This window comes from Oncorhynchus gorbuscha, linkage group LG26, assembly GCF_021184085.1.
Source record: "Oncorhynchus gorbuscha isolate QuinsamMale2020 ecotype Even-year linkage group LG26, OgorEven_v1.0, whole genome shotgun sequence".
NCBI classification, from domain to species: Eukaryota; Metazoa; Chordata; class Actinopteri; order Salmoniformes; family Salmonidae; genus Oncorhynchus; species Oncorhynchus gorbuscha.
In genome coordinates, this window is record NC_060198.1 from 30,966,480 (window position 1) to 31,038,568 (window position 72,089).

Here is a 72,089-nt window from a genome sequence, read left to right on the forward strand (position 1 = left end):
GATATATTTTTATTCCATAGATATTGTGGACATCGCTGAGCCTACCTTGTGTCAAGCTATTTCTGTGATACATTTCAAAACCCCTTTTTTTCTGCCTGACTCATTGTTCGGTTATGAGGGAACAAACTCACAGTCAATTATATTTCTCCCAGTGCTTTTAATGAATCTCTTCAGTATAACTCTGTAGGATCTCACCTCTTCTCAGTAGTCTCAGTACAAGGAGCAAGTTTGAGAAATGTCAAGCCTGTAAGTTAATCACTGTGTTGGACCTTAATACAAATACCATAAATGTTTATTTGGCATCTTCACTCAGTTGAGGAGTGAAGATGAGGTACACATTTATTTCAATATCATGAGTCTTGTAAGCTTTTACTAGAATTGGTATATTTTGGATCTGGTTGGGAGGCAGACAGCTCCACCTAAATACCTGTTGTCATGCCTATTATTTATAATTTCCATCATTCACAGAAGGGATCATCCACTATATTAAGTCGGGGGTTAGTTGTTTTTCTTGAGCTGATGGTCGGGGGGCAGGAACATAATTATACATAATTTTTAGACCGCATATTGACACCAAGAAGCCCAAACGGATACAATATTTGACTTAAACAATCATTTCAAACCTTGCTTACATCTGTGTATAGTTACATGTTTCTCTGTATTATGTGTGGGAATACTTGGGAACAGATTTCCAACATTTAAATCACTTGCCGTTGGTTTCATGGTGTTTTACAGTCTTTTATGTCTAATAACAAAACTTGCAGGCCAAATCTGGCCCGTTTACCTTTTGACTTGATAATGTTTGACTTCAGGTACATATTCCATCAACTGTTCCCTGTACCAAATAAACAATAACCCCTTGTGTTAATGCTGGTGTAGTTGGCTGAACACAAATATCCTTTATTATTGTATAATTTTGAAGCTATAGCAGATGATTATGACAGAAGACACAGTTATAGCTAGCTAAATGTTACAGGTAGATCTACCCTCTTCTTCACAGTGTATTTCTTACATCCCTCCGCAACAGCCCGAGGCGGGGAAAGTGTGCCTTCACTTCCTGTGACTATATATGGAGACCACCGGTATAGCATGAGTGAAGAAGAAAACATCTCCGGGAAAAATGAGAGCGTTTGTCTGTGATCAAATAAAATAAATTAACGTTTATTGCGGCCGATGACTATCTACTATCTTAAAGAGACAAACACCTATTTTCCGTCGATTTTGTTGTGCCAAAACAGGAACACAGAGACGCAAGCAAAAACATACGCACATCGCAACTGTGAATGAGAAAGCTACAGGTGAGCATTATTTTTCTTTATCTACAGCATTTAAACTTTATTTAGTTGCGCGTATACCATCTCTATTCCATGTCTGTTTTAAAGATGAAAAGAGCACTTTGCATTATTGATTGTATTCTGTTTCAATATGTGAACATTTTGGAGGGGGCATTTCATTGCTTCCCTACCTGTTGAATTGAATTGTAACCAACTTGCGTGCATAATCAACGAATATTTTAAAAAGTTGACAGACACATATTTTATGCCATGGTAAATCTTATGTGTATGAATGTCGTTTTGTTGTCACTTAGCTGCTAGTCCCCCTTTAAGTTTATTATTCTCAGAAAAAGTTGTTTATCCATCCCCTCAGAATCCAGTAATATTAATTTCGGTTTTAAAATTAAATCCTAGTTATTCATGATGCTTTTGGTTGATCTGTTGGTTGATTATTGACCAGAAGAAAAGTAGGAACAGGTGATTTCATTTCCTCAACATGACGTTGGGTTAATGGTACGCACTATCTTTCAGAGGATCTCGTGTTCTCTAACGTGCACTCTGCATGTGATCTTTCAAAGGATTTCATCCTATTGTTCCATCTTAGTTGTTCATGTCAATGATACGTTTAGAAAAGCTGCAACCTGTTCCCTGCATGGGTCAAGGCAACCCAACCTTGCTGAACTGAAACTCTTATTTGGCATGTAGAAATAATTCAAGAAACAGACAGGCAGAGATGCACACACCTTTTTTTTAAATACAGAAGTATGTATGTCAATTATTATTTTCACTTAAAGGCTAGATGTGTGAATTGATAACAACTGCATAGTTACACTTATAGTGCTCTCAACAAATCTCCATTACTGTACAATCGGAATCCTTTGTAGAGCATACAGTCCAATCATCCAGTCCTGCAAAATTGTCATGGAGCATAGTTTTCTGCATGAGGGATGTATTCGCCAAGAGAACCTGTCTTATGTATATATCATGCAGTTGTCTTGGAAACTGACTAACCTGACGTAGGGAAGGTTGGTGTGTTCATTATAGCAATCACTCCTGGTAACCTCCCTTTTAACTTTTAACAATACTTCTGAAAGTACCGATGGTCTCTCTCCAATAATTGTGCGATATTGGCCCTCATTTGTGCATTTCAATGATGAGGTTTGATGCATAATCAGTCTGGTCTTTGTGGCAATGCACTCTGCACTCAGACGATTTGCATGTGCCAGGGAGGTGTATGACTGTTATGCAGATTGCAGGAATATGATTTCCTTTTTTAATGAAGCTCTTTAGATGTAAACAAAAACAAGCGGGGTCCTAAGTGTTCACTTAGAAGGAGCTCGTTAAGTATCTTAAGGAGACAAATAACTCAGACAGGTGTTGTATTTCCACTGCACCTAGAAAGTAATCACTTCGAGTTTTAATAAGGAATTACATTTCATCATCATGTACCAAGTGGATGCATTCAGTGAAGAAAATATTATTTCCTCCACTGAATTTTGCCTCTCCTACATGAGTAGCCTCATAGCCTGTAATTAATCCTGCATCATATTACACTAATCAAAATAATTTAACAAAATGTGCCTCTGGACACACATCGTAATGTCCCAGAAAACAGAAAACGCTGAATCCGATTTGCTTTTACCATTTTGTTTCACATAATTCTTAGAAGTCCCCCGTGAGTTCTCTTGAGAAAATAGGTCTCTCAATCTTATACAAAGAGAACAATTACAGAATAGTCATGTTATGTCTGCACAGTGCATTTATAGTGCTGTATTGAGAGTAACATTAGCATACATTTTGATAGTGCTGTTATTTTTGGGTTATGCTTAATGTATTGTGACATGTGATTGTCTGATTGCTTGGTTCTGTAACGGTCACTTCAGTTTGAGATATGAAAAAACACGGTTGATTAGAAATCGCTGTCGCAGAGACATCATTCTAAACACAACAGTCACTTGAATGGTTGTTCCCACATCTATGGTTACATCTATGGCTATAAAAAAAAACCATTCTCTTTTTGATTGACAGTTTAAATCTGTCTGTGTGGTACAGTTTCTTCCCTCAGAGCTTTAGAGACTACTTTAGAGCCTCTAAAACCTCTACTTTAGAGGATGCAGGTTAGTGGCTACTTTAGAGTCTCTAAAACCTCTACTTTAGAGGATGCAGGTTAGTGGCTACTTTAGAGCCTCTAAAACCTCTACTTTAGATGCTGCAGGTTAGAGGCTTCTTGATTCTAGAGCTTAGCCCTATGAGTCACACTCTCAGCACTACTGGTGCTATAAAAAACACTGGCTAACCCTGTCTATTCCCCGCACCCCTCTCTCTCTCTCCTTAAATACCCAAAAGAACAACTTGTGAAAAGGTGGAGTGAGAGGGTATGTCAATTTGGCCCTTATAGTAGTCCTACGTATGACTATGAGTCTACGGATCCAGGTCGTATTATGTTGTTTGAAGGGTTCCCCGGTCCTTTTTTCGAAAGAGAGACGAACACGCTGTGAATCATTCATTTGTCCCTTCACAAAGGATCATGGTTTTGTCAAGGATCGAGCTCATAAGCATTTACCCTCACCAACCTTTCATATAATATAATATATCCTGTCATAGTCACCATGGTTGATATTGTGTTGTGTTTGATGTTGTGTTTGTATTGAGAGTTGAGTTGAGTAGAATAGAGAGGAGACCTTCCTTATCTACATAACATAACCAGTCTGTATTGTTTTACATATCATGTAATGCATTGCATGTATCCAGTGTATTCAGAGAATAGTCATAAAAGTGGATTCTCATTGAATAGAGAATTGTTGCTCCCTGCAGTATGCCCGTGTTCATGTGGATCTCGAAGTAGTTTCTGCTGTGTTGCCAGATTGTGGCTTTGTATAGCCTAACTAGCACAGAACGACTTTACCCATGCTGTTAAACAGCTCCCAGACTCAATCCCACCAACACTGACAAATATTCACTGCCTATCGATCTCAGATGCAAAGTGTCAGTCTTATGTCAATCCTGAATTGAGCGCCCGCTGATCACCCTATCAGATTGGCTGTGCAGGGGCTGCTGAGAATAAGCTGCTACCGTGGAACCTCTGATTGTCATCCGGTGGTTCTGCCAAATCCTAGAGGGGATCAGAGCCCTTATCTATCAAGACATGCACACAGATCCCAATGATACTGTAGCTATGTCTCCCCATTCCATGTGAGGAATTTCCTCTCCATGTTCAACAAGAGCCTTAAAGGTTTGTGGAGCTCCCAACCCAACATTTTCTGTCTGCCATGTCACAATGCCCAGGACTCTAGTATGGCTGTAATGTTTATGTTGGACATACAGTGGGGCAAAAAAGTATTTAGTCAGCCACCAATTGTGCAAGTTCTCCCACTTAAAAAGATGAGAGAGGCCTGTAATTTTCATCATAGGTACAATTCAACTATGACAGACAAAATGAGGGGGGAAAATCCAGAAAATCACATTGTAGGATTTTTAATGAATTTGCAAAATATGGTGGAAAATAAGTATTTGGTCACCTACAAACAAGCAAGATTTCTGGCTCTCACAGACCTGTAACTTCTTCTTTAAGAGGCTCCTTTGTCCTCCACTCGTTACCTGTATTAATGGCACCTGTTTGAACATGTTATCAGTATAAAAGACACCTGTCCACAACCTCAAACAGTCACACTCCAAACTCCACTATGGCCAAGACCAAAGAGCTGTCAAAGGACACCAGAAACAAAATTGTAGACCTGCACCAGGCTGGGATGACTGAATCTGCAATAGGTAAGCAGCTTGGTTTGAAGAAATCAACTGTGGGAGCAATTATTAGGAAATGGAAGATATACAAGACCACTGATAATCTCACTCGATCTGGGGCCCCACGCAAGATCTCACCTCGTGGGGTCAAAATGATCACAAGAACGGGAGCAAAAATCCCAGAACCACACGGGGGTCCTAGTGAATGACCTGCAGAGAGCTGGGACCAAAGTAACAAAGCCTTCCATCAGTAACACACTACGCCGCCAGGGACTCAAATCCTGCAGTGCCAGACGTGTCCCCCTGCTTAAGCCAGTACATGTCCAGGCCCGTCTGAAGTTTGCTAGAGAGCATTTGGATGATCCAGAAGAAGATTGGGAGAATGTCATATGGTCAGATGAAACCAAAATATAACTTTTTGGTAAAAACTCAACTCGTCATGTTTGGAGGACAAAGAATGCTGAGTTGCATCCAAAGAACACCATACTTACTGTTAAGCATGGAGGTGGAAACATCATGATTTGGGGCTGTTTTTCTGCAAAGGGACCAGGACGACTGATCCGTGTAAAGGAAAGAATGAATGGGGCCATGTATTGTGAGATTTTGATTGAAAACCTCCTTCCATCAGCAAGGGCATTGAAGATGAAATGTGGCTGGGTCTTTCAGCATGACAATGATCCCAAAAACACCGCCCGGGCAATGAAGGAGGGGCTTCGTAAGAAGCATTTCAAGGTCCTGGAGTGGCCTAGCCAGTCTCCAAATCTCTACCCCATAGAAAATCTTTGGAGGGAGTTGAAAGTCTGTGTTGCCCAGCAACAGCCCCAAAACATCACTGCTCTAGAGGTAATCTGCATGGAGGAATGGGACAAAATACCAGCAACAGTGTGTGAAAACCTTGTGAAGACTTACAGAAAACGTTTGACCTCTGTCATTGCCAACAAAGGGTATATAACAAAGTATTGAGATAAACTTTTGTTATTGACCAAATACTTATTTTCCACCATAATTTGCAAATAAATTCATTAAAAATCCTACAATGTGATAAAAAATAAAATAAAATCTCATTTTTTCTGTCATAGTTGAAGTGTACCTATGATGAAAATTACAGGCCTCTCTCATCTTTTTTAAGTGGGAGAACTTGCACAATTGGTGGCTGACTAAATACTTTTTTGACCCACTGTAAGTGAGCCCTTGTCAAATCAATAAGGTCATTTCCCCCTGATTATCTGTAGATGAGCCATTCACACAGGTTTCAGTCTGTGGGCCTGAGTGACCACTTGTTTGGCCCACACACAAAGGATTCATCAATCAAATAGATAGCGATTAATTGGGTTGGTTCCATAATGATGATGTTTTTGTGTGCCTTTGAATGTAATTACATTTTGACAAAGCGGAAGGTCAACATGTGGATATCTTTAGTATGTGGATATCTTATTATTTAATTATCATTTTGCAAAATGTCCATTTGATTGCCAGTCGTTAATGAAAAGCATTCTTGACATTTCAGTGGTTTGTAGAGCATCCTGAACATACATACATAACATAATAAATAATATAATGAATGACTTCCAGTGTATGTCCCAAAACCACAATAATATTGAGAAATACAATTGGATTAGAGAAAACACACACACACACACACACACACACACACACACACACACACACACACACACACACACACACACACACACACACACACACACACACACACACACACACACACACACACACACACACACACACACACACACACACACACACACACACACACACACACACACACACACACACACAGTAGGCCATGTACACTACAGTCCATGCACATAATCAAGTCGATCTCCCATAGGACCAACGAGATCATTTAAACAATCTGTATTCTGAGGGACGGGCAGGATCGTCACCAAACATGGCTAAATAGATAACACTTGTGGACTAATTGATAACAACGGCATTCAAATTACATTTAATAAAAATGCCTGCCCTCTATTTTGAAAAAGATATCATGGCAGAATCTGTTCACTCAATCCTGAAGAAATGAGATCAAGAAAGCTTGCTGTGAGACCCCAGGGTCCCACGGATGGATACACTTTACAGCAGCAGTCTAGGCTGGCTGATGTCATTTGATAGATACCAGTAGGTTAACCAATCTATAAGGATGATAATGACATCAGCGGCAGGATGAGTCTCCGGCGACGGAATGGGATATTTTTTTCTAATAGATAGGAGTCATAAATCCATTTTTTATCTCCATCACAATTGGCTTTGGAAAGAACTGTGTCATTCTGGCTCCCTGGGAGTCTGATGATGGGGTATTTGCAGTCCTTTAGCCTCCCTGGATACGGAGATGAGGAGATGAGAATCTAGGTGGGATCAGGACCCACTTTTTCCTCATTGGTGCTGTGGTGTGTTAAGCTAGCCTGGCCAGGGGGGGGGACTGATATAATAATATTAAGTGATTATTTATGCAGCCTGCCTCGGTAGAATTCTGTCTACCTGGATTTACCAACCCCTTTCTCTCCCTCCACCGTTACCATAGAGACCACTCCATCCCCTAACAGCAAGGAGCCTTTCGCTGCTGGGGCTCGCTGGCTTCTCACAGGAGAAACACAGTGTTGAGCAACGCTGTCAGTCCCTGTTAAGGTTCGTGTGTGTGTGTGTGTGTGTGTGTGTGTGTGTGTGTGTGTGTGTGTGTGTGTGTGTGTGTGTGTGTGTGTGTGTGTGTGTGTGTGTGTGTGTGTGTGTGTGTGTGTGTGTGTGTGTGTGTGTGTGTGTGTGTGTGTGTGTGTGTGTGTGTGTGTGTGTGTGTGAGAGAGAGAGAGTAAGAGAGACAGATATTCACTTGGCTGTGAGTGTTTCCTTGGCACATTGACTCGTTTTTTGTCACTGAGACAGAGTGACATCCAGTTGGGAGGCCAGCCACGTCCAATTGAAATGAGCTGCTCACCTGGGAGAAGGCTTCTCCCTGACTGTGATGCTTTGCTAACTATCACCAGTCAGAGCTGCAAGTGTATACCTAACAGACAAGTATTGGATCTGAGACACAAGCAGGTATCTGGTGTTAGTAGTTTGCTCGGTTAAAACGGCATCCTGTGTCTATGACCTTGGGGAAATATGAAACGGTGCACACAGTTGACCAATATATAACAAATCTCTCTCACAAAAGCCTCCCCTGAGAAATGAAAATGTGAAATGAAAACCGTACTTATCACGTGGGTTTAACTATGCTGTCGCTGTATAGGAAATAGTGGCATGAGATTCAAACCCACTTCATTCATAGGCAGTAACTCTTTTGACCCATATCCAAGGGGCACTGCAATCCAGAACCGTCCTCACTGGTTGCATCATAGACATAAGATTACCTACATCGATGATACTATTGACATTCTAAGTGCACTATCTGTCTCGACCAGTTACATTGAGTTAATTCCTATTACAAATATATTGTCTAGCTAGCTGTTATTTAATGTGTCACTTTCACTGTTTTAAGAGAAGGCAGAACACAGAACTGCCAGTCTGTCTTCTTCCTCTTCCCTCAGAGATGTGACAAAAAAAAGACATTTGCTGTCAGCTGATGAAAAGAATGTCTATCTGTCCCCTGAAAAAAACTTTGCCATCAATCAAACCCTCTCTCTTGTATCCATGTCATTTCTTGTCTTCTAGTGCCTTTTAGTTTTTTCTCTACCTCTACATTGTACTGTTGCTGCGTCTACTGGTGTCAGCCACCATACAAGCTGGTCAGAGGCTGGAGAGTGACTCATACTCACTGAGGTGGAACCTAACGATGGCCTTGTTCTTTAGAAATCTCACATCGTATCACAGTTTAACTAGGACCCTTAAGAACAAAGTCAGGGATGAATTAGATGTCTGTGGTGATGATACTTTTATCTTAGAAGCACTTCTCTCTGCTACAGTAGATGGGGGTCGGCGGAGGAGGATTTGAGAGAGCATTGCTTTAATGAGAGTTATTGCAGGTAGGCTTGTCACAACAGTGGCCAACCAGCAAGTCTATGATGAAATCAAACAGCATACGATATCAGTCAGCCTTGGACAGAAATAGCACGTACCTTCTGCCATGGGTTGAGCATAATTGAGTTAAGAGGGTGTGATTACTGTGATTAGCCCTGTGTTTATGTAGCCAAAGGGAAGCTCCTCAAGTAGATATATCACATCTGTGGTAGATACTGTATATCCAACTATAGTTCAAATAAACACTGGGATAAACAATTACAAGGATTTTCAGACATTTACTGAACATTGTTGTACAACCTGACACATGTTTTAGGCTCATGTTCATGTTAATTATTCTCCTTGTGACCCCAGGTAGTGAATGAGCATGACGACGTTGCTGGACCTGAAGAGCAGTGTTCTGAGGCAGGTTCAGAGGAGCCAGTCTCTGAGGGGGAGGAGGGAGCCATCAGCCTCAGCAGCCAGCAGCATTCCTGTCAAACACTGCCCTGACCAACTACCTCACGGGTGAGTCTCACACACTGCCCTGACCAACTACCTCACGGGTGAGTCTCACACACTGCCCTGACCAACTACCTCACGGGTGAGTCTCACATACTGCCCTGACCAACTACCTCACGGGTGAGTTTCACACACTGCCCTGACCAACTACCTCATGCGTGAGTCTCACACACTGCCCTGACCAGCTATCTCACGGGTGAGTCTCACACACTGCCCTGACCAGCTACCTCACGGGTGAGTCTCACACACTGCACTGACCAGCTACCTCACGGGTGAGTCTCACACACTGCTCTGACCAGCTACCTCACGGGTGAGTCTCACACACTGCCCTGACCAACTACCTCACGGGTGAGTCTCACACACTGCCCTTACCAGCTACCTCACGGGTGAGTCTCACACACTGGCCTGACCAGCTACCTCACGGGTGAGTCTCACACACTGCCCTGACCAACTACCTCACGGGTGAGTCTCACACACTGCCCAGACCAGCTACCTCACGGGTGAGGCTCAATGGCACACAGAATCAACAGCAGTTATAATCGCTCACATGCATGTAAACACGGATATTCACTCACACACTCATTCACTCAGGTAGTAATAATAATAATATAGCACTTTTCATTACAACATAGAATCTCAAAGCGCTTGCAAAAAACTATTTATTAAAAATGAAAAGCGAAAGCTGTCTCTAGTCAGGCAGTTTGAAAAGGCAGTCAATCTCTGGTGTGGCTTGAGTGGAGAGAGGGATATTGATGGTTAGCCAGGGAGAAATTCAGTCTGACAGATACAGCTGCACACACACAAGCATTCAGACTGGATGAAGAAAAGGTTCCTCTGTCTCTGAGAAGAAGGCCTCGTCTGGTGCTGGGGCCTACAAATATTCTGGACAAACCCAATATGTTTAATGTGTCCCTCTCCTCTACTCCAGAGATGGGACTTGTTTCTAAAATGCCTCGATCAGTCTGGTCTTCCCCAAGGAGACATCAAACATCCCAAAATACCAACAGCTACATGCACAGTCAGACACTCAGCGAACGGGAAACATTTTTTTTTTGGGGGGACAACACTTAGAAATACTTAAATGGTCTATAATTTATCTTTAATATATAACTCTAGAACTTTTCAGAACTTTTATCGAAAAAGAACGAACCAAATGAATCCAATACGTGTCAACAGAATTTTCTTATGTTATTGATTAACACATTTATTTGATTGATTAACGCCAAACTGAGATGGTTGTGATGAGCTGTCATCCTAAGAATATTGGCAGATGAATTGTCCACAGCAGAATTGACAGGCGCAGGTGAATAAATCAATTGTTTTTCTATTCATCCTTTGGAGCGAGTCTTCTGTTTTGATTCCTCTTCAGCTGAATGTCAAAGCCAAGTAATGGGCATGTGAACCTTGAGGTTTCTATAGCAACTCAACAACGTCTGTTTGTTACAGCCTGCTCCTAAAATATGAACAGCTAGATTGTTAATGACGGCGCCTATTTTATTTGTGAGGGAGAAAAACACCTGTGACGCTCTGAGCAGAACCTTTTGTAATTATTACTTTGATCTGTTGAATTATTAAACACTGGCTCTTTAAAAGACTTGAGGAGCTACAGCGACCCAACACTATTGGTACACAGGGGAGATTGGGGTTGGTTGTCTCAGGGGTGGGTTGTCTCAGGGGTGGGTTGTCTCAGGGGTGGGTTGTCTCAGGGGTGGGTTGTCTCAGGGGTGGGTTGTCTCAGGGGTGGGTTGTCTCAGGGGTGGGTTGTCTCAGGGGTGGGTTGTCTCAGATGTGGGTTGTGGTTTGTCTCAGGGGTGGTTTGTGGTTTGTCTCAGGGGTGGTTTGTCTCCGAGGTGGGTTCTCTCAGGGGTGGGTTGTCTCAGGGGTGGGTTGTCTCAGGGGTGGGTTGTCTCAGGGGTGGTTTGTCTCAGGGGTGGTTTGTCTCAGGGGTGGGTTGTCTCAGGGGTGGTTTGTCTCAGGGGTGGTTTGTCTCAGGGGTGGTTTGTCTCAGGGGTGGGTTGTCTCAGGGGTGGGTTGTCTCAGGGGTGGGTTGTCTCAGGGGTTGTTTGTGGTTTGTCTCAGGGGTGGTTTGTCTCAGGGGTTGGTTGCATCACGGGTTGGTTGTATCACGGCTTGGTTGTATCACGGCTTGGTTGTCTCAGGAGTTGATTGTATCACGAGTTGGTTGTCACAGTGCTTGTCACAATTACTCCCAATCTAATATTTTTAAGGGTAATGTGGGAATTTTATAAAATAACTCATCCACCCACCTGGTCAATTTATGTCAATTTATGTCAGCATAACGAAACATTGTGGTGAGGAATTTGTGTATTTTTCCTAGGGAAATCTATCGACCTACATTCGTAAAGTATTCAGACCCCTTGACTTTTTTCACATTTTGTTACGTTACAGCCTAATTCTAAAATTGATTAAATAAAATGTGTTCCTCATAAATCTACACACACTACCCCATAATGACAAAGCAAAAATGTTTTTAAAACAGAAATTCATCTCTTTGACCTGAATGCCAAGCATCATGTCTGGAAGAAACCTAGCACAATCCCTACGGTGAAGCATGGTGGTGGCAGCATCATGCTGTGGGGATGTTTTTCAGCAGAAGTGTCTGTGAGGCTAGTCAGGATCGAGGGAAAGATGAACAGAGCAAAGTACAGCAATCCTTGATGAGAACCTGCTCCAGAGTACTCAGGACCTCAGACTGGGGCGAGGGTTCACCTTCCAACAGGACAACAACCCTGAGCACACAGCCAAGACAACGCAGGAGTGGCTTTGGGACAAGTCTCTGAATGTCCTTGAGTGGCCCAGCCAGAGCCCATGTAAATACGATATTTCAGTTTTTTAAATATTTTTTATAAATTAGCAACAATTTATAAACCTGTTTTTGCTTTGTCATTATTGTGTATTGTGTATAGATTGGTATTCTCACGACATATAAAGCTGAATTTTGTTTGGAATATTGTTACTTCAAAGAAAGGCTTTGCTATTTATAAGACTCGACTCTGTATCCTATATATCTTCATTTCCTGTTACTAAAGGAATGAGCTAGTAGCGAACAACCAAACTCGTACTGTGACATCCAACCCCGTGTTGGGGCTGAGTGTGTTTGATGGCTTAACTCCATATCGGGATACAATTTTTTTTAAAGGCTCCCACATTTCAACCCAAGACATTGTTCTTTCTCCTAATATTCAAACAAGTCTTGTAAATGCTTCCCATCTGAAACAGTTGGGAACAGTTTGTTTATATATTATGACAATATTTTGTGATGTTTGATCATCTGCACGTTTTGGGGGGGGGGGGGGGGCTGTTCGTGCACACAAATGTCTCTCGAGGCAAGCCGAAGTCAGTAGCCTAAGTCTAAGGATTCTAGGATTCTAGGAGTCTAAGGATTCTAGCCTAAGGATTCTTCAATTAAGTGTTTGTCATTCAATGAGCGACGACTCGTTTTCATGCAAATTGTTTCACTTGAGAAATACTGCACCAAACGTCTTAGATCTAAAATCTCAACAAAAATAAAAAAATGTATGACACATTTCATGAGTGAGTTTGAGGAAGAGTATACTGGCTATGGCATCTCAAGATGAACAAACAGTACTATTGCCACTTTTTTCAAGGGAGTATGCAAGCACACTCGTTTGGTTCGACCGAGGCATGCTGACACCTTAACAGTACCAGTGCTGTGAAACACAAGTAAAAAAACAAGCGTGACAATCAACCCCAGTCTCCCCTGTATCAACCCAGCTATGGGAGATGAATTGGATCAGTATCACATCAATCTGACCCATTGATTTGCACTGAAAATGTGACATTCTCCCTCCATCCATTTTGTACCTTCCTGGACTGCAACGAGAGAGATTATAATTAGACCTGGCCCCTGTGTCACCATGATGGCTCTAAACGATCACTCACTCTATCACCACTTGGAGAGAAGAAGGAGGGAGATGGAGGAAGGAGATAGAGAGAGACTTGTCTTCCTCTGCCAGGCAGGCAGCAACCATGGTCGTCGTCTCCCACTGAAGACTGCTCGAGAGAACCCTGAGTGAAGTCTGACTGAGCCGCTGGACGCTCATCATTAGGTTGCATGAAAGCCTGTTTGTGTCCATCATTAGCCATAGAGAGGGATCGAGAGAGAGCCGACACCTATGATCCACACTGGCGCTCATTCCTAAGGATGCAAATGAGGCATGGCTAAAGCACCGGTGTCCGGCCCAGTGTCGACGACCCAGGGTGTAAATGACCCAGATGGGCGTCTGACGTAACGTCAGTTCCAGGTCAGAGACAAACACACGGGGGAAAATATTATAAGCAGTTGTTTCTTCAGTCAGAACTAAATAATCACAATGTAGGTTCTCATCCATGGTTGGAAGGAAGCCCTTATATGTTAGTCATGCGTAAAGAGACATCACATGTAGGACGTACTGTAGATCCCCAGTGAGGAAATGTACCCTGAAGAGGAGATTATTAACCAATAGACAGACATTTCCTGAGGGTGATTGTATTTTCTAATGACTATGACTTGCTCTTTTCAAAGTCCTGTCCTCACCTCAAACACGCGCCATAATTATTCAGGCATTACCGGCTCATTGATTTGTAACACCATTAGAGGGATTTGAATGTCTTAATTCATTATCATTAATATTAAAGAATGCAGGAAAGACCGGAACACTCACACCTAGCAAACATTCTCGATGTGGTGTTTTGGGAAATACTTTCTGAATCTTTGAAGCTGCATCCTCATAACCCTCAGGATGTCTATTCATATGGGGACACAGGCTATGTAAGATCCATGTAAGAGAAAACATTTATTTTGTCAAATAGTTTTTTTTTCTTCTTTTCTGTCATGTTTCAGCATAAACCCAAACACATGAAGTATTCCCCTGTATTCATCTGTATATGTTCGTCTGAGTCTGCATGTCTAGTTGCTTGTTTCAGCTCATAATTAACCTTTTAGACAGCAAAACATGAGCAAAGCTTTTGAATAAATGTTCAAAATAAAATGGAATATTAATAATAAACTGTATTGGAAGAAGCTGTTACCTAGCAACATACAATTGCGTGTGTGTGCGTGCGTGCTTTTGTGTGTGTGTGTGTGTGTGTGTGTGTGTGTGTGTGTGTGTGTGTGTGTGTGTGTGTGTGTGTGTGTGTGTGTGTGTGTGTGTGTGTGTGTGTGTGTGTGTGTGTGTGTGTGTGTGTGTGTGTGTGTGTGTGTGTGTGTGTGTGTGTGTGTGTGTGTGTGTGTGTGTGTGTGTGTGTGTGTGTGAGAGAGATAAATACAGAGAGAGAGCTAGAGAGAGTGAGTGAGACAGAGGGAGAGGGAGAGAGAGAGGAGGGAGACAGAGAGGGAGAGAAAGAGATTGACTGACTCACACAGACCCCTATAATTTGTGATTGTGGGTTTTTCTTAATCACAAATCTGCAAAGAGAACCCAGATGTCAGAAAACACAATTACAAAAGTTAAAAGCGAAAGGTGCCGCTGGTACACTGAACATTGAGCCAAAGTCTTGTTTTGGATACATGGTGTTAAATGTTGATAGACTCAAATAACCTATTTAATCACCACATGACTCGTGATGTAACCAACCTGGTAACAAAGCAGGCAAGCTTGGCATGCCTTCACAAAAATGTCAGGTTAGCTGTCAGATATGAAAGTACCTATTTAATGGGGCTGACACGTTACAAGACTACCATTTTCCAACATAAATAAAATATCTGTACCTTGAATTCTATCACTGTATTGAAGGAATGTTTTTCATGCTCATTAATTAGATGTCTACAGAAATTAGGTATTTTAGCTCTTTGGGGATCCTGTCAAGCTTCCATTGTAAAGACAGACGGGCATTCTCATTCCTCCGTCATCCTCGTCCTGTACTAAACGTACCCTGGCCACAAATAATCAGGGGTGTTACCAACCACCACCTCCTGCTCCCTGGAGACAGTGTCTCAGACAGGGGCGTGGAATGCAATGCATGGGGAGATCAGTGGGCGCTGTGTCGGCTGCCAGCAGACTGCCACGCACCCGCTGTGATGTGACAGGCAGCCCTAATAAAGGTGCGTGACTGAGAGGGGGCCATGTGGACAGCTCCTCTGTCCTCTCTCTGTATAATGAGACAGGGGGTCTGGGCTAGGAGACAGTGGAGGGGGGGGGGAGGGGGAGTGAGGGAGTGTCAGGCCTGTATTGTTGCTCCTGGTGCTCTGCCATACAACTCATTCTAGAACACGGAGACACCTGAAACCCCACCTCTTTAAGGAATACAGGCCTATTTAGATGCACTATTGTTGCTCCACTGGATGTCTGGTGCTCTGCCATACAACTCATTCTAGAACACTCCTCTAGTCTGGGGAGGGAGGAAAAGAGGGGAGGGGGTATTCCCAAGGTGTTCAGTTGTGCCAGTGAATCCCTCCAACCACGAATGTGCCTCATCACCATGGCGACTGGGGATATGAAATTAGCAAGTGGCAGGAGTCCAGGAATTCACCAGCTCAGAGAGAGAAAAAAATCGAATGTATTTTGTATCTTCCCTGGATTAGAATAACGTAACGTTCGATGGCAGACATGGTAGGATGGCTTTGAATCTTTGTTGAACTTCATATTAAGTGTAGTGCAGTGAGATGATTCTTATTGAATCACCACAGATGGGCTGCTGTCTCACCTTCTATCCACTGTCTGTTTATACTGGTCTTAGGCTACCATAAATTCCCAGACACACACGTTATTTAAGTGATAATGCCAGAGAAGCCGTTATTTGGAGGATGTATTGGCACGGGTGTTGTTAGGCCCGAGACGAAGTTGGGGGCTGGCAAACTGTAGCAATATATCCTCCAACCACCGGCTTCGAAGGCAATATCACGTTTATACAACGGGTTCTCAACATATTCAAATAATGCTTAACATATTTGAATTAAAATGAAATTATTCATACTATTTCATCCTTCCACAAGATATAGTCCCTAAACAAATCGAGGGTTGCTGCCCAAGCCGGCTGGTCGTTCGTTCTATCGGTTCGGTTGCCAGAGACGCGACCCAGTCATTCAGTATTTTTGTTCTGTATCTATGGACGTTACCCAGTCGGTCGTTCTAAATGTTCCATTGCCATACTGGCTGGCAACGTTCTTATCCCTTGCTTGCTAGCTAGCCAACGATGACTAACTTACAGTCACGTCAAACAGTGCAGACAGAATAACAATAGCAATTTGTTTATACTGTTTTCTCGTGACATTTAACAATGAGCTAATGAGGCATGATTTCACTGGCATAGAAAATGTGCTCTCTCGTTAGGACACTGTTGTTTAGAGGAGCTAGCCCAACAACACAGCTAACACAATAACTTGAAACTGAAGCTGGAAAGACTGCAAACTAGCTGCACTTAATTTACTTTGACCTTTTTTCAATTGACATTTCTTTGTAAATATCCATAAAAAACGCTGCATGCCTCTCTCTCTCGTCCCGACCCCTACACGTTCATTACTATGGGACAGTTGGATGAACATTGAAACAATGTTGCAAATGTGGTTTATACAAATCTCCCCGTTGAAAACTAAATGTTAGTCTAAAATAAATGTGAGATAATGTCTAGATGCTTTTTATAGTGGAGATCAGGTGTATAACTTTCCTCCCTGGGTTTATGAGACAGTGGATTGCACAGTCAGATGGAACAGAGTAAATAGGAATTTTAATGTCATAGATTTAGCCGGTGGTAATTTGTGGAATAGACACGTCTGGAATGCGCTTTTAACCAATCAGCATTCAGGATTAGACCCACCCGTTGTATAATGACAGACAATTCCCCTCAGACTTGTTGCTGCAGGAAGGAATGTCTGTCTAGTCTAGTGAAAGGACAGGGCTACTGAATCATGTATAATGTAACAGATTGTTCATTATACTCTACTGTATGTGCTGCTGGTTGTGATTGACAGCTCAGCATTAGGTCTCCTTTAGTCTTTTGCTAAATGGAAACCAGGCATTAAGACAGCTTTTCTCTATATAGACCCTTTAGGACAGTTTTGTTTCTATAATCTTAACAGAAAATTCATAAATCATATTTAACAGAATGTGTCAAATGAGAATTTAATTGACAGTCTTATCCCTCTGTATGTTTTACAGGCTGTCTGAGGGGAATGGAGAGTTCTTTGTGCGTATGAATGGCATCCTCCAGAAACAAGAGAATCTGCTGCGTGCTGCCCAGGCTGAGGTAAACCCTAAACCTCCTTATGTTTATTTAAAGGACAGTGCAGTCAAAAATGCGATTTTCTTGTAAATTTTTATTTGTATTTTTTTAAGTAGGATAATGAGGTGGAAACTGAGCTGCACTTCCTAACCTCTTGCCCAATGTATGACCATATTAGAGAGACATATTTCCCTCAGATTACACAGATCCACAAAGAATTCGAAAACAAATCCAATTTTGAAAAACTCCCATATCTACTGGGTGAAATTCCACAGTGTGCCATCACAGCAGCAAGATTTGTGACCTGTTGCCACGAGAAAAGGGCAACCAGTGAAGAACAAACACCATTGTAAATACAACCCATATTTATGCTTATTTATTTTATCTTGTGTCCTTTAACCATTTGTTCATTGTTAAAACACTGTATATATATATAATATGACATTTGTAATGTCTTTACTGTTTTGAAACTTCTGTATGTGTAATGTTTACTGTTATTTTTTGTTGTTTTTCACTTTATATATTCACTTTGTATGTTGTCTACCTCACTTGCTTTGGCAATGTTAACACATGTTTCCCATGCCAATAAAGCCCTTGAATTGAATTGAATGAATGCCCTTTTAGTTTTGGAGCTTTAAAAAACAAACAACAAAAAATGACTGGAATTTCAACCTGTTCAGGTGGGTTGGAGTTTTTGGCCCACTGCATGACATCACAATCTGATCTGATTATTCTGACCAATGACCAGTCATCTTTTATTTGTATATGTATTCTCTTACGTTGAAGGGGTAGGCTCTAGAGTCTAGACAATCCTATCTGCCAGTCAGGGCTGTGCATATAAATATATTTACATTTGTGTCAACACGCCCACAAAATCAGATTGAGCAATGATAAAAAAGTATATTTTGAGTTATTTTCATGTATTAACCACACACAGGGATTTTTTTAGACAGTGATGGAAAAAAAGACTGCATGGGGGATTTAAGCAGGAAGTTCCTTGAAATGAAAATCCTTTTTTTTAAAGGAGACTATAGAGGAAAGGTCTTGGGTAGTATACACATACTTTGCTCTCGCCGGTCCCCTCTGCTATGCCTATGTAACGGGGGTCAATGTGCTGCCAACAGCTTAACTTCCTCCATTGTCCGACTGCCCCACACTGGGATCGAACCAGCAATCCTCTGTTTCACAACACACGTGACCGCCCTCCTTAACAACGTTCCACCCGAAACGTACTGGCTGGATCCCTCGGTCAGGTACATTTCAAGCTTTTTGTGGAGCTAGCTACGGTACGTTCGTAACTCTGTGTTACACAGTGGGCTGTGGGGACAGACGGACAAGGTTGAGAAGGACACTCAAAAGGATGGAGGCTCAGCTGTCACAAGAAGCTGCTCTCCATGGCTCTCTACCCCATCACTTCCCACACAAGAGGAAATAGACTGGGACAGAATGGGGCACTATTAAGATGTTTATCCGAGACCACTTGTTTTCCACCCTCTTCAGCTATTAAAGTGGTGAAAGGGGAACAAAAAGAAAATCAATGATGCATTCATTGCCTCTGTCTGATTGTGTGCCGCGTTTGAAGGCGAAAGTGTTTGGTTGGCGATAACAGCTCATTGTGACTTAACCTCACAACCCTTTCCAAGCCTTATTGAAGCAGTCATGGTGATGGAGCCTGCTTAAGGGAGATTGTGTGGCTCTGAGATTTAACGTTATCTCTCTGTGTGTCTCCGCAGTGCGAAGGGGAAGGTAACACAGCCGCACCACCAGCAGAGCACGTAGACCAGGCATTCGTTCCAGAGAGGTCCAGCAGGAGAGAGGTGAGTAGCCTGGGCTCCCTTGGGTAGAACATTAAGCTCTAGCGATGGAGGGGTATTTTACTTGTTATTGGCCTTTTCTCATATTGTAATGCGATTTGTCTTCCTCTGACGAGGAGTATGACGGATCGGACCAATATGCAGCGTGGTGCGTTGATGTTTATTAACACTGAACACAAAAAAATAAAAAATAACAAGGAGAAAGAAAGAAAACAAAACAGTTCTATCTGGTGATGACAGAGACAGAAAACAATCACCTACAACTAAAATGGGGGAAACAGGCTACCCAAGTATGATTCTCAATCAGAGACAACGAACGACACCTGCCTCTGATTGAGAACCATACCAGGTCAAACACATAAATACTACATAGAAAAAAGAACATAGACTACCCACCCCAACTCACGCCCTGACCAAACTAACACAAATACATAATAAAGGAACTAAGGTCAGAACGTGACACATATCTAGCTCCCCAACTAGAATCTAGTGTTCTGACCCAGTTTGCCTCTATCCTCACACGGCTGTAGCTAGCTACACTGTTGCGTAAACCTCACACAAGAAAGAAAAATGGTGGTTTAAGGCATTCACTGAGGTTGTTTTCTTCCAGCTGGACCTCCTGTATGAAGAGGCTGTTTACACGGTAGTCAACAGGGTGGGCGTGCCCTCGCCAGAGTACGTCACCAATGAAGGCGACATCTTCAGTTATCTGCTGAAGGTACACACACTCCTTTGATCGGCTAAACAGCCCACCTGGTCAAACTCTCTCTCACACACACACACACACACACACACACACACACACACACACACACACACACACACACACACACACACACACACACACACACACACACACACACACACACACACACACACACACACACACACACACACACACACACACACACACACACACACACACACACACACACACACACACACACACACGGCAGAGACCAACAACCACTTACTCTCATACAGATAAGCACACACACACTTATGAATGCACCCTAGTGTGCTGTAATTTACACTTCAAATACTGACCAATAAAAAAGACAAGACCAGAAAGTGCCAAGTAAGCTGAAATAATTACTGCTAGAAAACCAACAGCAGAAATCAGATTGTCTTGTCATGTGACTCCTGTTGTAAACCCCTCCTCTAATCTCTGTCCTCACCAACTGATCCTTGAGGTTCAGTCCGGCGGTAGAGAGCCATGTTTGCTTTGAGACATCTGTAGGAGACTGAGAAGATGTGCTTTGGCTTAGAGCGTTATTAAACATCAAAGCCCAGAGGCCCACTGAGTATTGATGTTCAGCTGTAATATTACATCCATTCAGGCTGTCACTCCGAAGCTGCATCCTTGCTTCCTCTGTCACTCTCTGCTTGAGGTGGTGGACCAGGGCACATGTCCCCATGCTTTGAAGTGACCCCTGGTTCTCTTTGGCCTTTTGAAGATAGTGAGATTGAACCTGTACAGCCATCTTGGGTCGGGCTTATGAGAAGGCAAATCATTGGCAAGGGATGTAATGCTTATCACCATTGTATTATTGTTTCAAATAGTTTTAAAGTTATGCTGTGGTTTATAAAGCATGCAGGTCAAAATTCAGGCAGGAATACAGTTGGATGTGTATTGCAAATATGCTCACAGACCTATGAGGCTCTCTTGCCTAGAGCACCCTTTTCCACTGTCGTCCCTCTCCTAGGTATTTGATATGGGTCAGGAGGAACATGACATCATTCTGCAGAGAGTCCAAGAATCCAAGGTGAGATGCTTCGTTCCACTTCCCATCTTGTCAATTTCCATCTCCTGTCTCCTCTCCTGTCACTTCCTGTATCTCCCATCCGCAGACACACGCCATGAAAAGCTGTATGAACAAGATGTTGTTGTCACTGTGAGGATCTTCCTGTCTGCACCATATAATGTGCCTTTCATTTGTGTTTAGCTATACACTGAGTTTACAAAACTGCTCTTTCCATGACATAGACCGACCAGGTGAATCCAGGTGAAAGCTATGATCCATATTGATGTCACTTGTTCAATTCAATTCAATCAGTGTAGGTGAAGGGGAGGAGACAGGTTAAAGAAGGATTTTGAAGAACTTTTTCACACTCAACAGTTTGTCATGTGTATCAAGACATCCAGCCAACTTGACATAGTTGTGTCACATCATTGGAGTCAACATGGGCCAGCATCCCTGTGAAACGCTTTCGACACCTTGTAGAATTGAGGCTGTTCTGAGGGCGGGGGGGTGGAACTCAAGTATTAGGAAGTTGTTCCTAATGTTTGCTATAGTCGGTGTATAGCATGTTGCATTCACAAGGTTAAAGTAAAATGCATGGAAAGCACTAACTAGCACTATGTACCCGGAGAGACTGAGCTGATGGAGTGTATTGATATACCATAGTGAGGCTCACTGTGCACCAGGAGACATAATGATCTCTGAAAGCCCACTTTGTATGATGCCCTTGACTACCAGCAACCTTTCAAATGTCAGTTTGAAAGAGATGCTGGGCTCTTCTGCAAGACTCCTTGAAAGGTTGTGTGCAGAGAAGAACATATTGTGCCTTTTAACTGTTCCATCCTACAATGATCTCTGTTTCTCGCCGGCACAGCAGTGTCTTTCCACTATAGTGACACACAAAGCCCTGGCATTATACACCAGACAAAGAAAACACACGTGGATTATTCTCTCTTGACAGACTCACGTCTCACACTGCAGTGATTGCTGGTATCTTGTTTACCACTGATGAAAGTGTATTTGTCGAGTTAGAGAATCAGAATCCACATAAAGTTCACCGACTAGCTGTTGTTTTCAACGTGCACTCTATGCCATGTTCAAGGGCCCGGTTTTGGAATGCAGCGTGCTTATGGATCGCTTCAGCGAGATGTCTCACTAATGCACGACTCTTCGCCTGTGTACCGCTGTTACTTTGTGCACTTTGTTTTGCAGAGAGCCAGTTTCACCATGAGGGTGTCTGTCATGAAAGGGAAGAATCTAATGGCGAAGGATGCAAATGGTGAGGGGTGTTTGTGTTCGTTTTCTGCTATCGATGGGAAGCAGCATTCGTTTTCTGCTATCGATGGGAAGCAGCATTCGTTTTCTGCTATCGATGGGAAGCAGCATTCGTTTTCTGCTATCGATGGGAAGCAGCATTCGTTTTCTGTGCGTGGATATGAAATGTCATCGTGTCCATTTGCCAACTCCAACTCCCCATTGATAATGAATGCAATTGTTTATTATTGAAATACGATTAGAACATTTTCAGATCAACTATATTGAGCGAGACACATTGTTCTTTCTGCCTGGAAGAAAAATAAAAAACCTCATGATACAGTGGTTCAACCAAGACACTAGAACCATCATCAAGTCACTGTCCACTTTAGACAACACTGGACCACTTTGTCTAAAAGTACACAGGCTGCTATTACTAGCAGACCAATTGCTTTTGATTCCTGAACCTCAATAAGGTACATCGCTGTCATTCTAACAGTATAATCTCAGTGTGTCTCTGTATTAGTTTAACCCTTACTGTGCCTGGGTAGGGTACAGCGACCCCTATTGCATGCTGGGAATCCTCCTGGGCCAGAGCCCCCGGGAGACAGAGGAGAAGAAGGAGAGGAAGTTCAGCTTCAGGAAGAGGAAGGAGAAGCTGGAGAAGAGGTCCAGTACCAAGGAGGTTCTAGCAGCCACGTGCATCCAGGTGACTGAGGTCAAGCCAGAGACTCTCAACCCAGTCTGGAATGAGCACTTTGTTTTGTAAGTACAGTGCTGACAGTACGCCGATTCTGGAAGTTGTTGGCAGAACGCTTGACATTTCTATGCGTCTCAGAGCCTAACGGTAACAATGCTTGTTTACACAATGTTCAATTATTATATTTTCTTCTTCCAATAGTGACATTGATGATGTCCACAGTGATCTACTGCATATGGACATATGGTAAGATTAAACACAGTGTGTGGGGCATTTCCAATTTCAGTCCAAATTCCAGGTTCCTGAAAACGTCCTACTAACCAACGGTCCTAATAACCTTTGCTCTTCTTCTCAGGGACCACGACGATGACGTCTCTGTCGCAGAGGCCTGCAAAAAACTGAATGAAGTCAGCGGACTTAGAGGAATGGGCAGGTAGAACAGGCTTCTGTTTGCTAATGATAAAGTCGGTGAAATAGGCCCTTTAATATAGTGAATGGAGGTCTTGACTGTCAGGTCATTGAGATGCAGTGCTGGTTGATTGCTCTGTGTTATATTTCATGTGTTCATCAGTGCCTTATCCCACCAGGTATTTTAAGCAGATTGCCAAATCGGTGCCTTATCCCACCAGGTATTTTAAGCAGATTGCCAAATCGGTGCGGTCCAATGGAACGTCGTCATCAGGATCATCTGAGGACAATGCTGATGACTTCCTGGGCTGCATCAACATTCCACTGAATGTAATTCTTTAAAGTTACAGTGCTTTCACTTCCCAACTGCTGTCTACTGGTAATGTTTCTTCTTTTATACAGTAGTAATACGTCTTACTTAATGCAGTTTATTCTAATATTTGTATCTATTAGCTATTATAAGTGTTATATAACATTTTATTGATTATACTCCTCCAAATTTGGTTCCTGGCTCACTGTCTATCAGAGAGGCGCAAACACCCGTTATTCATTTATTGTGAATCCATCATAAAGAGTGTGAAGTTTCGGCCTTCACCTTCATCAGACCGGAACGACACTCGGTTTTAATGGATTTTGATTAAATTATAGTTGTATAATGTATGAGAGTGTCGCGTCTCCACCTCTAAAGACATCCACTATTATTTAAGGCAGCACCTCTGTTTTAGTTTTTTTCTGGCTTATTGTCTAGCCCATGGGCAGGCCCTCGGATCAATATAAAAAATACCCCCAAAAAAAAAAAAAAAAATATATATATATATATATATATATATATATATATATATATATATATATATATATATATATTTAGGAATTCAGTCGGGGTCTCAACTTACTGTTGAGAGTTAGAATAGTAGAATAGAAAAAGTGGAATTTCAAACTTTGGCAGTTTGTCAAAGTTATGCCAGTCACTGATAGTCAGTCAATTATCCCATTTCAGCTAAAAAATGTAGATTGATAAGTTAGCTTAGCGGCCAGCTATCTAAACTTTGTATCAGTATCACTCAGATATCATATTAAAAACTGCTAACATATCGCTCCACCCCATTGAAGAATGTGTAGAATTGCAGAGAAATAGCTGTGAAACAGGATGTGGGTTCGCAGACCAGCGCGCAACTCATGATGAGTTCAGACTTTTTGTTGTCCCCACCCTCATCAAAGTTGCCCATCCTTGGTCTAGCCTGTTCGTTGTTCGCCTGTAGGAGGTTCCTGTCATGGGATATGACAAGTGGTTTAAGCTGGAGCCCCGATCCAGTGCCTCCAAGGTCCAGGGAGAATGTCACCTGATTCTGAGGCTCTTCACTACCCAGGTAGCTACTACACTCTCTCTGCTCCACAGTACCTGTGTATTCTACCCACGTCACTTGATCAGTCCACTTTGTTCCCCAGAGAGACACTACACTGAGTAAGAGGGAATCCAAAGAAGTCATTCATAAGAAGATGCTGAGTCAGATTCTGGAGTACGAGCACACTCATATTCAGGTGAAACTCTACTATACAGTGCATTCTATTATCAGGTGAAATGACTGCGATGGCTATGGATGGTTTCCTTATGCTATCCATGTAAATCATCTGTTTTTTCTCTCCAGAAAGAGCCTTATAACTGGAATGGGCAGGTGAGTCCTCCAGCATGGACTGTGCTGTCCCATCATGCTGTGCAAACAGACCTCTCGCCCCTGCAACAGGCCATCATGTAAGTAGCTACAATAGTAACACTTCAATGTAGATCATATGCCAAAGGTATTGCGGTGGTCCAAATGAGAATATCTAAGTTATGCCAAGCTGGTGGAGCCTGTGCCAATAAAGTACCACATTTCTAATTATGAGTTGCACCTTTTCCTTCCTAGTCCTTTTAGGTCTGAAACCATTCATCTCAGCTGAGAGGTGAAGGTCATGTTATGTACAGTAGATGTATAGTAGTATGTATTGCTCTGGTCTTCAGTCGCTGGCAGTGCTATAGCAGCCACCACCGGTCCCAGAGGATGTGCTACACTCTGCTGCTGAGGCTCCTGAGAACCATCGATGCAGAGTGGGATCCCCAAGCTGTGCAGGGAGACCTGGTAGGCCTACTGTCTCCTCACAGCTCCCCTTTGGCTCGCAATCACCTTTCGTCTGGCATTAGGACACCTCATTAACTCACCACTCAACATCCATCATCCTATGACCTAGGGGTCTGTTATTCAATAAAAACCTGGTTGTTTCGGTGCGGTACTTTTTCTGGAAGCTAGACTGAAGCCCAGAAGTCTGTCTGAATGTGCTGTTATTGGCTAGATCGATCATTGTGAGGTTGAGTGATGTGATGATGATGTACTTCCTGTGTTCAGGAGCAGCAGCTGTCGGACAGCTTCAGGCTGTACACGGACCACTGTCTGTGTCTGATGAAGAGCATGCGCCAGGTGTTCCCCTGCGCCAGTCCAGCCGCCGTCACACGCTGCGAGCTCATGCTGAGGTAAACTCATACCACAGGAGGCTGGTGAGGGGAGGAAGTCTCATAGTAATGGCTGGAATGGAATGCATGGAATCACATTAAACCATATGGAAAACGTGTTTCATGTGTTTGATACCATTCCGTTCCAGCCATTACTATGAGCTAGTGCTCCCCAATTAAGGTGCCACCAGCCACCTGTGACTCCACCACCCTTTCTCTCTCTCTCAACACATCACGGCATCAAACACTCGCCAGCGCTGTCATACCAGTCCAAACACTCAACCAAGTCACTAGAATAAAACCACAGACAGAGTACCTAGAACAGTCAAGCCAATAGGAGGGCAGAGTGACTAAGTCATAAGCCTATTGGGAGGGTTTTCTACTTGAATGGTGGTGACTGTGCCAATAAAAGCAGGCTCATGTTGAGGCTCATGTTGCTATGCTCTTTCTCTGTGAGCAGCCCAACGGGGCACTGTACTTCTGTGTCGCACAGACCAGATGAATGGAGATCCTGCAGGGCCTTTTCCAATGAGATTTCAAAGTCTGCCCAGTGATTGACACTCCTACAGAGATCTCTGTGTATTGTGGACACAGACGACACACAAAAAAAAGATGTACTCAAACACATACTAATCGTTCTTGCTGTCAGTCACCTTGACGTAAAGAAGGCTGACAGAAATGACAGGTTAGGCCAGTCAGGGTTGTCTGTTCCAGCAATCATTTGGAACATTTGTGTCCATCAATCGTTTTGATTACCTACAAATCACCTTGCATTGGGCCTTTTTGTCTTTTACTCAGTAATGAGTTGTTGGGCTACAATAACAGGCCCATGTTTCTCTCCCTTTGTGTTTGTGACTCAGGGGTGTAGGACACATGCAGACCATGCCGGCCTTCAAGACTGCGTGCCCCCTTCGAAATGAACTGCATTTGGAAATTGCCACTGTTGTCAAGGTACAACATAAATATAAGGAAGACCTGTTAGCGTTACCACTGTTGCCTGACTAATTCGAATGGCTGCAATCTTTGATTTCAACAGAAAGGTACAGTGGAGTGGTACGAGAGCACAATTTCACAATTCAAACCAGAGGACGGGGTAAGTCGACACCATAAGAATTGATAACACAAAAAGTCATACAAATAAAAAGAGTCGCACATTCCATATATAATCTCCCAGTCATTTATTGGGTCACACATGGATGGGCCTGTCGGGGTTGTGTGTGAGCTGTAGTGTGTCGATTCTATAGGCTCTAGAGGAGCAGCTGAGGAGACTGGTCCAGGTGGTGGATGCAGTGTGTGCAGATGTACAGAGGGGACAGAACGTCTACAACAAGCTCTTCTACAGGTACACAAACAGTCCCTGCAGTTTATTGTGTTAATCAAGGACGGTGACAGGGCGAACTTGACTTTTAAGTAGATTATGTCAAATAGCAAGTGAATCCTGTTCTTTGTTTTGTCTTTTTAAACCCCACAGTGCTGTGAAAGTGGATTTCTTCAGCATCGCGTATAGACAGCTGGAGAAACTGGTGAGAATTCCTTTGACACCAAAAGGGATAGAACCTGCCAACATCTTAATCCATACATGATGATATACAGTATACTGATGCATATAGTGTTCCTGTATGTTCAGCATGCATGTATCCTCACCGTTGACCCTTGACCTCTGAGATGGGGTGACTGACCCCTCTGCTCCCCCAGGTCGCGGACGACGTGAGCGTTGCCATGGAGAAGGTGTGTGGCACTCTGGAGCAGGAGAGCTCCAGGCTAACTCAGACCATGGGAGAGACTCTGTTAGAGCTCTACATGTCTCTGAAAATACTCAAACGCTTCAGAGAGTTCCTCCCTCTCAGGTGAGTTTGTGAACACCCTGCCACCCGGTCAGACTGGTGGATGGTGGATGTTCAGCTTGGTTGCATTGAACTTTTAGAACACAGAAAGATTGATTAGATGTTGTTATTGCTTGGTGATTTGATCTTGCATTGAACTTCTCCATGTGCTTGAACATACAGTAGATTCGCTAAATGTCAGGTGGTTAATGAGTATTTCTCTCTCAGGGAGGCTAAGATGATGGCCTTGACTGGCTATCACAACTGGTTTAAGACGTCTATCCACAAGTGGCTGCAGATAGTCCATGACAAGGCATGTGACAGGATCCGCAGAGCAGTAGACATGGACCAGGTGAGAAAGGCATTTTATGGAAGTCTCTGTAGAGGTTGCTTTTCCATGAAAAGAGAAACCATGGAACATACGGCAATCAGGATATCCATTACACTTTTACAGCAGAACCCATTGATGCTCTGTAACCCACCATGATGTTTCTATCTAATGTACTCGGAATATGAGTTCGTTTCTGTGTACTATACCTGTGTGTCAGTGTATTTCTAGTACAGTACATGTGCATGACTTTCTATAAGTTGTTGTTCATAGAGTGTGTGTGTGTGTGTGTGTGTGTGTGTGTGTGTGTGTGTGTGTGTGTGTGTGTGTGTGTGTGTGTGTGTGTGTGTGTGTGTGTGTGTGTGTGTGTGTGTGTGTGTACTGAGCAGCTGGAGCCAGTACAGCAGGCCAAACACAGCTCCTCGGCGGTGGATGTGACAGCGTGTTTCAGCCAGGTGCGGGAGTTCTGGAAACAGATGTCCTGGCCAGACTCTGCAGGGGCCTTCATCTTTGTCACCCGCCTGACAGACGTGAGTGCCATCGCCACACACACACACACACACACACACACACACACACACACACACACACACACACACACACACACACACACACACACACACACACACACACACACACACACACACACACACACACACACACACACACACACACACATACTCTATGAACAACAGCAACAACAACAAGTGCATGCTTTCACACACGCTACACATTCAGAGACAGTGTAAGAAGCTCTACAATCACAAACAACCAGAGCAGAAAGAAAATAATGCACTCTCGATGATGATGATGGTGAGTGAGATGTTGTCTGTGTTGCAGAATTTCTGCAGCGAGGCCGTGTGTTACTCAGAGATGATAAAGCGCAAGATTGAGAGGAGCCAGCAGGGTCGAGACATCAAGAGCCTGACAGTGCAGGTAACGCCTGTGGGAAGGCAGGAAGGAAGGGGGGTTTCAGGATGACGTGGGAAGTAAATGTCAGCGACCGTTCTTTCCCTGGCAACACAAAGACCTCAGCGGGTTGTCCGCAGCGTAATATGTTTGGTCTACTTCAGTGGAAGCTGCTTAGAGGAGAACGGATCATAATAATGGCTGGAATAGAGTAAATGGAATGGTATCATAAAGATGGTTTTCATGGGTTTGATACCATTCCATTCACTCCATTCCGTCCATTAGAATCCATTCCAGCCATTATTATGAGCCCTCAGCAGCCTCCACTGGTCTACTTACCGTCTTGCCTCTTTTCATTGTCAATCATTTACTCTCTCCCCCAATCCCCTACCTGCCTCTTTTTTTTTTAGCCCTGCCTCTTTTTCGTCCTTTGTTTCCTTCAAACATTCTCGACCTTTCCTCTGGCTTTCTCTTCTTCCCTCTACTAATGTACTTCCTGGATCTTGGTGTGGGCTAGCTGTGCATCGCCCTGAACAACACAGAGCATGTGCGTGTGTTCCTGGGCCACCTGCCTCGGGACTTGGACTGGCAGGGCGTGGAGCAGGCTATGGAGGAGTCTTGCGGGGCAGAGGGGAAGGAGCAGGTCAACAAGGCCCTGAACGGACAGCTCTACAACGTGGATGCGGACCTACAGAGGGAGGCCAAGCGCCTCATCACCCACCTCACAGACAAGGTCCCTCCATCTCACTAAACTATCCTCTCTGTCAGTCATACTTAGTAACCAGTCATCAAATCAAATTGTATTAGTCACATGCGCCGAATACAACAGGAATACCTTACAGTGAAATGCTTACTTACGAGCCCCAAACCAACAATGCAGTTTAACAAATAAATAAAAATAAACATTATTGAATAAGAATAAGAAATAAAAGGAACTGGTAATTAAAGAGCAGCAGTGAAATAACAATAGCGAGACTATATACAGGGGAGTACCGGTACAGAGTCAATGTGCGGGGGGCACCGGTTAGTCGTGGTAATTGAGGTAATATAATGCAAATAGTCTGGCTAACGACTGTCTTGGTGTGTCTGGACCATGTTGGTTTGTTGGTGATGTGGACACCAAGGAACTTGAAGCTCTCAACCTGCTCCACTACAGCCCTGTCGATGAGAATGGGGGTGTGCTCAGTCCTCTTTTTCCTGTAGTCCACAATCATCTCCTTTGTTTTGATCACATTGAGGTAGAGGTTGTTGTCCTGGCACCACACAGCCAGGTCTCTGACCTCCTCCCTATAGGCTGTCTCGTCGTTGGCTGTCTCGTCGGTGATCAGGCCTACCACTGTTGTGTGATCGGCAAACTTAATGATGGTGTTGGAGTCGTGTCTGGCCAAGCAGTCATGAGTGAACAGGCAGTACAGGAGGGGACTGAGCACGCACGCCTGAGGGGCCCCTGTGTTGAGGATCAGCGTGGTGGATGTGTTGTTACCTAACCTTACCACCTGGGGGGAGGCCCGTCAGGAAGTCCAGGATCCAGTTGCAGAGGGAGGTGTTTAGCCCCAGGGTCCTGAGCTTATTGATGAGCTTTGATGGTACTATGGTGTTGAACGCTGTAGTCAATGAATAGCATTCTCACATAGGTGTTCCTTTTTTCCAGGTGGGAAAGGGCAGTGTAGAGTGCAATAGAGATTGCATCATCTGTGGATCTGTTAGGGCAAATTGGAGTGGGTCTAGGGTTTCTGGGATAATGGTGTTGATGTGAGCCATGGCCAGCCTTTCAAAGCACTTCATGGCTACAGACGTGTCATTTAGGCAGGTTACCGTAGTGTTCTTGGGCACAGGGACTATGGTTGTCTGCTTAAAACATGTTGGTATTAGACAGGGAGAGGCTGAAAATGTCAGTATTTTTGTATTTGTATTTATTATACATCCCCATTAGCTGCTGCCAAAGCAGCAGCTACTCTTCCTGGGGTGCAGCAAAATTAAGGCAGTTTATACAATTTTAAAACATTACAATACATTCACAGATTTCACAACACACTGTGTGCCCTCAGGCCCCTCCTCCACCACTACCACATATCTACATTACTAAATCCGTGTGTGTGTGTGTGTGTGTGTGTGTGTGTGTGTGTGTGTGTGTGTGTGTGTGTGTGTGTGTGTGTGTGTGTGTGTGTGTGTGTGTGTGTGTGTGTGTGTGTGTGTGTGTGTGTGTGTGTGTGTGTGTGTGTGTGTGTGTGTGTGTGTGTGTGTGTCTGTGCCAATGTTTGTGTTGCTTCACAGCCCCCGCTGTTTCATAAGGTGTTTTTTAATCTGTTTTTTAAAATCTAATTATACTGCTTGCGTCAGTTACTTGATGTGAAATAGAGTTCCATGTAGTCATGGTCTATGTAGTACTTTGTGCCTCCCAAAGTCTGTTCTGGACTTGGGGACTGTGAAGAGACCTCTTGCCGCATATCTTGTGGGGTATGCATGAGTGTTCGAGCTGTGTGCCAGTAGTTTCGACAGACATATCAGTGCATTCAACATGTCAATACCTCTCATAAATAAAAGTAGTGATGAAGTCAATCTCTCCACTTTCAGCCAGGAGAGATTGACATGCATATTATTAATATTAGCTCTCTGTTCTGTGTACATCCAAGGGCCAGCCGTGCTGCCCTGTTCTGAGCTAATTGCAATTTTCCTAAGTCCTTTTTTGTGGCACCTGACCACACGACTGAACAGTAGTCAAGGTGCGACAAAACTAGGGCCTGTAGGACCTGCCTTGTTGATAGTGTTGTTAAGAAGGCAGAGCATCGCTTTATTTTAGACAGACTTTTCCCCATCTTAGCTACTTCTGCATCAATATGTTTTGACCATGACAGTTTACAATCTAGTGTTACTCTAAGCAGTTTAGTCATTTCAACTTGCTTAATTTCCACGTTATTTATTACAAGATTTAGTCGAGGTTTAGGGTATTAGTGTTTATGTTCCAAATACAATTATTTTAGTTTTATAAATATTTAGGGCTAACTTTGTAACGATCTTCTTCATCTGAGGAACAGGAATAGGAAGGATCAGACCAATATGCAGCGTGGTATGTGTCCATGTTAAATTGATTACAATTGAACACAAAATAACAAATGTGAAACAACGAAAATCGAAACAGTTCTGTATGGTGAAAACACAGAAAACAACTACCCACAAATCATAGTGGGAAAACAGGCTGCCTAAGTATGGTTCTCAATCAGAGACAACGATTGACAGCTGCCTCTGATTGGGAACCATGCCAGGCCAAACACAGAAATACAAAACCTAGAAAACAAAATCTAGAATGCCCAACCCAACTCACGCCCTGACCAAACTTAAACAGAGACATAAAAAGGAACTAAGGTCAGGACGTGACAAACTTATTCCTTGCCACCCACTCTGAAACTAACTGCAGCTCTTTGTTGAGTGTTGCAGTCATTTCAGTCGCTGTAGTAGCTGATGTGTATAGTGTTGAGTCATCCGCATACATAGAAACTCTGGCTTTACTCAAAGTCAGTGGCATGTCATGAGTAAAAATTGAAAAAAGGGGCCTAAACAGCTACCCTGGGGAATTCCTGATTCTAACTGGATTATATTTGATAGACTTCCATTAAACACCCTCTGTGTTCTGTTAGACAAGTAACTCTTTATCCACATTATAGCAGGGGGTGTAAAGCCATAACACATGTGTTTTTCCAGCAGTATACTATGATCGGTCATGACAAAAGCTGCACTGAAGTCTAACAAGACAGCCCCCACAATCATTTTATCATCGATTTCTCTCAGACAATCATCAGTCATTTGTGTAAGTGCTGTGATTGTTGAGTGTCCTTCCCTATAAGCATTCTGAAATTATGTTGTCAATTTGTTTACTGTAAAATAGCATTGTATCTGGTCAAACTCTATTTTTTCAGGAAGTTTACTAAGGGATGCTAACAGGCTGATTAGTTGACTATTTGAGCCAGTAAAGGGGGCTTTGCTATTATTGGGTAGTGGAATGACTTTAGCTTCCCTCCAGGCCTGAGGGCACACACTTTCTAGTAGGCTTAAATTGAAGATGTCTGCCAGTATCCTCAGTAATTCTCCATCTAGATTGTCAGACCCGGGTGGCTTGTCATTGTTGATAGACAACAATAATCTTTTCACCTCTTCCACACTGACTTTATGGAATTCAAAAGTACAATTCTTGTCTTTCATAATTTGGTCTGATATATTTGGATGTGTAGTGTTAGTGTTTGTTGCTGGCATGTCATCCCTAAGTTTGCCTATCTTGCCAATGAAAAAGTAATTCAAATAGTTTGCAATATCAGTGGGCTTTGTAATGAATGAGCCATCTGATTCAATAAATGAAGGAGCTGAGTTGGCTTTTTTCCCCCAAGAAAATGAATTTAAGGTGCCCCAAAGATTTTTACTATCATTTTTTTATATAATTTATCTTTGTTTCATAGTGTAGTTTATTTTTCTTTTTTCATTAGTTTAGTCACAAGATTTCTTAATTTGAAGTACATTTGCCAGTCAGTTGGGCTACCAGACTTAATTGCTATACCTTTTGCCTCAACCCCCTCAACCATACACCTTTTCAATTCCTCATCAATCCAAGGGGATTTAACAGTTTTTACAGTCATTTTCTTAATGGGTGCTTATTAGTAACTGGAATAAGTATTTTCATAAATGTGTCAAGTGCAGCATCTGGTTGCTCCTCATTACACACCACAGACCAACAAATATTCTTTACATCATCAACATATGAATGACGACAAAACTTATTGTATGTCCTCTTATACACTATATTAGGCCCAGCCTTTGAAACTTTGATTTTCCTAGATATGGCTATTATATTGTGATCACTATATCCTATGGATTTGGATATTGCTTTAAAGCAATACATTTTGATGATTTAATTCCTGTGCTGTTTGTAACTACCCTGGTAGGTTGACTGACAACCTGATCCAGGTTGCAGGCACTGGTTACAGTTGGAAGTTTTTTCCTGAGTGAGCAGCTTGACGAAGGCCAGTCAATAAATTGAAAACATTAAATTAAATAACCCAGAAAATATTATTCTCTGATGATATCACATACATTATCAAGCATTTCACACATTCTCAAGATACTGACTGTTAGCACTTGGTGGTCTATATCAGCTTCCCACAAGAATGGGCTTTAGGTGAGTCAGATGAACCTGTAGCCATATTACTAACATTAGATCCTCTCTAAGCTTTACAGGAATGTGGTTCTGAATATAAACAGCAACACCTCCTCCGTTGGCATTTCTGTCTTTTCGGTAGATGTTATAACCATGTATTGCTACCACTGCATCATCAAACGTATTATCTGTGAGTGAGTTTCAGAGAGAGTCAGAATATGAATGTCATCTGTTACAAGCAAGTTATTGACTTCATGGACCTTGTTTCTTAGGATACACATGTTATTATGGGCTATTTTTAGCACTTTTCTGGGTTACATTTTGTTTTTAATGCTTTACTGGGAGCTTATTAGAGGTAGACTTACTCATGTTATTTACATCGGTGCTGATAGTGCAGTGTGAGCTGCATAAAGTGGTCTTGCTACTATTGCACACCGCCTTAGTGCTAACAGTGTAACTGTTTTATAGGCTCATGATTACTGCTTACAATAGCTGTAGGATAAACAGATGTGTTCAGTGCAATTAGGGGTACATACATTTAATTACTTACATTGTGTTTGCCATTGCCCCTAAGATCATGTACATTTGATGCAGCATTATGATGCAGCATTATACCTACAATGCTAGGGATTAACTGAGCTGGTCCTGGATCATTTACCAGTCATTGTTTCATCGCAGCCTTGAAATGCGAGGACAGAGTACAGGAGCCAAGATGATTTGGATGGACTCCGTCATTCCTGTAGAGTATCTTCTGTTTCCAGAAGGTGTCAAAGTTATCAATAAAAGTGACTCCAGCAGAGCTACACAAGTCTTTTAGCCAGATGTGTAATGCCAGCAGCAGTCTGCTGAATCTTTCACGCCCACTGACCAACGATGGTACTGGACCTGAAATTATTGGCCGTTTTTTGGAGTCTTTTAATGCTAAAATCAGTTCTTTAAAATCAATTTTCATGTCGTTTGAACCCACATGGACTACGACAGTGTTAGCTGACCAACTGGAAAGGGTCAGTGAAGACACTCGCCAGTTGTTCAGCTCATGCTCGCAGTACACGTCCTGGTAATCAATCTGGCCCTGTGGCCTTGTGAATGTTGACACAGGCACGCATGTCAATATCAGTTTCCATGAGAACGGGTTACGTAAATTATGTTTTTTTGGGGGCGTTTGAGGGAGCTTGTTTGAAGTGCAAGACGGTCGGGGGTTTCACATTTGGGACTATTCCATTGGTTCCGTTGCGTCAGGCAACGTTAATCCAGCACAGATAAAGTATTTCAAAGAAAACAAATACTATGTGAACCCAGGTTTGGTTACGTAATACTGTATGATATGGTATACTAAAATTGGGTCTTGCCTGGTAACCGTTGTCACAATGCCTTGAACAGAGAGGTAATTGTGATATTGTGTGTTTCTAGATGCTTTCAGAGCTGAAGAGGTACCTCCAACACATCAGCCTGTCCCCTGACTCCATCAACAACGATGATGTAAGACTGAACAGTACATTGTGCTCCGCTTCTGTCATGGAGCAGCAACCTCTCTGCTTTCTTTCATTGTCCTTTCTGGGTTGGAAGACATTTCCTCAATAAGCTTCCCCCTAAGATGGGACACTGTTCTGTGACATTGTTCTGTTTCAGGCCGTGTCCCCCCTCATGAAGTACTTACGTGACACTTTAGTCATCCTCAGCGAGTCACTGGTGAAGGAGAATCTGGCTAGGTAATTACCTGCTGTGTCACGTCTTTATCTCGATGAGCATCTTAGACATGCACGCAATAATGATACCCCTCTGACACACTATGCTGTAGTACTGGTCATTATCTAGCCATTATGATCACTTGACATACAGCGGATTGTTGTCTAACTGTGTTCTCCTGTCTTCTGCACAGAGTTCTCCTCGGCATGTGGGAGCTGCTCCTCAGAATGATCCTAGACACGGTGGCGGAGAACATGGGAGTCCAGGTGGAGTTCTACAACCGCTTCCAGTACACTGTGGAGGTCAGTGGTCCCCCCCCCCCCCCCCCTCTCTCTCTCTCTCAGTTGACCACAGAGACGGGGAGAATCACCGTAGGGGCCTATTTCCCCATCTTCCTCCTCATTTTCTCCATCATCAGCTACTGTATCCTTGCTAATTACTTGTGTGGTATAATTTCCATACCACTGATATTCATCAGGTCTCCCGGCTGCTCAGTCCCTGCTGAGGAGAGTCCCCACCAGAATGGCAATGTGACAGTTCCTGTATTCTAATGGAGCATAGAGCTGGCAAGGGACACACGACAGATTTGGATGAAAAGTCGTGAAAATGCAAACCTGCGTGGGTAGAACATGTGGTGTGTTCCATGGTGATCTCCTTCTACTGGGGGATTCACGCTGTCAGCGAGGATACATACCGGTCTGCTAATATCCTCTGACATATGCTCCAACCAACGGCGTTACTTATAGTTACCACAGCTAATTAGCTAGTCATGCCAGTCGTACAGAGCGGAGTATCAGGACATGTAACCTGAAAACTGAAACCTTCCCCGCCACAATGCTCCTTTCAGGCCCTGGTGCAGTTCTTCTGTGCTGATGGAAAGGGACTTGCCATAGAAGATCTGAAGAACCATGTCGACTACAAGGTGAGAGCACCAAGGGTTTATGTACCATCTAGCCTTTTTTAGTGGGGGTTGTTCAGCTGGTTCCTGACGAGCCCCCTCCCCACTGCTGTTCCTATAGGCTCTTGACGAGGAGCTGAGGCTGAACAAGTGTTCGTCCTTTGAGCTGATCGAGCAGTACTTCCTGGAGAAGATCTCTCAGCAGGTAGTCTGCAGCCTGCTGGGCTGCCACATTTGACTCTAACCCCCAGGCTAGTGTAGTGGGGGAGTGTTGATTAGGAGCTGAAAGATCACAACACATTTTCTTTTTCTTTATCTCCTTAATGCTAATCTGGTCGCTAGCTGTTTTCTGTAACAGCGGTTTATTTTAGAACGCCAGAACAACTTTATAGGCATGTCCACTTACTACAAGCATTTTGCTACACTCACATTGACATCTGGTAACCGTGTGTATGTGACAAATAACATTTGATTTGATGTCCAGGATTCATCATACTGAATGGATGTATAACAATCCAATCAATCGAGCATCTGTTTATGTATGAGTGATAATATGGATCTGCCTTCCAGAGAACACTGAAGCACACCCGCTTTGGCCGCGTCAGTGTGAAGTGTTACTATGATGCTTCTGAGCAGAGGCTCACGGTGGAGATCCTGCACGCCGCCGATCTCATTGCCTTGGACGCCAATGGTAAATATCAGAGCTCCATTGGCATGCAGCTCCTTATGCAGAAAGAATGCCAATCCAATCTTCTGTATGAGCCCCTCATTCGTTCTTGTTCCTCTCTCTCTCGCTCTCTCTCTCTCTCTCTCTCTCTCTCTCTGGTGCCACACAGGGCTGAGTGACCCCTTTGTCATCGTGGAGCTCTGTCCCCACCACCTCTTCCCCATGGCCAAGAGCCAGCGCACCCAAGTGAAGCTCAAGACCCTGCACCCAGTATTTGATGAGCTCTTCTATTTGTGAGTGTATAATCTGCCTTCTGTATGCACTAACAGAGAAGGAAATGTTGGGATTGGTGGATGATATGATAATTCCCTCTTGACGGCAGCTAGATTGAAAAGCAAAACATGGAGATGTAGACTTCAGTTTGACTCATGTTCCTCTATCTGCTGTCCCACAGCCATGTCAGCCCAGAGCAGTACAGGCACAGGTTTGCCTGTCTGACTTTTACTGTGATGGACTATGATTGGCTGTCCACCAACGATTTTGCCGGGGAGGCCTTGGCCCCGCTCAGTGACTTCTGTTGGCCAGGGAGACCCAACGCCTCAGCGGCCGGAAAGACCATCCAGCCGACCATTCTGCACCTGGCCCGGAGCAAACCCAGCGGTAGGGAGCAGGGTTAGGGTCAATTTGATTTCAACTCAGTCAATTAATTAAGTAAACCCGTATTCTAATTCCACGTTTTCCTCATTGAAAAGAATTTAGGAACATTTGAATTGTAATTTCAGTTTACTTCCTGAATTTACTGAATTGAAAGGAATTGACCCCAACCCTGGAAGGACAGTCCACCGGATAGACTTCAGTACATAACACCACCCCTCTACTCCTCACTGAGAGGGAACGGGTCCCCAGGGCGGAGAGCGTGTTAAGTCTGGGAAAGGTTTCCTATTACTTCTGTAGTCCAACCTAGCGACCCGTTCAATCTGAAGGTAATTGTGGCAGGCGTCGGATGGATGCACTTATGTCTCTGTTTGATCTCTCCATCCAGAGAAGCCGATCATGAGGATTCTGGACGCACGGACGGGAGACGGGGAGGCTCAGGAGTTTGTGAGGAAGCTAAAGGAGATTGAGAAATCCATGGAAGAGGAGTGAAGCTGTCAGCACTGGTCTGGTGTATTGGTGTATTCTGACTACGTCTTTGCCACATGTGCTTTTGTACTTGTCGTACTACCCGTATGTTGACAATGTTTACGGCTTTCAAATCCTCTTGTACGTGCACTGAAAATGTCATGCCGAACAGAACACAGTGAGGCATGACTTTTTAAATTGGAATACGAATGTCCTGTCTCTCTGCTGTATTTTTATCCCTCAAATCAAGTGCTATTTGTCACATGCGCCGAATACAACAGGTGTAGACTTTACCGCGAAGTGCTTACTTACAAGCCCTTTCCCAACATTGTGGAGTTAAATAGTAAGAAATATCCAAGGGTCCTATCTGAGAAATCGGAGGAGCAGCTTATCCTACAGTGAATATTTTGTTACCTAAAGAGCTCATTGAATGTTATCTTTGTCATACTATCTCTGTTATATTATCTTTGTTGTATTACATGGCTAACGTTTAACTGAATCAAAAACTAATTTGCAACTGATATGTATTCAGTCGAATCATGTGGGTGGATCAATCGTTGATAACAAATATACTCAACTGCCGTTTCTGAGTATGTGGTGAAGTAGCACAAGGATGTAACACTGCAAGGAAAAGCCATCTGTAGCCAGGTTTTGTAAGTCATCAGAAGGAGTAGTGTCACGTATGGCTGCGTTTACACAGGCAGCCCAATTCTGAAATGTTTCAGATCTTTTCACGCCAGCTCTTTTTCAGAGCTGATCTGATTAGTCGAAAGAACAATAAGCTAGGGAAAAGAGATCACAATTTGGCTGCCTGTGTAAATGCAGCCTATGTGACGCCATCTGTGCTCATTGATGATTGGATGTTTATATCTCTTCAGATTATGTACCATATCCCTGAAGAAAAGAGTGTTAGTCCTCTATTTGTTATATTGTAAATGTGAACTACTTGTCCTTGGATTGTAATGGATTGTGCTGCTGTTCATTGTACCATTCAAATGAAAATGTCTATTAATAAAGATTGTATTTGAATATGATTCACTAGCTCTTATCACATGTTGTTCTCCTTAGAAAAAGATGTTTCCTTCTTTGTAGTGGACTTGCCCATATGACATCAACATGTTGCTCTTCATGTTGCATGAGTCTTTTTCTAAATGGAAACTAAATGGACTCACAAACATATAGCAGCACTAGACATCTAGAAAAAAAACAGTCCTTTGTGTTTAGTTCTAAATGCCAGGATTCATTTTGATTTCTTCCAGACCGAAAGATTCTGTCTCTGTCGGTCTTGTGTCTGCATGTTCTCTCCCTTCTCTGTCTCTTTGTTTTGCTTTTCTCACTCTGTCTATCTCTGCCCTCCCCCTCTCTAACTCTCGCGCTCTCTCGCTCGGCTCTTGTCACTTAGTTTCAAGGCTTACAAAAGGAAACAGCAGATGTCTGTTTACAGGCACTCATTCTCTCTCTCTCTCTCTCTCTCTCTCTCTCTCTCTCTCTCTCTCTCTCTCTCTCTCTCTCTCTCTCTCTCTCTCTCTCTCTCTCTCTCTCTCTCTCTCTCTCTCTCTCTCTCTCTCTCTCTCTCTCTCTCTCTCTCTCTCTCTCTCTCTCTCTCTCCTCACTTCCCTCCGAATGTCATTCTCAGATGCAGGCCTGTCTGCTCCCACCACCTCCACCTCTATTATCCGTCCACTCTCTCTCTTCCTCCACAGTGTTCCCTCTATCATAGTCCTCTTCCGGTTCCCCTCTTGACCTTTCAGACCTTCTATCACCCCACCTTGGATGGAAAACACGCTGCTGCACGACCACGGTGACCCCAAAGAGAAACACTCAGAGTCCAGTAATAAGGGAAGCAAGGTTATGTTGATTGTGTCCAATCTATCAAATCATAGAAGTCTGAACCACAATGACCTGGTTACATTCCCATCCGCCTACACACAGACCGACGTGTTGGTGACTGATGGACTTCTGTAATAATATGGGCTAAGATAGATAGATAGATATAGATCGGTAGTGTTTTGATGGATATGTTGGGATGTTTATTTGGTAATATCAATCAATCAAACAACACCCCACCCCCCAGAAAAAAAATCAGCAAGCCCAATACTGGTATTGGATTGAGTGTGGCCAGTGCTGTGGTGTCTCAGGTGTGATGGGGAGCAGACATTTCATGGTTCTGTAACCCAGACGTCATGCCCTGTGGTCAGAACCTGTTTAATGTAGCTATCATGCCATCTGACAGCTTCAGCTTCCTTACCATTCCATTCAGCTTCAGTACCATTCCATTCCACAGCCTCACTCTCCCACCCTCTGATTGGTTCACTGTACTGCAACAGGAATCTACACTACAGCTCCAAACCAACAGGCATGCTTGTATTTTGTCATTTGTTGATGCAGCAACACAGAGAAGCAAAAGGAGGTAATTAGATGTATTGTATGACCAAATATATTTCTGTAGATTATACATGGCAGGTAGCCTAGTGGTTAGAGCGTTGGGCCAGTAACCGAAAGGTTGCAATATGAAATCTCCGAGCTGACAAGGTAAAATCTGCCATTTTGCCCCTGAACAAGGCAGTTAACCCACTGTTCCTAGGCCGTCATTGTAGATAAGAATTAGTTCCTAACTGACTTGCCTAGTTAAATAAAGAAGAACACCACTACAATTGTTCATTCAACCAGGCAAGTCAGTTAAGAACAAGTCGCCAGAACAACAGATTTGTACTTTGTCAGCACGGGGATATGAACTTGCAACCTTTCGGTTACTAGTCCAATGCTGTAACCACTAGGCTACCCTGCCGCCACAATGATTTAAAGGCTATTGACATTCAAGGAATGTTGCACATGTGGTAGCCATATCGCTAAAAAGTAAATTAGGCTAATCTATTTTTCAGTGGAGATAATGATTATTGTGTTGGGTGAGAGGATGCTCCAAACAGCATTTGCATTAATACCCAGACAGTAAGATCTTTAACCACTGGGTGTCCCCATAGTTTCACAAACCACTTTTTAATCAGTTCAATATTCTGACGTTAGGTGGCACATGGCACTATACTTGGTGAGCCACGCTGGATCTCTATTGGTTGAACTCATTACTAAGTCACAATAACACCAGGTCTCTGGTCATCCTTGTGTCACTCTACATCTGTGCTGAGCGACAGGATCGCTGAACCATCCTTCTGGGAGCTCCAAGGTCATCAGGCACCATGGTAACACAGCCTCGTCGTCCCCCACGGCCTCTGACTCAAGGCCTTGCAGAGAGACAAACTACAGCTGGAGGTGGAACTAGAGTGGGGGAGAAACAAGTCTAAACCATTTAGCAGTCAAATGTTGATACAGTAAATCATGTTGATTTACCGAGTATGTTTTGGTGCTATCAAATCAAATTGTATTCATCACATGCTTTCTAAACAACAGGGGTGGACTAACAGTGAAATGCTTACTTATGGACCCTTCCTAACAATGCAGAGAGAAATAAAATCAAGTAAAACACATAATAATAAATTAATAATAGATACACAATGAGTTTATACAAGGGGTACCAGTACGGAGTCGATGTGCTGCAGGGCCATGAGGTCATTTAGGTAGATATGTACACTAGTAACAAAGTGTCAGATGGTAAACAGTAGCAGCAGTGTATGTTATGAGTCAAAACATGTTAGTAAATGCACATAGTCCGAGTAGCTACAGTTTTGGTTAACTACTTAACTAACTATTTGACAGTCTTATGGTTTGGGGGTAGAAGCTGTTCAGAGTCCTGTTGGTTCCAGACTTGGTGCATCGGTTCAGCTTTCCTTGCGGTAGCAGAGAGAACAGTCTATGACTTGGGTGACGGAAGTCTTTGACGATTTTCAGGGCCTTCCTCTGACACCTCTGATATAGAGGTCCTGGATGGCAGGGGGGCTCGGCCCCAGTGATGTACTTGGCCATGTGCACTACCCTCTATAGCACTTTGTGGCCGGATGCCAAGCAATTGCCATGCCAAGGGGTGATGCAGCCAGTCAAGATGCTCTCAATGGTGCCGCTGTATAACATTTTGAGGATCTGAGGTCCCATGCCAAATATTTTCAGCCTCCTGAGGGGGAAGAGCTGTCTCTCTCCTCAGGCAGTGTCTCATCCTGGTGACAAACCCACTTCCCATCTGGGTAGGGATTGTATTTACCCTACTTGTAGGATATATGTTGGATTCTATCCACTTCTATTGTGCCCTTCCTGGAATGGTCCATATGGGCCTCTTCAGGGGCTCAAACTCAGTGGAGGTTGAGGTCTTTGAGGGCAAACCAAGAGGACTGTGTCGTATCCTTGTTTCTGCTGGCCCAGCCCTTCACAGGGCTCTGACCCTCCACAGAGCACACGTATGATGGGAGAGAGAGGATCCACAGTGGGCCTGCTGTGGGTCATGGCTCCCTCTCTACGCGTGTCAGGGACAGACAGCTCCATGGAGAGGACTCCTCCTGACGCCACAGCAATACAGAACAACAGATGGAACCAGAGAAGAAGGAGAAATGTGGATACAGTAGCACACACATGATTTACTGTACATTGTGCTATCCTATCATTGCTATCATTGTGTAACCTGTCATACAAATACAGTGCCTTGGGAAAGTATTCAGACCACTTGACTTTTTCCACATTTTGTTACGTTACAGCCGTGTTCTAAAATGGATTAAATAATTTTTTCCCCTCATCAATCTACACATAATTCCCCATAATGACAAAGGGAAAACAGGTTTTTAGAAATGTTAGCAAATGTATTTAAAAAAATCGGAAATACCTTATTTACACAAGTATTCAGACCCTTCGCTATGAGACTCGAAAATGAGCTCAGGTGCATCCTGTTTCCATTGATCATACTTGAGATGTTTCCACAACTTGATTGGAGTCCACCTGTGGTGAATGCAATTGATTGGACATTATTTGGAAAGGCACTCACCTGTCTATATAAGGTACCACAGTTGACAGTGCATGTCAGAGCACAAAAATAAGCCATGAGGTTGAAATAATTATCCATAGAGCTCATGACAAGATCTGGAGAAGGGTACCAAAACATTTCTGCAGCATTGAAGGTCCTCAAAGAACACAGTGGCCTCCATCATTCTTAAATGGAAGAAGTTTAGAACAACCAAACTGAGCAATTGGGGGAGAAAGGCCTTGATCAGGGAGGTGACCAAGAACCCGATGGTCACTCTGACAGAGCTCCAGAGTTCCTCTGTGGAGATGTGAGAGGCTTCTAAAAGGACAACCATCTCTGCAGTACTCCACCAATCAGGCCTTTATGGTACAGTGGCCAGACAGAAGCCACTCCTCAGTAAAAGGCACATGACAGCCTGCTTGGATGACAGCCTGTTTGCCAAAAGGCACTTAATGGACTCTCAGACCATCAAAACAAGATTCTCTGGTCTGATGAAACCAAGATTGAACTCTTTGGCCTGAATGCCAAGCGTCATGTCTGGAGGAAACCTCGCACCATCCCTATGGTGAAGCATGGTGGTGGCAGCATCATGCTGAGGGGATGTGTTTCAGAGGCAGGGACTGGGAGACTAGTCCGGATTGAGGGAAAGATGAACAGAGCAAAGTACAGACAGATCCTGCTCCAGAGCGCTCAGGACCTCAGACTATGAATGAAAGTTTACAACATAGAAACATTTAAGTAATCGAGGTGACAGACAGTGACACTTTCAATACCACCTTTCACACTCTTGCCTGCATCAAACTGATCTAGGGTGTAATCATTACATGCATGATAACATTAGAAGCCTCCTCCCTAAGTTTGTTTAAGTCACTGCGTTAGCACTCTGCCAACCCGGATGTCTTAGCCGTGTCTGAATCCTGGCTTAGGAAGACCACCAATAACTCTGAAATCTCCATCCCTAACTACAACATTTTCAGACAAGACAAAACGGCCAAAGGGGGCGGTGTTGCAATCTACTGAAGAGATAGCCTGTAGAGTTCTGTCCTACTATCCAGGTCTGTACCCAAACAATTTGAACCTCTACTTTTAAAAATCCACCTCTCTAAAAACAGGTTTCTCACCGTTGCTGCCTGCTATAGACCACCCTCTGCCCCCAGCTGTGCTCTGGATACCATATGTGAACTGATTGCCACCCATCTATCTTCAGAGCTCGTGCTGCAAGGTGACCTAAACTGTGACATGCTTAACACCTCGACCATCCTACAATCTAAGCTTGATGCCCTCAATCTCACACAAATTATCAATGAACCTACCAGGTACTACCCCAAAGCCGTAAACATGGGCACCCTCATAGATATCATCCTAACCAACTTGCCCTCTAAATACACCTCTGCTGTTTTCAGGTATGTTTATCCCAGTTTTGTTCCATTTGCTTCAGTTTAAGAAACAAATCCGCAGAATGAATACATGTTATGCAGGTGAATGAGGACCCAAAAGCGACTTAGCGAAAACAGAGTCTTTATTCCAGTAAAACTCAAGACGAAAACAAAACAGGAAAAAACTTAAATCCACTCGTAGTAACGAGGACAGACTGGAGACTCGAGCATTGACTGCAGGTTGCTTCGGGAAGGCACCGACCGTAGCAGACTTAGACACCTGCTCACACGCAGCATCTGAAGGAGACAAGACACGACAGGGCGAGACAAGGACACAGCACAGCGAACATCATACAAGGATCCGACAAGGACAGAAGCGGAAAACAAGGGGAGAAATAGGGACTCTAATCAGAGGACAAAATAGGGGACAGGTGTGAAAAGTCTAAATGAGTGAGTTAGGAGAATGAGGAACAGCTGGGAGCAGGAACGGAACGATAGAGAGAGGAGAGAGAGGGAGGGGGAGAGAGAGGGATAGAAAAAGGGAACGAACCTAATAAGACCAGCAGGGGGAAACGAACAGAAGGGAAAGCATAATGACAAGACAATATAAGACAAAACATGACAATACACCCCAGATCCAAACACAGTTCACTTTCATAGCAGCCACATCCAAACAGCATGATCGTTTTGCTCGTTGTAGAATTCCTTCTTGCATCTACGCACTCTCCACCTTTTCCCTTTGCTTGTGGACTTCAGTGCACAACACATCAGCTGTCTGTGACCAGGCGGAAAAACTTTTCCAAGCAAAACCTTCCTATCATAATGACTAATCACTACACACAGCCTACCTACATCGTTCTAGCTACTAGAACTAACACATTAGTAAACCCGCTACAATCATGAAGCACAGCATACAGTCAGAAAGCAGTTTAGCAGTTACACCAGCAGGCCCCAGTGGCAATAAAATAATAAAAACAAAATATTACATAGCCAGCTAGCTAACATAGCATCCCTCTCTATTTGAGCTGGGTGTTTGAGTAGGCTAAACTAGCTAGCCGCATTCACAAGCTAAGTGAAAGTGAACAAAAAATACAAATACATATAGTTAGCTCTCTCTCCCTCTCTCTTGCTTCTCCTTCATTATTGAAAACTGTCCAACTATTGTCTTTCCCTCTCTTTTAGTCAACTACTCACCACATGTTATGCACTGCAGTGCTAGCTAGCTGTAGCTTATGCTTTCAGTACTAGATTAATTCTCTGATCCTTTGATTGGGTGAACAACATCTCAGTTCATGCTGCAGGATTTCTAATAGGTTGGAGGACGTCCTCTGGAAGTTGTCATAGTCTATTGAAGGAGGTGAGAACAGTGAGCCTCCTAGGTTTTGTATAGAAGTCAATGTACCCAGAGGAGGACGGAAACTAGCTGTCCTCCGGCTACACCGTGGTACTGCCCTACAGAGTGCTATTGAGACTACTGACCTTCATTGCAAAACATTGTGTTTTAATCAATTATTTAGTGACGTGACTATATTTTGTATAGTTTTATCTGAAAATGACAACTTTTATCATGTTTCACTATTTTTATTTTTATGAAATTCACCGAGGTCCTCCCCTTCCTCCTCTGAGGAGCTTCCTCTGATAGCTGCACAAATTGAGCAGTTGAAACACAGGAACAAGCAAATCACAGTGGATGGATTGATTTGAATGTTCTACATGTAGGCTATGATTCCCCCACTTGGAAAACTTGTTGCCATGACGTCATTAAAACCAGCTTTGCCCACTGGGTAACTAGGCTACTAGAGTACATACCGTTATGTAAATATGGAAACCTATTGGAAACCAAGTGAGTCAAAGATCTATATACAGTAAGTTAAACATTCTCTCGTTTTTGAATATATTGAGTTGACTTCATCAGGGACTGTATCACAGGATGCTGGTGAGGGGAGGATGGCTCATAATAACTGAAGGAATGAAGTGAATGGAATTATATCATACACACTGAAACCATTTGTTTGATCTGTTTAATACCATTCCATTTATTCCGTTCAAGCCATTTCTATGGACCCATCCTCCCAGATGAAGGTGCCGCCAACCACGTGTGTATTGTGTAGTGTCAACAACGCAGCCACTGCCAGCTAGCCTACAAAGTCAACAACGCAGCCACTGCCAGCTAGCCTACTTCAGCAGTACTGTATCATTTTAATCATTTTAGTCAATAAGATTCTTGCTACGTAAGCTTAACTTTCTGAACATTTGAGACGTGTAGTCCACTTGTCATTCCAATCTCCTTGCATTAGCGTAGCCTCTTCTGTAGCCTGTCAACTATGTGTCTGTCTATCCCTGTTCTCTCCTCTCTGCACAGACCATACAAACGCTCCACACCGCGTGGCCGCTGCCACCCTAATCTGGTGGTCCCAGCGCGCACGACCCACGTGGAGTTCCAGGTCTCCGGTAGCCTCTGGAACTGCCGATCTGCAGCCAACAAGGCAGAGTTCATCTCAGCCTATGCCTCCCTCCAGTCCCTCGACTTCTTGGCACTGACAGAAACATGGATCACCACAGATAACACTGCTACTCCTACTGCTCTCTCTTCGTCCGCCCACGTGTTCTCGCACACCCCGAGAGCTTCTGGTCTGCGGGGTGGTGGCATCGGGATCCTTATCTCTCCCAAGTGGTCATTCTCTCTTTCTCCCCTTACCCATCTGTCTATCGCCTCCTTTGAATTTCATGCTGTCACAGTTACCAGCCCTTTCAAGCTTAACATCCTTATCATTTATCGCCTCCAGGTCCCCTCGGAGAGTTCATCAATGAGCTTGATGCCTTGATAAGCTCCTTTCCTGAGGACGGCTCACCTCTCACAGTTCTGGGCGACTTTAACCTCCCCACGTCTACCTTTGACTCATTCCTCTCTGCCTCCTTCTTTCCACTCCTCTCCTCTTTTGACCTCACCCTCTCACCTTCCCCCCTACTCACAAGGCAGGCAATACGCTCGACCTCATCTTTACTAGATGCTGTTTTTCCACTAACCTCATTGCAACTCCCCTCCAAGTCTCCGACCACTACCTTGTATCCTTTTCCCTCTCGCTCTCATCCAACACTTCCCACACTGCCCCTACTCGGATGGTATCGCGCCGTCCCAACCTTCGCTCTCTCTCCCCCCCGCTACTCTCTCCTCTTCCATCCTATCATCTCTTCCCTCTGCTCAAACCTTCTCCAACCTATCTCCTGATTCTGCCTCCTCAACCCTCCTCTCCTCCCTTTCTGCATCCTTTGACTCTCTATGTCCCCTATCTTCCAGGCCGGCTCGGTCCTCCCCTCCCGCTCCGTGGCTTGACGACTCATTGCGAGCTCACAGAACAGGGCTCCGGGCAGCCGAGCGGAAATGGAGGAAAACTCGCCTCCCTGCGGACCTGGCATCCTTTCACTCCCTCCTCTCTACATTTTCCTCCTCTGTCTCTGCTGCTAAAGCCACTTTCTACCACTCTAAATTCCAAGCATCTGCCTCTAACCCTAGGAAGCTCTTTGCCACCTTCTCCTCCCTCCTGAATCCTCCTCCCCCTCCCCCCCCTCCTCCCTCTCTGCAGATGACTTCGTCAACCATTTTGAAAAGAAGGTCGACGACATCCGATCCTCGTTTGCTAAGTCAAACGACACCGCTGGTTCTGCTCACAGTGCCCTACCCTGTGCTCTGACCTCTTTCTCCCCTCTCTCTCCAGATGAAATCTCGCGTCTTGTGACGGCCGGCCGCCCAACAACCTGCCCGCTTGACCCTATCCCCTCCTCTCTTCTCCAGACCATTTCCGGAGACCTTCTCCCTTACCTCACCTCGCTCATCAACTTATCCCTGACCGCTGGCTACGTCCCTTCCGTCTTCAAGAGAGCGAGAGTTGCACCCCTTCTGAAAAAACCTACACTCGATCCCTCCGATGTCAACAACTACAGACCAGTATCCCTTCTTTCTTTTCTCTCCAAAACTCTTGAACGTGCCGTCCTTGGTCAGCTCTCCCGCTATCTCTCTCAGAATGACCTTCTTGATCCAAATCAGTCAGGTTTCAAGACTAGTCATTCAACTGAGACTGCTCTTCTCTGTATCACGGAGGCGCTCCGCACCGCTAAAGCTAACTCTCTCTCTCTGCTCTCATCCTTCTAGACCTATCGGCTGCCTTCGATACTGTGAACCATCAGATCCTCCTCTCCACCCTCTCCGAGTTGGGCATCTCCGGCGTGGCCCACGCTTGGATTGCATCCTACCTGACAGGTCGCTCCTACCAGGTGGCGTGGCGAGAATCTGTCTCCTCACCATGCGCTCTCACCACTGGTGTCCCCAGGGCTCTGTTCTAGGCCCTCTCCTATTCTCGCTATACACCAAGTCACTTGGCTCTGTCATAACCTCACATGGTCTCTCCTATCATTGCTATGCAGATGACACACAATTAATCTTCTCCTTTCCCCCTTCTGATGACCAGGTGGCGAATCGCATCTCTGCATGTCTGGCAGACATATCAGTGTGGATGACGGATCACCACCTCAAGCTGAACTTCGGCAAGACGGAGCTGCTCTTCCTCCCAGGGAAGGACTGCCCGTTCCATGATCTCGCCATCACGGTTGACAACTCCATTGTGTCCTCCTCCCAGAGCGCTAAGAACCTTGGCGTGATCCTGGACAACACCCTGTCGTTCTCAACTAACATCAAGGCGGTGGCCCGTTCCTGTAGGTTCATGCTCTACAACATCCGCAGAGTACGACCCTGCCTCACACAGGAAGCGGCGCAGGTCCTAATCCAGGCACTTGTCATCTCCCGTCTGGATTACTGCAACTCGCTGTTGGCTGGGCTCCCTGCCTGTGCCATTAAACCCCTACAACTCATCCAGAACGCCGCAGCCCGTCTAGTGTTCAACCTTCCCAAGTTCTCTCACGTCACCCCGCTCCTCCGCTCTCTCCACTGGCTTCCAGTTGAAGCTCGCATCCGCTACAAGACCATGGTGCTTGCCTACGGAGCTGTGAGGGGAACGGCACCTCAGTACCTCCAGGCTCTGATCAGGCCCTACACCCAAATAAGGGCACTGCGTTCATCCACCTCTGGCCTGCTCGCCTCCCTACCACTGAGGAAGTACAGTTCCCGCTCAGCCCAGTCAAAACTGTTCGCTGCTCTGGCTCCCCAATGGTGGAACAAACTCCCTCACGACGCCAGGACAGCGGAGTCAATCACCACCTTCCGGAGACACCTGAAACCCCACCTCTTTAAGGAATACCTAGGATAGGATAAAGTAATCCTTCTCACCCCCTCCCCCCCCTTAAAATATGTAGATGCACTATTGTAAAGTGGCTGTTCCACTGGATGTCATAAGGTGAATGCACCAATTTGTAAGTCGCTCTGGATAAGAGCGTCTGCTAAATGACTTAAATGTAAATGTAATGTAATGTATTGTATTGTGTAAGTTTAGGCAATGGGGGGTGAGAGAGAGAGAGTGGGTTTAGAGTGAGTGGGAAGAATAGGACTGGTGTTGATCCCTAAGAATGTTGGCAGAGTTGTGAGCTTTGGGATGACTGCTGCTGCTCCTCCACTGGGTCCTGGCCCTGGCTGGGTCTCTGTCTCTGGCAGGTACGTTTAACAACACTGTGATCTCACATGCCTATCTCATATCAGACAACCCTAATTCCCCCACAGAAATGTAACACTATAGATCCCTGCTCTGGAGCTCAGGCCAACCCAGAGTCTCTCTCTCTCTCTCTCTCTCTCTCTCTCTCTCTCTCTCTCTCTCTCTCTCTCTCTCTCTCTCTCTCTCTCTCTCTCTCTCTCCACGCACGCACGCACGCACACACACACACACACACACACACACACACACACACACACACACACACACACACACACACACACACACACACACACACACACACACACACACACACACACACACACACACACACACACACACACACACACAGATTAAAGCACACACACACCTGCAGCGTCCCAAGCTGTCTGGGCTTCCTGGGAAGCCTGTTCCTCTGCAAGCTTAGTCATGATATCATAGAAGATATATTTACATCTGGGATTTATAGGCAGAGGGCTGTTATTAATGCCAGGGCGCACTTTACTCTGTTCGTGTTCAGACCTGTATTGTGATAGTAAAGCCCGACTCACTGGGAACTTCCAGTCTGCTGTGTGTGTGTTGGTCTTTGATACAGTGCAGATGTATCAAAAAACTGAAACTTACAGTATAAAGAACCCCCTCCTCACTTAACATGTATCTTCTAAACAAGAAGTTACTGGAGCAATGAATAATGTAATGCCACTGAGGGGAAAATCCACCCAGCCAAGAAATATTCTTATTAGTGATTGAAAATGGGACCAATGTGTCAGAAACACTGTGCTTTGAACTGACAGGGCCTAATGAGTTTCCCACAAATAGCGTCCTCTCTGGCCCGTCACACACAACGTGGGCCCAGACACCTGTTGAAAGACTCTTTGGTTGTGGTCTGCAGAAGGGAGACGGTTTGGCCCGTGGCGTCGGGATAGTTACATACTTCAGAGCTCCAGCCTCTCCTCTCCAGTGGAGATGGTGGCCTGTAGGGGCCAGGGTGAGGAGAGGCAAACACAGCGGGTCCTTTGTGGTTTCGGGGGTCCCTGGCAGAGAGAGTAGAAATGATATTGGACAGCTCGCCTGGGGGAATGCAACTGGGACAGGGCTGGACAGGGGCCGAGCCCAACGCCTCGCCTCCACTGAGCCGCTTAAAATGGGCCCGTTGCTCCCAACCACTTGGCATGGGGCCACAAAACTGCAGAGTCACTCCTATGGCTCCACACAGGACGCCCGGGCACAACCACAACAGCTCAGAGAAAAGGAGGGAGGGAGGGAAGGAAGGAAGGAAGGCATGAGGGAATCAAAGAGGAAGAGGGAAACTGTGGAGGGATGAGGTGTCTCATTATCTAAGTGTGTATCATAAAGCTGGTGTTCATGTACAGACCTATGATTACACTAGCTATACACGTGGTAAACAATAATCAGCAGACACTATTGTCCTAACAGCACACTTGTAAGCAGTGAATGAGTTCTAGGTAATAAAACATGACATTTTATAGAACGTAGAAAGCACCTCAAGGTTAAAAATCATGACTGAAGATATATGCGCTAAGTTGTTTACAATGAGCACATAACCGTTTTTTATTGCGGCCTTTCTGAATAGAGCTCATTATGAGTGCTCCCTCCAGTTCAGCCACAGGATCTAGTTCTGCATAATCCCAGTCAGAAAAATACAAGGAAGGCATCACATGAGCTGCATCTGATTCTCCCCTGGTCCTTGTGTTTCTGTGGCTGGCACTTTCTCAGAAATCTAATGGACGGAAGCCAGCAGTGGGAGACATGTTTTGCCTCACAATTCCTATTGACTCTAGGGTTTTCAGCTGGCCTGATCAATGTTGGCTCCCATCCGTATATAGGCAATCAAATCACAACATATTGACAACCTTGTTTGTTCGTTTTTTCCCCTCTGCCTGCAGCCAATTGCTGGTCCGTTCACTGTGACGAAAGTGGCAAAACTGCAAAAACAAAGTCTCCAAAATAAAGATGAGAACATTTTGAAAGTGAAGCTGCTCAACTAGTTCCAGAAAATCTTTTTGAAGTGCTGAGAGACATTCATTTTTAGTACCGGAATGAAAGCAGCCTGAGTTTTCCTCTCTTTGGACTGGTCTGGGGGCTATCTGGAGAGCAGTACACAATGTTGTGGCGTGGCCTGTCCACATGAATCCTCTGCGTACCTATTCAGCTCTGCTTTTCACAGACACTGTGGTTCCCTCCACTGGCCCCTTGCACACACATCAGCGCCCAGGCTTTCTGCTACAGCACATACATCCCAAACAGTTAGACTCAGCCTCCACGCTGAGCAATCTGTAACTTTACATCTAGCTCAAACCTCACAAACCTCACAAACATAATCAGAGGTTAGAAATCAAAGGGACTTCCAGAGTACTTGTCTATATACCATATTTTTCAGTTTGTTGTAACTTCATATTTGTTATGAGCTTAATGCATCTGTGTAATTGACATCGCATGAGTTTGTTATTTAATCATTTATTGGCCGGGAGCAGAATTTCACAGAGTGAGGATTCGTCTGGGGTGGTTGCATGGTGATGAACTCACATGGAACTGGACTGAATGAGTGGAAACTAATGCAAATCTAAACCACACCATCGCATCAGGGACCGAGGTGACTTCGGAGATGACACTTTGACCAGAGCACCTTATTGGTCTCCCTTCTGTCTATCTCACAGTCTGTCTCTGGTTTCCATGTCTGTCTATTGAACGAGTATAGAAAGAGCAGGATTTTTTGTATTGTAAAAAATAAATCATATATCTTACTAAAAAAACAAAACAAAGAGAAGAATGAATGAGCAGTCCAGTCACCACCAAAGTCAGTATTAATTGAATTTGAAGGACCACCACCCTCGTATTTGTCTCTGGATGCCCCCCCCCCCTTCTCTTTTCTCCTCTCTGAATCGGCATTAGCCCTATGATGTAAAGCCCACAATAGTAATCTTCAGTTCATTTCCTACTACAGTTCTCCACGAAGAGGGCATTCGAGGGTCAAGTGGTCAGTCCCCAAGCCAAAGTTTTCACAAGTCCCTCTTTGATGTCTTTGATGACCAGCGAGTAACAAAGACAACCGTATCCATGACCACCAGCAGTGAATGAGAAAGAATGCAACCAGTTGCCATAGATGTAATCTCCTGGTTCATGTCAAGGTCAGCAGACTGCCTTGACTTCCCTAACATGGAAAAACAGTCTTGCTAGTTTTGCTAATATACACAAATTGGAACATAGAATTAAAACAATGAAGATGTGGAAACACTAAACAGACAGTAATAGTTTCCAAACCTTCTTGATAAAATGACACTGCATACTGTTGATCAGATTACATCATTCCTTGTTGAACAGTGTAGCCTAATCAGTATTGGATGAATGTAAAGATTGAAGTGCAGGGGGGGAAACAAGTGGAGTACATTATGTTAGTATAAAGCCAGTCATTCAGTCCTGTTGGACAAGTACCAGTCAGTGCATGTGAAGGGCCTCACATGCCTCCATCGCACCACTAACACTGACGCACAACACTGAGAGGGCGAGATACACATTTCAGGACAAGTGGAGACAAAAGTAATGCAAAAGCAACGGTCTCCAAATGTCACAGAGTTTTGAGTTGAATTTTGTGATAGTTACCGGAATTGTGCGACCCTTAAGTCAGTCTGTCGGTCTGAGGCCTGACTGCCAGTCTGTCTGTCTGAGACCTGGCTGTGGGGTTCAAAAAGGTCAAGTCTGAACCTGAAGGAAATGCTCCTCCAGTTCATTAAAAGTACCATAAAATGTCCCCCAGTAAAACGTCCTGCGGCGTGAGGGAGACGTGGGCCTAGAAAGAGCCCTTTCTTCTCCTCCTGTGACCCCGCTGACTCCTGGTGGGGCCAGGACATGGAGGCTGTGGGAATGTACTCAGGGAGCCTTCCCACTAGGGACCTCAGTTTGAGTGAGAAACACAGATTCCAACACACACAGCCTCTCTCTCTAGTGCCATGGTCATGAGGGGGCTGTAGTGGGTACAGTATGTGTGTCCGAGGAACAGTTAATTATGTCAACTTCACTCTCTCTCATGCCCCGGCCCAGACCTCCATCAGACCACAGAGAAACAAGATCCTGGGACTCAAGACCCAGACCTCTCCAGGCCTGGATGACACCCATTGTAACGGCAGATCTCCTCTTCGTCTGAAGAGGAGTAAGGATCAGACCAAGATGCAGTGTGATAAGTGTTCATGATGATTTATTAAAAACGAACTGAACACTGAAATACAAAACAATAAACGATGTGATGAAAACGAAAACCGAAACATTACCGTGTGGTGACAAACACTCACACGGAAACAAACACCCACAAACCGACAGTGAAACACAGACTACCTAAGTATGATTCTCAATCAGAGACAACTAACGATACCTGCCTCTGATTGAGAACCATACTATGTTGAACACAAAAACCAACATAGAAAAACAAACATAGACTGCCCACCCCAACTCACGCCCTGACCATACTAAATAAAGACAAAACAAATGAAATAAAGGTCAGAACGTAACAGTACCCCCCCCCCAAAGGTGCGGACTCTGGCCGCAAAATCTGAACCTATAGGGGGGGGGCCTGGGTGGGCGTCTGTCCGCGGTGGCGGCTCTGGCGCGGGACGTGGACTCCACTTCACCATAGTTTTAGTGCGCCTCTTAGCCCGCCTCCGTGGCCTCTTTAGAGCGGCGACCCTCGCCGCCGACCTTGGACTGGGGACCCATGCCACAGGTCCTGAGACTCCAGCCGCGCCGGACAGGCGGGAGACTCCGGCAGCTCCAGAGTGAAGGGCGATTCCAGCATCGCCGACGTGACAGGCGGCTCTGACAGCTCCTGGCTGGCTGACGGCTCTGGCAGGTCCTGGCTGGCTGGCGGCTCTGGTGGCTCCTGGCTGACTGGCGGCTCTGGCGGCTCTTGGCTGACTGGCGGCTCTGGCGGCTCCTGGCTGACTGGCGGCTCTGGCGGCTCCTGGCTGACTGGCGGCTCCTGGCTGACTGGTGGGTCTGGCGGCTGCTGGCTGACTGGGGGCTCTGGCGGCTCCTGGCTGACTCAGGGCTCTGGTGGCTCAGGACAGACTGGCGGCTCTAGCAGCTCAGGACAGACGGGAGACTCTAGCAGCTCAGGACAGACAGGAGAATCTAGCAGCTCAGGACAGACGGGAGACTCTAGCAGCTCAGGACAAGAGGAAGGCTCTGGCAGTGCTGGACAGGCGGAAGCACCTGCAGGCAGAAGAAGGAGAGACAGCCTGGTGCGGGGGGCTGCCACAGGAGGGCTGGTGTGTGGAGGTGGCATTGGATAGACCGGACCGTACAGGTGCACTGGAGCTCTTGAGCACCGAGCCTGCCCAACCTTACCTGGTTGAATGCTCCCGGTAGCCAGGCCAGTACAGCGAGGTGGAATAGCCCGCATTGGGCTGTACTGGCAAACCGGGGACACCATGCGTAAGGCTGGTGCCATGTACGCCGGCCCGAGGAGACGCACTGGAGACCAGATGCGTAAAGCCGGCTTCATGGCACCTGGCTCGATGCACACTCTAGCCCGGCCGATACGAGGAGATGGAATGTACCGCACCGGGCTATGCACACGCTCTGGGGAAACTGTGCGCTCCACCGCATAACACAGTGCCTGCCCTGTCCCTCTCTCTCTCCGGTAAGCACGGGAAGTTGGCGCAGGTCTCCTACCTGGCTTCAACACACTACCCGTGTGCTCCCCGCCAATACATTTTTGGGGCTGCCTCTCGGGCTTCCAGCCGCGCTGCCGTACTGCCGTGCTGACTCCTCATACCAGTGCCTCTCTGCCTTCACTGCCTCCAGCTCTGCCTTGGGACGGCGATATTCCCCTGGCTGTGCCCAGGGTCCTTTACCGTCCATAATCTCCTCCCAAGTTCAGGAGTCTTGTGTTCGCTGCTGCTGCTGCTGCCCGTTACCACGCCGCCGTGAAAAAGACCCTCCCCTTCTGATTAGGTTTTGCGGCCGGAGTCCGCACCTTTGTGGGGGGGTACTGTCACGCCCTGACCTGAGTATTTTGTAGGTTTATGGGGTTGTTTACCATCTAGGTGTTTATGTATGTCTATGGTTGCCTAGATTGGTTCTCAATTAGATGCAGCTGTTTATCGTTGTCTCTGATTGGGGACCATATTTAGGCAGCCATCTTCTTTGGGTATTTCGTGGGTTATTCTGTCGTAGTGAGGAGACCAAGGCGCAGCGTGATATGAATACACGTTCTATATTTAATGAAGAAAGAACACTGAAACAAACTTACAAAACAACAAACGGACGTGACAGAGTCTATGTTTAGTTGCCTGTGTCTGCACATTTAGATGATATAGCGTCAAGTTTGTTGTTTTGTAAGTTTGTTTCAGTGTTCTTTCTTCATTAAATATAGAACGTGTATTCACATCACGCTGTGCCTTGGTCTCCTCACTACGACGATTGTGACACCCATCCACCATCCAGCCCAACCTCCAACTCATCCAGGGTAGGCGGCTTCAACAGCAGAGGGATGAGGGTGTGGCAAAGGGGAGGTCGGGTGGAAGGTTTTGATTAAGGCAGGAACAGCTGTTAAAATGTTATCCTCACATTCTCTCAAAGCACATAGAGAAACCATGTGTCTCAACTCGCTCAGCAGTCCACTTTAGTTCCAAAGCCCTGTGAACCTGATGTTTTTCTTGTTGGAAATGAACATCCCACATGAGCGCTACAGGTGAGAACTAACTGTAGGCCCTCAACATGTAGTTCACGACTGAATGACAGTCCATATCGACATTGGGGATGATATGTGCAGTGAGAGGAGAACATTCCGACATGACATGCTGTATACAGAGTTTTGGGGTTGGTTTCCTGTCAGGGAAAAGGGCCCTGGATTCAAATCCCTCCTACTGCTGCCTGCTGCAGAACGTTTGGAAGGATTTGACAGGATTCCAAATCCATGGCCTGATGTATGTGAGTTGAGCTCATTCCATCACAATGAAGTCACATGTTATTGGGGACTCAGCTTATCACGCTCTGCACAACATGCTGTCACATTGGTACAGTATACAAAATCCACATCAAGTTATCCTCATTAGCAATAATTGAACAGAATTTCCATGTGTTCCAACTTTGTGCATTTGCAGTGTGCCAAAGGCAGACCATAGAGACACTGGCAGAGTGGAACAAAATGGCTGGGAGAGAAAACACATCTGGACCAACATTGCACTCTAAAGCACACGGCAACATTTCCCCAACATGCCAAGCGTTTGTGTGTATCCGTCCGTCCAGCCATGGATTTAGCCTAAATCCCACAACGTAGGCTCTCCTCAGCCTGATGGATGTCATCGTTGCCTCATAAGGGACCAACGAGGCTGCTGCTAACACTCACGATCTGCTCTCATCAGCCCCCACAACCACAGCGGCAGGCTGTGTGGAATTGTGGCTTCGCCGTTCAGCACTGCACTCTGTTCCTCTGTCATGTGGATGGCATGTGGCGAGCTCGGCTTTCCTGAAGGACCTGCCATCTAATGCTAAACCTCCATCGCCAGTGTGGCACGGTGCTGTATGCTCCCCTCCTCCCGCTCCCTGGCACGGGCTCCCCAATGCTAATGCTGGTCAAATCTAGCGTGCACTAAGTTGGGATGATGAGGAGGGGGGAATGTTGTGTGTCATTGAGCCAAGGCTTTGAGACCTACATCATTTACTCTCATATGTTGCTTAATAGGGTCCTGTTATATTCCCATAATTTGTTCCTGTTGACAACAGACTTTATAGGAGAGAGAGGATTGGTTTTAATGGATCTGTTTACTACAGCCATCTGGCCTCAATCCCTGAATAACAGCTCAGAGTCCATATTGGATGGTTGATATATTTTTCCAAGTGTAAATACAACATTTTAATTTTATGATAATTGCAATTAGCAGGAACTACTATGTTATGACTTCCTTCGCAGAGTGAATCTAAAAGCCCACAGAATAATTATTCAGCCTTGAATCAGAAGGCCCAAACCCAGGCCCAAACGCGCACTGTTTTTATTCCTCATTCACAAAAATGTTCAAACCAACTCAAGGTTGGATTACCAGATCCGTCTCCCTCTCTACTCTGACCACAGAGAGCTGCCTGGGCAGAAAAGGAACTCTCCCCTCTGCAGGAAGTGTTATTAAAACTGCTCCTTTGACAAGCACAGGAGTGTATCTAAGAGAGAGGGGCTGGACCTCTGGTTCTAATCATGGCAGGTCTGGCTGTTTGTTTAGTGAGCAGAGCCCTGCCTGGCCTTGCTGGGGATCCAGCCCCGCTGGCCTGGGTGGAGCAACTACATCCAGATGCCTGTTAATTGGCAACGCAAGCCAGTGCTGTCCGGTCCCATCCCATTCTCTCTGGTGCTTTTAGTAGCCGATCTGTGTCGCTCCACAGAAGTCTGAAGTACCTTCCTGTGCCCTGTTCATCTTCATGTAGGCTGCGTTCTGTGGTTGTTCAGTGAGCCCATGTGTGTGTTTTTAGTGTGAGGTGACTCCTCACGGTTCTAAATAATTAGAACGATACTTGAAATTATCTGGTCAAAAACATGGGAAGAAAGTCTGCTTTAATACCATGCACTTCAGGACTTTTCATGAGACAGAACATGAACCATGGGGTGACGGAGTAGCTTAGTGGTTAGAGCGTTGGACTTGTAACCGGAAGGTTGCAAGATCGAATCTCCGAGCTGACAAGGTACAAATCTGCAGGGAAGGTTATTCTACTTTCTGGAATTGATCCATGAAAAGGCAGGCCTCTGGTGAGCAGTCTTAGAAAACCATGATATATTATTGCCTAAGGTCTGCAGCGTGCCTCACTTCGTGGTGTGTTTTCTCTGTTTGAAGAAGCGGGGAAGCATGGAGGGGGAAGGAGCCACCGGAAGCATGGAGGGGAAGGTGCCACGGCATTTCTCTGAGAGTCCCTGCTGTACATAATAGTACACACGCACTCTTTCTCACGCCCCCCCCCACACACACAAGCCCTCTCAGCAGTTTATTTACCTGTGTTTTCTCGGCAGGGGAGTTTCAGCTGGATGCAGCAGCCAACTACATAGAAATAAAAGGACTGTCAAATTGCTTTGTCTCTGATGGGACTTTACAACCTGTCTGCTCCCTGTTCATTGTGGCAGAACACTGTAATTACATCCAAACGAAAGGCCAAGAATGCCCATTCGTTCAAATAATAAACATGCAGTCATTATACCCTTTGGCACTTACATCATCTGAAAGCCTGGGGAGGATACCATAAGGATTATGAGAGATGTGATATAGACAGACATGGTGACGCCATCTTTTATATTCATTGTCACGTTCAGAGGCATGAGGTTGAATCAATTCTAATGAAACAGTCCTCAGTCTGTCTGCCTGTATAGTACTATGGGAGGTTGGCACAAAAGGCTCATATGATATGAACCCCCACAAGACTTGGAAACCGTAACAGCAAGACAATCATTACACATAATGACACCATATTATTTACGCTAAATCTGGAAATACAATGATGCCATGACATCTTGCATGGATGGACAAGAACTCATTTGCACAATGATTTATTGTTTTGGCCGGACTTCAATAGTCAAACTAGATAATCATGAACGTTAGGATGATGTGAACTGCAACAAAGAAGGGGGGTGGAGTGCTTATATGTTTTCTCTTGAACAATGGAGCAAGAAAAGTTCAACTGGCATTTCGTGGTTTGAATCCAACAGATGGATTTTAGGGCCTTTAGGAATCAGATGAAGAAACTAAAGGCATTTATTTTCTGTAAGTAATTACAGTAAAGCATCTCCTGACAGGAAGCAGAGCGTTATGTAAGGCTGGTTCTGTTCCAGTCACATATGCATACAGATTTGATAGTGAATTTGAGCATTGCATTCTGTTCTGGAGACTGAAAGCTAATAAGAATATGTTTACTCAGAAAGAGGGTGAAAGAAGGAGGGAGAGAGAGCGAGGAGTTGGTTTGGATATTGTTTTTAATGCACACGCGCAGCAGGGAACGACATTTTATCAATGTTTAGAGTTCAATGTAACGCACTTGTCCTCAGTCAAGGGCTTAAATCCCACAGAATAAAACTTAATCGAAGCAAAATCCCGCTTTAGTCGGTACCTATAATTTAAAATGATTCCATCACACTCTCAAAAAACATCTTTAATAACGGAATCATGACAAAGAGAATTTACAGCCCTTTCCAAACCACTCTAGTATAAATGCACTTAAATGTCATCAGAGGTTTGTGGATATGGTGAGTGGTGGTGGAACAGTGTATGCCTCCAGTCCCCACTATCTCCCTGCCAAACCTCTCTCTGCTCCTGGATGCCACAACTGGGTGGTCCCCACACCACATACATCCTCCAACACACCACATACATCCTCCAACACACCACATACATCCTCCAACACACCACATACATCTTCCAACACACCACATACATCCTCCAACACACCACATACATCCTCCAACACACCACATACAACCTCCAGCACACCACATACATCCTCTAGCACACCACATACAACCTCCAACACACCACATACAACCTCCAACACAACACATACATCCTCCAATACACCACATACATCCTCCAAAACACCACATACATCCTCCAACACACCACATACATCCTCCAGCACACCACATACAACCTCCAGCACACCACATACAACCTCCAACACACCACATACAACCTCCAACACACCACATACAACCTCCAACACACCACATACAACCTCCAGCACAACACATACATCCTCCAGCACACCAAACTTTTATGACTGTTGAATACTAACTGTCAATCACTTAGATCAGGTATTTTCAGGTAGAGATACCTCGGGAATCTACTGCTCTCTATCCCTCTCGATCGAGCATTCTTCTCTCTGTCTGCCAACACAGAACAGACAATTATGCATGCAATGGATTATGGGCGTTGTAGTTAATTACCATGTTTTCTGTGCTAAACAAAAATATTGGCCTGTTGGAAACAACAACCCGCCTACATCGCACAGTTCGGGCTTGATCTGATTTATCTCTCAAGAAAGAAAACACAATGGAATTCAAATAATTGAACGGAAAATAACAGACATTTGGGTTAATCGCTTAGCACTAGTTAGGGCCACTACAGAATCCGAGCTACTATGTCAAAGGGAATTTATAGCCGTATATGGATAGACATGGTTTGTGTACATTTCCAGTTACATTGACAGTCTGTATATTTTTCTCTAATGAGTTTAACTGAAGCACGTCCAGTGTATTTAGTTTAGTCACATGTTTTGGCTGTCAAGGGAATGCTGTGGCTGATGTGTAAAAACAACCTCTCTCTCTCTCTCTCTCTCTCAGTATATGATACTTCAAGAGGCCATAGATCCAGATACCATCCAATCCCTTCCATGTGTTCACTATAAACATGTGTGTGCTGTGCCTCACCCACCTCAACATGACGTCACCAGACTCACTCACACAGCTCATCCCTCTCCCATTGGAACCAGTGGAGCTGAACAGTACACACACACATGCAAAACACACTGGCACATACATACACAGAGACACACAGACACACACACACACACACACACACACACACACACACACACACACACACACACACACACACACACACACACACACACACACACACACACACACACACACACACACACACACACACACACACACACACACACACACACACACACACACACACACACACACACACACACACACACACACACACACACACAGTCCAGAGCTCTACAGAACAAGACAAGCAAAATAACCTGAAGTAACCAGTGGCCTAAACACTAAGATGCCGTTACAGGGAAAGTCTGCACAGCAGGCAAAGTTTGTAGCAAAGAGGAAACCAAACAAAATCTAGAGGTGCCGGTAATACATTGGCTGACAAGCGTCTGCATCTCCCAGAAAAACCTCTGTGGTCATTCAAGAGCTCCCTTAAAACATGGCTTCCAGGCGAGCGCAGCCACCTCAGCGCTACCTCCACACAAACCTCCCAGAACGCACTCAAAGGTAGCCAATAAACAGACATAGCGGAGAGTAGAGTAGAGAGAGAGGGTGCCTAGGGAGGGTTGGGATCAGCGTTAGATCTGATGTAGACAGACAGACAGAACCATGTTGGGTTGCACTGGGAGGGCTACGGGAGGTTTGAACGGAGGCCGAACCTGTTCAGCCCTGTTTGGTGTCATAGTTGATATCTGTTTGCTTTAGGGAGGGGGGATCTAGGAAAAAGCAGTGAGGAGAGAAGTAAGGGGGACTATAGGGAGGGAGCAGGCTATGCTGTTGATAGGGACTTGCCACAGAGGGAGGCAGCCACCACAAGAACAATAGAGATTAGGTTGGCTTCAGTGGGGGCCCATAGAGGGGCGGCAGTACGGTCCAAAACCCAGTGGGATGAGGAGAGGGAGGAGAGGGGGAGGAGGTGGTGTACTGCTAAAAGTACACCACCACTCCCACACAGACGAACCAATGGGATTTCTGACCTTTCCCCACCGCATAGACAACATAGACATGCCCTGTTCTGTGTTTATTTATTGAGATGCAACAGATGACAAACAAACAGCCAACTGTCTTCTAATCTGCTATGCCATAGGGAGGTAATGGGACTAAAATCTGTCAAGTCATAAGCTGGTTTCTTAGTCTTTTTAGGTTTTCAGCCACATGCAGCGTATAACACTTTGGTTGAACTGGAGTTGAACACCATGTGGCTGAGACAAAATGGCCATTGTTTAAGAACGTCAGTCTTTTGCTTTTATAGTGTGCCCTGTTATAAATGCATCCCCTTGAGGTTGAACAGAGACCATTGGTGCTGTTTAAAAAAAAAAAAATGTAACTTCTCTTTCGGCCCCATCTGTTTTGCTTGGCCGTGTGAGAGAGGAGAGGCAGGAGGCAGAGAGCTCAGGGCTGTTCCGGTGCTTGGTGTGTGTGTGTGTGTGTGTGTGTGTGTGTGTGTGTGTGTGTGTGTGTGTGTGTGTGTGTGTGTGTGTGTGTGTGTGTGTGTGTGTGTGTGTGTGTGTGTGTGTGTGTGTGTGTGTGTGTGTGTGTGTGTGTGTGTGTGTGTGTGTGTGTGTGTGTGTGTGTGTGTGTGTGTGTGTGTGTGTGTGTGTGTGTGTGTGTGTGTGGTAGTCTAATGATTAAGCTGTGCAGGAACCATTAGAGGAGAGCTGCCCACACCACCCACTGTTGACAGGATGTGTACTCAGTGGTCATCTCCCTCCTACCTCTCCCTCCTCTACTCCCTCTCACATCCACTTTATCTTATCTGTAAGCCTTATTTGAAGGGGGATATGATCTTCCCTGACTTAAGCACATTTGAGTGAGGTTCGGAGTCAGCAGCAGGCACGTGCTCAGATAGGGCTCTAGCTTTTTATTTTTTTATTTTTATTTCACCTTTATTTAACCAGGTAGGCTAGTTGAGAACAAGTTCTCATTTGCAACTGCGACCTGGCCAAGATAAAGCATAGCAGTGTGAACAGACAACACAGAGTTACACATGGAGTAAACAATTAACAAGTCAATAACACAGTAGAAAAAAAGGGGAGTCTATATACAATGTGTGCAAAAGGCATGAGGAGGTAGGCGAATAATTACAATATTGCAGATTAACACTGGAGTGATAAATGATCAGATGATCATGTACAGGTAGAGATATTAGGTCTAACTAGTGAAATACCTCCCAAGTTGCAACCATTAGTTTGCAGAACTATTACTGCAAATGGAGTCCTATCAGATATCATTGTGGGCTGGTTATGTTTACACAGCAGTACCCACATTCATGGACTCTGAAGTGGGTCACATATACAATATAATAAGTATTACAGGAAAAGAGCTGCTCTAAAAGAAGTGAAATACAGCCTATTGTAAACCTGAGCAGAGCACATGCCCCTTTGTCCTTCCAGTCCCCAAAGTGGCTGTTTGGATGGTGGTAATATTTCCCCCCAAAGTCTTTGTTGTTGGTGTTTTTGTTGTTCTGAACACACTGCCTGCAGTTCGTGGTTAAAGTTGTTGAAAATGGCAGATTTGGTCATTGATAAGCGCCATACATCTGTTGCTGTGCCCTTGAGCAAGGCACTTAATCCTAATTGCTCCAGGGATGCTGTACAATGCAATGGTAGCCCCACTCCCTGTTGGTGTTTCAGGGGGGGTTGGCAGATGCAAAAAAATGTATTTGCATTATACATTTGTGTGAACAGGACAAATATAAGAACCCCCCCCCCCCCAAGTTATTCGAGTTATGAAATTACTTTGTAATTTAATTTTCCATTAAGATGTGACCATTTAATGTAACTAAATAATCAAAGTAGCCTAATATTTGCTCAACAAGTCTGTGACCGCAATTGGGATTTTTGTTTTTTGGGGTGTTCTTTTTTTAGTTTGAGCACAATGCCCCCCAAAACGGCTTTTCACAGCCATGGTCAGTAGGCTTTAACAAACGGCTCGTCAAGCATCCTTCCTTGTTGTCTACAGCTAACTTGGAGGTCATACCTGCTCTAAAAACAAGTCACTTACAATTCAGCTTCTCTCCTCTCTACTGCATCTGTACTTAGAGCCAGAAGAGATTCCACAGGGCTGGTGAACTGCATAATGTACTAAAGCTGAGCTGAAGCGCTTTCAACTTTTTAGAAAAATATTGGCCCAGGAATGCAGATTAGCCTCTGGTTGAAGCTGGTTATATAAAATAATAGTCCTTTGCCTGTTCAGGAAGCAGAAACATAGCTTTGTGATGAAAAGCCTTGATGGGATGACAGGGGTCAATACACACCAGTGAATTCATAATGGCGGGGGAATAAAGGTACTTCATCTCAGGACAGGTCATTCACGACTGCTCTGTTTTAGTAATAGCATCTATGGTAAATACTGATACTGTCATGAGGCAGCAGGGATTTGTAGCAAATACTGTTTTGTCTTTTTGTCTGTCTTTTGTCCGTCTGTCCTTCTTTTATTGTGAGGGCATTATGTGGCCAGGTTTTATGTTTAATGATGCTATTGAGGGGCACATAAAGAGCCAACGCCTGGCAGTATGGTGATTGGTTTACAATAGGCTGTATTTCACTTCTTTTAGAGCAGCTCTTTTCCTGTAATACATACTCTATTGTATATGTGACCCACTTCAGAGTCCATGAATGTGGGTACTGCTGTGTAAACATAACCAGCCCACAATGATATCTGATAGGACTGTGAAACACATGATGGTTTTCTCCATTTGCAGTAATAGTTCTGCACACTAATGGTTGCAACTTGGGAGGTATTTCACTAGTTAGACCTACTATTTGGTGCACCACAATCTCTGCATGCAGAGAGTAAGTACTTGGACATACACTACCGTTCAAAAGTATGGGGTCACTTAGAAATCACCATGTTTTTGAAAGTAAAGCACATTTTCCGTCCATTAAAATAACATCGAATTGATTCAAAATACAGTGTAGACATTGTTAATGTTGTAAATGACTATTGTAGCTGGAAACGGCAGATTTTTTTTTATGGAATACCTACATAGGCGTACAGAGGCCCATTATCAGAAACCATCCCTCCTGTGTTCCAATGGCACGTTTTATTGCTTCTTTAATCAGAACAACAGTTTTCAGCTGTGCTAACATAATTGCAAAAGGGTTTTCTAATGATCAATTAGCCTTTTAAAATGATAAACTTGGATTAGCTAACACAACGTGCCATTGGAACACAGGAGTGATGGTTGCTGATAATGTGCCTCTGTTGATATTCCATTAAAAATCTGCCGTTTCCAGCTTCAAGAGTCCTTTACAACATTGACAATGTCTACGCTGTATTTCTGATCAATTTGATGTTATATTAATAGATTTAAAAAATGTGCATTTCTTTAAAATACAAGGACATTTCTAAGTGACCCCAAACTTTTGAACTGTAGTGTATATCCCTCATCAATTGTGGTCTTTTTCTTTTTGGGTCCATAGTGTGGGCAATAACAATGATTATGACCAAAACATGGACGTATTACATACTCTGATCATAATAACAGCTACATGCATATCAACCCCATTATTCCCGGGAAAAGGAGGACGTTACAGTACATGGTCTCTTTTGCACTTCGTCTTTTTTTTGCACAGCAACAGGTGTCAGAGAGGATGGTGTCAGAACATGATATTTTTCCAGGAAGAGATACCTTTGAATTTAAAGCCACCTACATTTCTTGGGAAACAGTCATTCTTGTACTTTGTTCTTAGTCATAAATTGAAAACATATGCTCAGGGAATAACATTTGTGCCAGAACAAGATTGTATCTGAAGGATGTAGAGGGTTTATAAAAAAGATCATCTCCATTCAGATTTGATTAGTTGAACTTGAAGCATATAGTCTGCAATTGTTGATTTACAGATAAAAACCTTGTGCTGCAGGATTTTGAAGGTGGACAAGCTCAACTGTGTACAATACATAATTCGTTGTGTTAGTCCCTAAACCTGTCCAGTACAATTGTGTGTGTGTGCTCATGCATGTGTGTGTGTGTGTGTGTGCATTCATGCATGTTTGTGTGTTTGCTGTGCAAAGCTGAGGAGGAGGAATGGCCCCCCTCAGTGTGTGACAGGCAGTAGACAGAGCAGGGCTTGTCACTGCTGGCGTTATCTGATGAAGGGGCCCCATGGCGTCTCAGGGTTGGTAGTGGCAGGGTAGGAGGTTAGGGGAGGGAGGGGGCCTTTCTGCTCCATTAAGGCTGCTGCAGGATACCCCTCAATATTACTCCACTGTGAAGGGCGCCTTCCACCCCTCTCTAAAAGCCTTTCATCTCTGATCATGGAGTGCAACACAAACAGAAAAGAAAGATTAAAACATTGGTAGTACACATGAGCAGGCCCGGTCAGCCGCAGACTATGTCACTTCAATAGCAAAGTGAAACCACAGAGATCAATAATGTCATCAACAGTTGAGCAGATCTTTTATTTAGCTACACAAGTCAGTTAAGAACAAATTCTTATTTACAATTGTTACGTTCTGACCTTAGTTCCTTTGTTTTGTCTTTTGATTTAGTATGGTCAGGGTGTGAGTTGGGTGGGTTGTCTATGTTAGTTTGTCTATGATATTCTATTTCTGTGTTTGGCCTGGTATGGTTCTCAATCAGAGGCAGCTGTCAATCGTTGTCCCTGATTGAGAAACATATTTAGGTAGCCTGTTTTCCATTGTGTTTTGTGGGTGGTTATTTTCAGTCTTTGTGTGTCTGCACCAGACAAACTGTTTCGGTTGTTTCTTTGTTATTCAGTGGTCAGTTTCTTCATTAAATAAGAGAAACACGCTGTGCTTTGGTCCTCTCCTTCATCCAACAGCCATTACAACAATGAACAACTGCCTTGTCCAGGAGCAGGAGGACAGCTTTTTACCTTGGGGATTTGATCTAGCAACCTTTCCATTACTAGCCCAACACTCTAACCACAAGGCTACCTGCCACCCCCGGATACAGGTTGGCATCACTTGTAACTTAGTGACAAAAGAATGACACACAGGCATGATCTACTCTGTAGGCAACACACTGTAAAAAAACAACTGTTTTTACAGTAACTTACTGTCAGCCAGTAAGTTAGGAAGGAATAGTATGTTACCGTAGCTTATTTGACAGTATCCAATGTTACTGTAATTGATTTACAGTACTGTGGTGAAGTTGGCCGTTACTGGGCACATAAAAAAGTCAGGAACAGTTTTACTCCAAAAATGTATTGTCAATAAATAGATAAATACAAACAGCTTATTAAAATCAGGCTAAGAGCTAAAAGACTAAGACAAAGATGAAAAGGTAAGAGCATCAGATCTAGCACACATAGTTTCCTCTATCCTTGCTTCCAAATGGAACGGAAGCCTCCCTATTGGTGGCGATTTTGACAAAGACACACCAATAGCGTTTACTGGCCGAGTGTACTTAGCACCTCTGAACATAGTTTGCAAACCTACTGCGCACCGAATTTCCATGTAGAATCGGGGGGGGGGGGGGGATGTCGGCAGTCAGGCGTCTAGTGCCATGTGTGTTAGCCTTTGGTGAAGAGGCAACAAGAAGTGGAAGTGCAAAGTCCAGGTTGGATGTTTATTTACAGGGCAGGAGTAGCTAACTGGGGTGGCAGGTAGCCTAGTGGTTGGAGCACTGGGCCAGTAACTACAGTGGGGCAAAAAAGTATTTAGTCAGCCACCAATTGTGCAAGTTCTCCCACTTAAAAAGATGAGAGGCTTGTAATTTATCATAGGTACACTTCAACTATGACAGACAAAATTAGCAAATTATGGTGGAAAATAAGTATTTGGTCAATAACAAAAGTTTCTCAATACTTTTATATACCCTTTGTTGGCAATGACAGAGGTCAAACGTTTTCTGTAAGTCTTCACAAGGTTTTCACACACTGTTGCTGGTATTTTGGCACATTCCTCCATGCAGATCTCCTCTAGAGCAGTGATGTTTTGGGGCTGTTGCTGGACAACACGGATTTTCAACTCCCTCCAGATTTTCTACGGGTTGAGATCTGGAGACTGGCTAGGCCACTCCAGGACCTTGAAATGCTTCTTACGAAGCCACGCCTTCGTTGCCCGGGTGGTATGTTTGGGATCATTGTCATGCTGAAACACCCAGCCACGTTTCATTTTCAATGCCCTTGCTGATGGTAGGCTTTGTTAATTTGGTCCCAGCTCTCTGCAGGTCATTCACTAGGTCCCCCTGTGTCGTTCTGGGATTTTTGCTCACCGTTCTTGTGATCATTTTGACCCCACGGGGTGAGATCTTGCATGGAGCCCCAGATCGAGGGAGATTATCAGTGGTCTTGTATGTCTTCCATTTCCTAATAATTGCTCCCACAGTTGATTTCTTCAAACCAAGCTGCTTACCTATTGCAGGTTCAGTCTTCCGCCTGGTGCAGGTCTACAATTTTGTTTCTGGTGTCCTTTGACAGCTCTTTGGTCTTGGCCATAGTGGAGTTTGGAGTGTGACTGTTTGAGGTTGTGGACAGGTGTCTTTTATACTGATAACAAGTTCAAACAGGTGCCATTAATACAGGTAACGAGTGGATCCTCTTAAATAAGAAGTTACAGGTCTGTGAGAGCCAGAAATCTTGCTTGTTTGTAGGTGACCAAATACTTATTTCCCACCATAATCTGCAAATAAATCTCTAAAAAATACTACAATGTGATTTTTTTATTTTCTTTCTTCTCATTTTGTCTGTCATAGTTGAAGTGTACCTATGATGAAAATTACAGGCCACTCTCATCTTTTTTAAGTGGGAGAACTTGCACAATTGGTGGCTGACTAAATATTTATTTTGCCCCACTGCAAATGGTTGCTGGATCAAATCCCCGAGCTGACAAGGTAAAAATATTTTGTTCTGTCCCTGAATAAGGCAGTTATCCCACTGTTCCCTGGTAGGCCGTCATTGTAAATAAGATTTTGTTCATTACTGACACGCCTAGTTAAATAAAGGTTAAAGAAATAAAAACTGTACATTTATACAAACAAAATTACAAAAAGAATGTAGACAGGTACCTAAACTGGTAATAACTGAAAATAAATCAAAGGTTGCGCTCAATAAATCAAACAAACCGCCAAATAACAGCAGCATAAAATGACAGGGTTTAAGTATAATCCCATCAGGCCTCACCTCGGACTGTACCCTTTTCAACCAATCACAAATCAGTGTTACAATTATCTTCAATAAAGACATGAAATGCACTTGGGGGTATCATCTTTAACCCTCTGTAACTTTCTCACTCATCATTATTCACAATTTATTCAGAATTATCCGAAATCATGGTAGCATCCACATTAATATAGAAATGTTCAAATATATTCTATTCTTATTTGCATTAAAGGTGACTCCAAAATTACACAATACATTTGTTCTTGACTAAGAATAAATATGACATTGCTTCAGAGGATTTGCTTTGATTTTGTTGCCTGTGTGCTTTTCGTTTAACATTCTATTTTGAATATTCACAAATACAGTAAGTGAACTGCTACTGTGTTTTACGTAGCATTTCTTACAGTAATGTTGAAAATATTAAATATTTCCTGGCTGTTTATTTTTTCCCCCACGATGCAATGTTATTTAAGGTAATCTACGGTATTCAACTCACATTATGTCACTGCTGATTATATTGTTTTATAAACTGGGTGTTAAAACCATGAATGCTGATATATCAGACTGTATACCATGGGTATGACAAAACATTTATTTTTACTGCTCTAATGACGTTGGTAACGACTTAATAATAGCAATAAGACACCTCAGGGATCGTGATATATGGCCAATATACGATGGCTGTATCCAGGCACTCTGTGTTGCGTCGTGCGTAAGAACAGCCCTTAGCCGTGGTATGTTGGCCATATCCACACCTCCTTGAGCCTTATTGCTTAACTTTACCATGACAATTACAGGATTCCCCCCCAAAATCGTGTAGGGTACTACTCTGTATATGAGTCTCTGCGGGACCAGAGAAATAGACAGAACTCTGGAAAAGCATTACTCTGAAACCCTACGTCCTACTCCGAGTCATCGATAGCTAAGCACATCCAGGGAAGGGATAAGCAGGCATTTGAGGTAAGTGGAGGGTTTAGAGAAAGAAACAACGCTCTGCTTCTCTAGAGCTCCAAAAGCCTTCTGACTTCACTCTTCCTCCTCAGCTCAGACTGACTCCAGAGCGTCACAAAATCACTGCAGAGGTCATGTGCATCTATCAGCCTGAGGATGTCTTGCCCTGTTTGTTGCTGACAAACGTCATTAGCATTTCCTCCCCCTGCTGTCATTCGTTCCCTTCCACAAACGTCCTGCACCAATCAAATTCCCCACACTTCAGATGCAGGGTTACAGGCACAACTCTGCTGCGCTGCTAGTTACTGAGACGGGACCGTGCATGAGAACACAATTTCACGCAGGGATAAGAAAAAGTTGTAAACGGTCAGATTGCGAAGAGTCACTGCCATTCACACACTTCCTGTGTTGCCTCTCTGCTTCCTCTCCCTTTCTTTCCTGGTTCTGGACATACTGTATAGACACAACAGTAGAGTAGGTTACCACCTTTGAGGCCTTTGTCCATTATGTAACAGACTGATAATAATCTTCCCAAACAATACAGCTTCTATCAAAAGCACAACTATTATGTTCGGCACAACATGACAAACCAGTGCCTCTTGCATTCTCAATAAACACACCATCACTGCTGAACTAAAAGCTTTTCTGTTTATCTACAGGGGCTTTAACATGGTTCAGCTATACATCAGCTGCCTATTGGCAAAATGTTAGTAAAGTTGATGAAGTCTGAAATATTCAGAAGCCATGTTCTCTGTTAGGCTAATGAGAAGCTTGTGGGGAAGCACTGCAGAACCGAACACTACAGTAAGCGAAAAAATCTCTCTGTTCCATATGGATGAGATGAGGAGAGCCAAATTATGTAATTGTCAGGTTTCAGAATGAATTTGCTGCATTATAGCGGTAGCTAGCTGATCTCCATTAACACTATAGCTTGATTTCCATTAAATAGCTTTGTTTTCCACAACAACATCAGAGGGGTGTTAAAAGCTTCGGCGGGAGACTGTTTATGACTCCTGTGTAAATGAATGCTAAAAGCTCTGGCGGGAGACTG

At 44.3% G+C, this 72,089-nt stretch overlaps 1 protein-coding gene across 3 annotated transcripts; it reads left to right on the forward strand.

The window, feature by feature from the left end:
- The first annotated feature begins 1,092 nt into the window (after positions 1-1,092).
- Positions 1,093-39,679, forward strand: LOC124016512 (BAI1-associated protein 3-like). 3 transcript variants are annotated; one of them, XM_046332081.1, is made up of 34 exons: positions 1,093-1,298; positions 9,339-9,491; positions 17,603-17,690; positions 19,400-19,483; positions 20,091-20,198; positions 21,187-21,246; positions 22,435-22,501; positions 23,028-23,241; positions 23,378-23,422; positions 23,532-23,609; positions 23,806-23,914; positions 24,844-24,951; positions 25,031-25,123; positions 25,231-25,334; positions 25,584-25,701; positions 25,966-26,090; positions 26,930-27,020; positions 27,106-27,162; positions 27,314-27,411; positions 27,541-27,592; positions 27,765-27,916; positions 28,121-28,244; positions 28,610-28,750; positions 29,061-29,156; positions 29,647-29,862; positions 35,683-35,751; positions 35,902-35,981; positions 36,152-36,260; positions 36,806-36,880; positions 36,978-37,061; positions 37,427-37,547; positions 37,693-37,816; positions 37,978-38,183; positions 38,566-39,679. In XM_046332081.1, exons 2-34 carry the CDS (start codon positions 9,346-9,348, stop codon positions 38,667-38,669), a joined length of 3,546 nt encoding a protein of 1,181 aa, XP_046188037.1. In that variant the 5' UTR covers positions 1,093-1,298; positions 9,339-9,345; the 3' UTR covers positions 38,670-39,679. The 3 variants fall into 3 exon arrangements, 2 of the variants coding, with proteins under 2 accessions (XP_046188037.1, XP_046188038.1); XM_046332082.1 differs by lacking the exons at positions 1,093-1,298; positions 9,339-9,491 and adding an exon at positions 15,994-16,057; XR_006835358.1 differs by lacking the exons at positions 37,427-37,547; positions 37,693-37,816; positions 37,978-38,183; positions 38,566-39,679 and having other exon boundaries at positions 36,437-36,880; positions 36,978-37,052.
- Positions 39,680-72,089: the final 32,410 nt, after the last annotated feature.

Bases quoted from the DNA above. Each gene is read 5' to 3' on its own strand.
- LOC124016512 (XM_046332081.1), top strand. From the start codon at position 9,346: ATGAGCATGACGACGTTGCTGGACCTGAAGAGCAGTGTTCTGAGGCAG. The intron at 25,702-25,965 runs GTAGGCCTACTG...TCCTGTGTTCAG, and splicing joins AAGCTGTGCAGGGAGACCTG to GAGCAGCAGCTGTCGGACAG. The intron at 35,982-36,151 runs GTAATTACCTGC...TCTTCTGCACAG, and splicing joins GTGAAGGAGAATCTGGCTAG to AGTTCTCCTCGGCATGTGGG.